The 72,089-nt window shown below is 37.6% G+C and overlaps 1 protein-coding gene across 1 annotated transcript; it reads right to left on the bottom strand.

The window, feature by feature from the left end:
- Positions 1–54,438: 54,438 nt before the first annotated feature.
- LOC112815541 (large ribosomal subunit protein eL32-like) lies at positions 54,439–54,945 on the bottom strand. Its single transcript, XM_073885815.1, has one exon. The coding sequence runs from the start codon at positions 54,898–54,900 to the stop codon at positions 54,493–54,495; it is 408 nt and encodes a 135-aa protein (XP_073741916.1). The 5' UTR covers positions 54,901–54,945; the 3' UTR covers positions 54,439–54,492.
- Between the last annotated feature and the right edge of the window lie 17,144 nt (positions 54,946–72,089).

Raw genomic sequence — 72,089 nt, 5'->3', positions numbered from 1 at the left:
TAAAACTGGAACACTTTCTTATACCATACACAAAAATAAATTCAAAATGGATGAAAGACCTAAATATGAGACATGAAACCATAAAAATCCTAGAGGCTGTAATGTCTTTGACATCAGCTGTAGCAACTTCCTTCTAGATATATCTCCTGAGGCAAGAGAAACAAAAGCAAAAATAAATTATTGGGACTTCATCAAGATAAAAAGCTTCTGCACAGCAAAGGAAACAATCAACAAAACTAAAAGGCATCCTATGCAATGGGAGAAGATATTTGTAGATGACATATCCAATAAAGGGCTAGAATCCAAATATATAAAAAAACTTATAAAACTCAATACTCCCAATATAAATAATCCAATTAAAAAATGGGCAGAAGACATGAGTAGACATTTTTCCAACGAAGACATCCAGATGGCCAACAGACACATGAAAAGATGTTCAACATCACTCATCATCAGGGAAATGCAAATCAAAACTTCAATGAGACATCACCTCACACCTGGCGGAATAGCTAAAATCAACAACACAGGAAACAACAGGTGTTAGTGAGGCAGTGGAGAAAGGGAAATCCTCTTGCACTGTTGGTGGGAATGCAAACTGGTGCAGCCACTCTGGAAAACAGTATGAGGTTCCTCAAAAAGTTAAAAATAGAACTACTCTATGACCCAGCAATTGCACTACTAGGTATTTATCCAAAGGATACAAAAATAGTGATTCAAAGGGACACATGCACCCCAATGTTTATAGCAGCATTATCTACAATAGCTAAATTATGGAAACAGCCTGAGTGACCATTGACTGATGAATGGATAAAGGAGATGTCATAAATATATAGATATAGATGATATAGATAGATATAGATTTATGGAATATATAAATTGAATATTACTCAGCCATAAAAATAATGAAATCTTGTCATTTGCAAGGTCCTGGGTGGAGCTAGAGAGTATTATGCTAAGTGAAATAAGTCAGAGAAAGACAAATACCATATGATTTCACTCATATGTGGAATTTAAGAAACAAAAAAATGAACCAAGGGAAAAAAGAGGGAGAGAGACAAACTAAGAAACAGACTCTTTTTTTAAAAAAGATTTATTTATTTGAGAGAGAGAGGAGGGGGAGGGGCAAAGGGTGAGGGAGAGAGAAACCTGAGCAGACTTCATGCTGAGCATGAAGCCCAATGTGGGGTTTGATCTCCTGACCCTGAGATCAGACCTGAGCCGAAACCAAGAGTCAGATGCTTAACCATCTGCACCCCCCAGGCACCCCCCCAAGAAATAGTCTTTTAACTACAGAGAACAAACTGATGGTTACCAGAGAGGAGGTGGGGGGATGGGCTAAATAGGTGATGGGGATTAAGAAGTGCATTTGTTGTGATGAGCACCAGGTGTTGTATGGAAGTGTTGAATCACTCTATTATATACCAGATACTGCAGGTGTATAATATCAGAATTATTGTACTGTATGTTAACTGGAGTTTAAATTAAAAAAATAAAAATGTAAATAACTGCAGTAAAAAGTTACACTCAAGTGTAAAAATTTGTGATGAACTAAATTTAGACTCTTTGGAAACCAGTTATGCATTAACTTGGACTGCATGGTTAATTTTTTTTTCATGCAGACATTGAAATAAGGTTCCTGCAGGTCTACACTTTAATTTAACCTTCTTCTAGGCCTGTCGTTGTTAATGAAGGTGCTAGTTCTGTCCTAGTCTTGCTTTAAATGCAGGCTGTACATGTCCACTCAAGTGAACAACAAAGGTTCAGGCCCATTGGTTTGGTATATGCACTCCTTTGGGCATGATTGCTGTGCAATATCAAAAGAATATGTAACATGTTAGATTGTGATAATAGTCTATTATGGATAGTTTAAGCACTTGCACTAAAGTTTAGGGATGTGTTTCTAATTTTTATATTTATTACTAGCTGCCTTAACTGGTGCTACCCAGAGACATCAAGAACCTAATTAAATACAGTTTAAAAGAACTAATAAAATATTCTTTGATTTATACTATTAATTATATTAACTGATAATTTTAAACTTTGAAGCGAAGTACTTTATTGACTAACTTTCTTGTTCTGCTGTAAATCCATGAAGCTCCTCACTTTACAGCATGCTATGTAAAGTTGCCTTTGTGAGAAGCAGCTTCATCACAAGTTAATGCCTGCCTTTGGAACATTTGGTTGTGACTTATAACAGTGATTGTGCTATATAGAGCAAAGGTTCTAAGGTATTAAAGATTTTGAAAGCAAATGAAGTCATTCCAGGTTAGCAGGAGGATTTATATTTATGCCCTTTACCACACCATTTTGAAATATGCTATTGTAACCTCTGTTTTCAGCTGTGTTCCAAATGTACTATACAAACTCAGATCCCAGCTGTGAGCTGGGATCTAAGAAGCTGGCTCCAACATGACCTGACCATTAGAACAGAGTGTACTTTCAGGCTCACCTTTCCATTTCAGGAACTGAAGCAATGTTAGATTACTTAGCCTATTTGAGCTTATTTAAAACCTGTTTGTTTTCTCTTTCCAGTGCGTGTCTCTTTCCAAGTGGCTGCCAAATGTCCTCTTTGCTGGACTTTTCAACTGCATGGGAAGGATTCTCTTGCATTGGCAATCAAGTGAGTCCTGGATTATATCTTGCCTTCATCTCTTCTGGAAGCAAATGCTTCTTTTCTGGTACTCAGCTATTTCTCATGTTGGGCCTCAGTCACAGTTGCTGCTGTGTCAATGGAACCTAATGCAGGCTAGGCATTTGGTAGGTGCCCCATAAATCTTTGTTGAAAGAATGAATGAAATGTCACTTTTTGCATTAAGGCATCTCTGGTCCATCCAAAATTTATTGCTTCCTTCTTTTAGGTACAGTGAAATTCTGTCCATATATTTATTAAACCTATTTTTTTAATTAAATTTAATTTTATTGTGTTATGTTAGTCACCATAAAATACATCATTAGTTTTTGATGTAGTGTTCCATGGTTCATTGTTTGCATATAACACCCAGTGCTCCATCCAGTACGTGCCCTCCTTAATACCCACCACCAGACTAACACATCCCCCCACTCCCCTCCCCTCTAAAACCCTGTTTGTTTCTCAGAGTCTGTAGTCTCTCATGGTTCATCTCTCCCTCCGATTCCCCCCTTCATTTTTCCCTTGCTTCTCCAACCTTCTCCATGCTATTCCTTATGTTCCACAAATAAGTGAAACCATATGATAATTGACTTTCTCTGCTTGACTTATTTCACTTAGCATAATCTCATCCAGTCCCATCCATGTTGATATAAAAGTTAGGTATTCATCCTTTCTGATGGCTGAGTAATATTCCATTGTATATATGAACCACATCTTCTTGATCCATTCATCCGTTGAAGGGCATCTCAGCTTTTTCCAGTTTGGCTATGCAGACATTGCTGCTATGAACATTAGGATGCATATGGCCCTTCTTTTCACTACATCTGTGTCTTTGGGGTAAATACCCAGGAGTGTAATTGCTGGATCATAGGGTAACTCTATTTTTAATTTTTTGAGGAACCTCCACATTGTTTTCCAAAGTGGCTGTACCAAATTTGTTCCTACCAACAGTGTAAGAGGGTTCCCCTTTCTCCACAACCTCTCCAACATTTTAACATCATATTACAATAATCTATTTATGCATACATTTTAATTTTTTATTTTTATTCCAGATCAGCTAACATACAGTGTTATGTTTGTTTCAGGTGTACAGTATAATGATTCAACAATTATTTATATTACTCAGTGCTCATCAAAATAAAGGTACACTTAATCCCCTTCACCTATTTCAGCCATCCTCCCACCTACCTCCCTCTGGTAACCATCAATTCTCTATAATTAATAGTCTGTTTCTTGATTTGTCTCTCTCTCTCTCTCTCTCTTTTTTAACTTTGCTCATTTGTTTTGTTTCTTAAATTCAACATATGAGTGAAATCATATGGTATTTGTATTTCTCTGACTGACATATTTCACTTAACATTATACTCTCTAGCTCCATCCATGTTGTTGCAAATGGCAAGATTTCATTCTTTTTTATGGCTGAACAATATTCCATACCATATACATATGGTATATGGAATATTATATATACCATATGTATACCACTTCTTTATCCATCCATTTATCCATGGATCGCTGCTTCCATAATTTGGCTATTTTAAATAATGCTACAATAAATATAGAGATGTACCTATCCATTCAAATTAGTGATGCCATATTATTTGGGTAAATACCCAGTAGAGGAGTTACTGGATCATATGGTAGCTCTATTTTTAATTTTTGAAGAAACTCCATACTGTTTTCCACAGTGGCTGCATCAGTTTACATTCCCACCAACAGTACAAGAGGGTTCCTCTTTTTCTTCACATCCTTACCTACACTTGTTTTTCTTGAGTTTGACAGGTGTAAGATGATTTTTCATTGTAGTTTTGATTTGGATTTCCCTGATAATGAGTTGAACATATGTTGAACGTCTTTTAATGGGTCTGTTGGCCATCTGTATATCTTCTTTAAGAAATGTCTGTTCATGTTTTCTGCCCAATTTTAATTGGATTATTTGTGTGTTTTTTGGGGTGTCGAGTTTTATAAGTCTTTTATATATTTAAGATACTAACCCTTTACCAGATATGTCATTTGCAAATGATCCATTTGCATATGCATATCCCATTCAGTAGATTGTCTTTTAGTTATGTGGCTTGTTTCCCTTGTTGTGCATAAGCTTTTTATCTGGATGTAGCCAATAGTTTATTTTTGCTTTTGTTTCCCTTGCCTCAGGAGACATACCTAGAAAGAAGTTGCTACAACTGATGTCAAAGACGTTACTGCCTGTGTTCTCTTCTAGAATTTGAATGGTTACACATCTCTCATTTAGGTCTTTATTCCATTTTGAATTTATTTTTGTGTATGGTATAAGAAAGTTTTATTCCTTTGCTTGTAGCTATCCAGTTTTCCCAACACTGTTTGTTGAAGATACATTTTTCCCCCATTGAATATTCCTTCCTACATTGTCAAAGGTTAATTGACCATATAATTGTGGGTTTATTTCTGGGCTTTCTATTCTGTTCTATTGATCTATGTGTTTGTTTCTGTTCCAATACCATACTGTTTTCATAACTATAGCTTTGTAATATGACTTTAAGTCTCAAATTGTGATGCCTCCAGCTTTGTTTTTTTTTTTTTTTTGAAGGTTGCTTTGGCCATTCGAGGTCTTCCATACAAATTTTGGGATTGTTGGTTCTAGTTCTGTGAAAAATGCTATTGGTATTTTAATAGGGATTGAATTGAATGTGTAAATTTCTTTGGGTAATATAAACATTTTAATAATTTTTTTTTCTGGGGCGCCTGGGTGGCTCAGTTGGTTAAGCAACTGCCCTCGGCTCGGGTCATGATCCTGGAGTCATGGGATCGAGTCCCACATCAGACTCCCTGCTCAGCGGGGAGTCTGCTTCTCCCTCTGACCCTCCCCCCTCTCATGCTCTCTCTCTCTCTCTCTCATTCTCTCTCTCAAATAAATAAATAAAATCTTTTAAAAAATTAAAAAAATGTTTTTTTTTCTTCCAGTCCATGAGCATGGAGTGTCTTTTGCATCTTCTTCCATTTCTTTTATCAGTGTTTTAGAGCTTTCAGATTACAGGTCTTTGAACTCTTCAGTTAGGTTTATTCCATGTAGTTTATCATTTGGGGTGCCATTGTAAATGGGTTTATTTTCTTAATTTCACTTGCCGCTGCTTCATTGTTGGTGTATAGAAATGCAACAAACTTCTCTACATTAATTTGTATCCTGCAACTTTACTGAATTCATTTATCAGTTCTGGCAGTTTTTTGGTGAAGTCTTTCACGTTTTCTATATAGAGTATCAAGTCATCTGCAAATAGTGAAAGTTTTACTTACCCCTGTCAATTTGGATGCTTTTTATTTCTTTTTTTCTCTGATTGTTGTGTCCAGGACTTCCAGTACAAAGTTGACTAAAAGTGGTAAGAATGGACATCCTTATCTCATGATCTTGGTGGAAATGTTCTCAGTTTTCCCGCATTAAGGATGATGTTAACTGTGGAGTTTCATATATGGTCTTTATTTTGTTGAGGTATATTCCTTCTAAAACTACTTTGCTGAGGGCTTTTATTATGAATAGGTATTTTACTTGGTCAAATGCTTTTTCTGCATCTATTGAAATGATCATTTTGTTCTTTATTTTGTCAATCATATGGTTCTATCCTTTGCTCTTATTAATGTGATGTATCATGTTGATTGATTTGTGAATATTGAACCCATGAATAAATCCCCCTTGTTTGTGGTGAATGATTTTTTTAAACGTATTGTTGAATTTGGTTTGATAGAATTTTCCTGAGAATTTTTGCATCTAAGTTCATCAGGAATATAGATCTTATTGGTTTCTTTATCTGGCTTTGGTATCAGGTGATGAAGGAATGATCTCATGAATTTGGAAGTTTTCCTTCCTTTTCCATTTTTTTTTTTTAAATAGAATGAGAAGAGTAGGTATTAACTCTTCTTTAAATGTTTGGTAGAATTCACCTGTGAAGCCATGTGGTCCTGGACTTTTTTTCAAGTTTTTTGATTCCTGACTCAATTTCTTTGCTGGTTATTGGTGTGCTCAAATTTTCTATTTCTTCCTTATTCTGTTTTGGTAGTTTATATGTTTGTAGAAATTTACCCATTTCTTCTAGCTTGTCCAATTTGTTGGCAAATAGGTTTCTATACTCTCTTTTTTTATTTTTTTATGATTGTTTGTATTTCTGTGATGTTGAGTATTTCTCCTCTCTCATTTGCAATTTTATTTTTTTAATCCTTCCTCCTTTTTTTCTTGGTAAGCCTGGGTATAGGTTTATCAATTTTATTAATTTTTTCAATTGCATTCATTTTCAGTTGCATTTCATTTTCGTTTGGTTCTATGTACTTTTTGATATCTTTGATTTCTTGGTTTATGCATTCATTGTTTAGTAGCATGTTATTTTACCTCCATATATTTTTGGTTTTTCAGATTTTTTCTTGTGGTTGATTTCCAGTTTCATAGCATTGTGTTCAGAAAAGATGCATGGTATGATTTCAATCTTGAATTTGTTGAGTTTTGCTTTTTGTATTAATATATGATCTATTCTGGAAGATGTTCCATGTGCACTGGAAAAGAATGTGTATTCTGGTGTTTTAGGATGCAATATTCTGAATATATCTGTTAAATCCATCTGTTTTAGTGTGTCTTTATTTTCTGTTTAGATCATCTGTCCATTGATGCTGAGTATTTATTTTCTGTTTAGATCATTTGTCCATTGATACAAATAGGTTGTTAAATTCCCCTACTATGATTGTATTATTATTGATTAGTTCTTTTATGTTTGTTATTAACTATTTTATGTATTTGGGTGCTCCTATGTTGTGTGCATAAATATTTACAATTGTTATATTTTCTTGTTTATTGTCCCCTATATTATTATATAGTGTCCTTCTTTGTCTATTGGTACAGTCTTTGTTGTAAAGTCTAGTTTGTCTGATATAATACTAGTTATTCTGGCTTTCTTTTGACATCTATTTGATGACTAATATTCCTCCATCCTCTCATTTTTAATTTGCGGGTGCCTGTAGGTCTAAAATGGGTCTCTTGTAGGCAGCATATAGATGGGTCTTGTTTTTTTTAATCCATCCTGTCATGTCTGGGAAACTCTATCTCTCCTTCTATTCTGAATGATAGCCCTGCTGAAGAGTACTCTCAGCTGCAGAATTTTTTTTATCCTTTCAGCACTTTGAATATATCATGCCACTTTCTTCTGACCTGCTAAGTTTCTGCTCAGAAATCAGCTGGTAGCCTGGTTCAGTTGTCCTTATATGTAACTGCGTTTTTTCCTCTTGCTGCTTTTAAAATTATCTCTCACTACCTTTTCCCATTTTAATTTTTATGTATCTTAATGTGGACTTAATATGGACTTCCTTGGTTTGATTTTGTTGCATCTGTGCCTACACGATCTGGATTTCTATTTTCTTCCCCAGATGACTTAGGTTTTCAGCTATTATTTCTTCAAATAAATTTTCAGCCCCCTTTTCTCTCTCTTATCCTTCTGGGATCCCTATAATGCAAATGTTATTACAATTGATGGTGTTCCTGGGTTCTCTAAGTCTATTCTCATTTTGTAAATATTTTTCACTCATTTGTTTGGCTCGATTACATTCTATCACTCTGTCCTCCAGGTAGCTGATTCATTCTTCTGCTTATTCTAGCATCTATTTATTCCAAATAGTGTACTTTTAATTTCATTTATTATGTTCTTCATCTCTGATTGGTTCTTTTTTATGTCTTGGTTGAAGGTCTCACTGAGGTCCTCCACTCTTTTCTGAAGTCCAGTGGTATTTTTATGGCCATTACTTTAACTTCTCTATCAGGCATATTACTTATCTCCATTTCACTTAGGTCTCTTGCTCTGAGTTTGTCTTGTTCTTTCATTTGGGACATAAGTCCCTGTCTTCTCATTTATTTAACTTTCTGTGTCTGTTTCTATGTGTTAGGAAAGTCTACTATATTTCCTGCTCATGAAGGTAATGGCCCTATGAGAATGAGGTCTTGTAATGCCCTGCAGTACAGTGTCTCCTGTTCACTGGAACCTGGTGCTTTAGGGGTGTCTCCTATGTGCAGTGTGTGAAAACCTTTTCATGTTGTTATGACTGAGCTGCTTTTTCCTTTAATCAGCCATCCACAGTGGTTCTCTTTGCTTGTTGTGTGCAGTGTTTGTTCTTGTGGTGTTAGTGGGCCAGTCCGTGGCCGCCTTGCACCTGAGTTGAGTCAACTCCAATGTCACCAGGCATTTGCCAGAGATGCAGTAGTACCAAACTGCAGTGTGTTTTCCCCCGAAATGCTTTTGTTGGTGGGCATGGCCTGCAGTCAGACCAGATGTCTGTCCCCAGCCCAGTGCTGGTGTCAGAGTCTATCAAGTATGTGTGGTTATCTTTCCCTTTCCCTGAGGCAGGAGTCACTTTGGAATGATGCTGGCCTCTGTCAAGGCTTCTTGCACACTGCCAGGCCTGTGTCATTGCCTTGGATGGGCTCTGGCCAAGAGTGTTTTGGAGGGGGACAATCTGCAACATGCAGGGGAAATGGGGGTGGGGTGGTGGTTTAAACAAGTTAGGTAGCCTGTGTAGCATTGTTCTGGCTTCCACATGTGGCTGTGTGTTTATACTGGGGGTGAAGGAGGGAAATAGCATCTGTCAGCTCCTTCATTCCTCTAGGTGTCCCCCAGGGATCCATGCCCTTCAAGGAGAGGCTCTCTAATTAATAAATAATTCTCCCTCCTCTATGCCCCCGGTGTTTTTCAAACTGCTGCTTCTATCTGTATCTCTGTGGAGTATTTGTTGTGCTGTCACTTTAAAGAATGGGGACTCAGCTTCCTCTCACCTTCCCAGCTCTTTCAGACCTGAGCCCAGGCTTTAATTTTCAATGACATGGATGGAGCTATAGAGTATAATGCTAAGTAAAATAAGTCAGTCAGAAAAAGACCAATACCGTATGATTTCACTCATATGTGGAATTTAAGAAACGAAACAAATGAGAGAGACAAACCAAGTCACAGACTCTTAATTATTGAGAAGGAATTGATGGTTTCCAGAGGGGAGGTCAGTGGCAGGATGGGTTAGATGGGTGATGGGATTCGGGAAGGCACATGTGATGAGCCCTGGGTGATGTAAAGAATTGTTGAATCACTATATTGTATGCCTGAAAATAACAGAACACTGTATACTAACTACACTAGAATTAAAATTAAAAATAATTCCAGGTTTTAAGTTCTGTCGGTTGTAAGAACTCACAATATTTGACCACTTTAGTTTTTGAAGCCAAATGTTATGGGAATTAATCTTCCCCACGTGGGATCCCCAGTGTGAGAAGCTGTTTCTCTCCCCTCTCCATGCCCATGGCATTCTTTCCTACTGCAGACAGTCCTGCTGTTCCCTTTAGCTCCTGACTGCTGAATCAATGCAAAAAGTTTTTGCTACATCCTCACCAACACTTGCTATCTCTAGACAACGCTTGTCTTCTTGATGATACCCATTCTATTAGGTGTGGACTGATATATCATTGTAGTTTTGATTTGAATTTCCCTGTTATTATAGATATTGAATATGTTTTTTATGTACATATTGGGCCATTTGAATGTCTTCTTTGGAAAAAATGTCTACTTAGTTCCCCAGCCCATTTTTAAAATCATGTTGTTTTGAGTTGTATGAGTTCTTTATGTATTTTGGATATTAACCCCTTATTCAGTATATGGTTTGCAGAAATTTTCTCTATTCCACAGATGCCTTTTCATTTTTTATTGTATTTTATGTTGTGCAGAAGATGTTTTTTGATGTTGTTTTACTTGTTGATTTTTTACTTTTGTTGCTTGTGCTTTTGGTGTCATATCCAAAGAAATCATTGCGTAGTCCCATGTCAGAAAGTTTCTTCTTCATGTTTTTTTTTTCCTGGGAGTTTTACAGAATCAGGTCTCATGTTTATGTTTTTAATCCATTTTGAGTTAATTTTTCTGGGTGGTATAAGATAGGAGTTCAATTTCATCTTTCTGCATATGGTTATCCAGTTTTCCCAATGCCATTTGTTGAAAAGACTAACTTTTCTTAAACTTAAAACAGTATGGTACCAGAATAAAAATAGACAAATTTAATAGAATAAACATCCCAGAAATAAACACCCACATATATGGTCAATATTTGAAAAGGAGGCGAGGAAAATTGAAAGAAAAGATATTCTGGTACCATGATGTTTTAATTAATATAGTTCTGTAGCTTGAAACCCGGAAGTGTATTGCTTCTGGCTTTGTTCTTCAGAATTGCTTTGGCTATTCAGCCTTTTGTGGTTCCATACAGATTTTAGGATTTCTTTTATATTTCTGTGAAAAATGCCATTGGAATTTTGATAGGGATTACATTGAATCCATAAGTGGCTTTGGGGGAAAATATATTATTGATGAATAATTAATTTAGCTATTTTGGGACAGGATTAGCCTCAGTTTCTCTTTTCAAAGCTTACCAGTATCTGGAACATAGTATGTGAGTTCTTCTCTTGTGTTGACCTCATTCTTACTGTTGAAAGATAGGTCTCTTTTAGTTTGAGGAAACTTAGATGCACAGAGATTTTTCTTTGTGCCAGACATTGTGCAATTCTGTCTTTACAAAGAACTGTTTGTTTCTCCAGGCTGAGACTGTCTTTCATTTACCTGCTCTAAGCTTTCACGGATTGCCTCACTTTAGCTGATCTGAAGTTTATGAAAAGCTAATAGGTAATGCTCCACCTCTTGCTTGAGCTTAACCTGTGATCACTATTTACTTCAGTTTTGTTAAATGTGTTCAGTACAAACAGTACAAGGGAAATCTACTAGAAGCTTTATGATACACCCTGGGTTGGTATGTATACTTTGGGAAAGAACTAATTATGATTATTTAGTGTTCTCACACCTGTTCAGATTACAAATGGGGAGATAGAGGCCAAGAAAGAAAATGGTACTCATCTGAGGTCACACTGGCAGGCAGTGACAGAACTAAGATTAGGGCCTATATCTCCTGATAATGCTAAGATCCTTCTATCATGCTGTCTTCATTGATAATATAGTTATTTTTTAGGTGCCTAAAAAGGATGTTATAGAACAATATGGTTATAAAGATACAGGAGTATGTTTAACAAATAAAGTTGTTCTCAGTCCTGTCACTTAGTATCAAAGTTTCTTTTCAGATAGCATGGATCGGAGCAGAGTCTGGCTTCCCTAGCAGGCCTATCACCTCAGTTAGCCCTGGACCCCCAGCCCAAACCAGGCCCAACCATCCCACCAAGGTGGCCTCAGCATGGCACACACTGGAACACCCTTGGTTTATGCTCACTACAGCTCCAACCATTGTGCTAAGGTGACATATGTGCAAAGAAAATTAGAACACTCCAGACCCACACAACCTAAGTTCTAGATGGCTTGCTAAGACTTTCCCAAAACAGAGTGCTCTGGGATCACCTGGCTCATGCCTACTTAAGTTCCAGCTGCCCTGCCAGGGCATCCCCTGCAAAGAGCATGCCAGTACACTCTAGTCTGTGCCAGCCTCAGCTCTAGTCACCCTGCCTGGGCACACCCTGCACTGAGCGCACCAAGACACCCCAACCTGGACCTACTCCAATTTCATCTGTCATCCCAGAATATTCTCTAGATGGAGAGCCTCAGGGCACCCTGACTTACACTCTTGTCACCTTTACATATCCTAAAAAGGCACCTTTAGTGCAGAGATCTCTGGGATTGCCCTGGCCCTTTCCCACTTCAGCTCCAGCCATCTTACCAGGGAAGCCTCAGCAAAAAGTGCTTGATCCCAGTTTCTACCAGACACAGATATAGCCAGCCAGCCAAAATCACTAGGCACTCAGTATACACATGGGACCACTGTGCACAAGAACATTTCTTCAAGTGTAGGGGAAGTAGCTGTTCCACCTAACTCAGAAACAAACACAGAAAGTCAAGCAAAATTGGAGACAAAGGAATATGCTCCAAACGAAAGAAACAGACAAAACCTCAGAAAAAGAAGTAAAAGAACAAAGATAAAAACTATGCCTAGGATGAAGTGTTTAAAGTAATGATCATAAAGATGCTCACCAAACTGGAGAAAAGAGTGGAAGAACTTAGAGAGAACTTCAACAAAGAGATGGAAAATATTTAAAAAAGAACAAATCAGAGTTGAAGAATACAATAACTGAAATGAAAAATACACTAGAGTGAATCAATAGCACATTAGAGGATGCAGAAGAACAGATCAGTAATCTGAAAGAGAAGATAATGGAAAACACCCAAGCTTAGATTTAGGCTTAGGTCATGATCTCAGGGTCGTGAGATAGAGCCCTGCATCAGGCTCTGGGCTGGGTGTAGAGCCTGCTTAAGATTCTCTCTCTCCTTCTCCTTCTGCCCCTTCTCTCTCTCTCCCTCTCTGTCTCTTTCTCCAGAAAAAAAAGTTAAAAATAAACAGAAAATTTTTAAAGCATCAAGAGAGAAGCAAAAATGTACACACAAGGGAAATATCATATGGCAGTCAGCTGACTTCTGAGAAGAAACTCTGCAGGCCAGAAAGGAGTGGCATAACATCTTCAAAGAGCTGAAAGGGGGAAAAAAAAGACTACAACAAAGGACACTCTAACCAGAGGCAAAGATATCATTCAGAATTGAAGGAGACATAGAGTCTCCTAGATGAACAAAGCTAAAGGAACTCAATATTAAGCCATCCTTACAAGAAATGTGTAAGAGACATATTTTACTGAAATAGAAAAGGTTATAATTAGAAGGAAGAAAATTATGAACAAAAATATGTAAAATATGACAATATATACATAAAATTAAATAGGTTGCTATTTGCTTAGGATGATATAAATGAACCTCATGGTAACAACAAATTCAAATCTATGACAGATACACAAAAAAAATAAAGAGAAAGAAAGCCAAACATAACACTACAGAAAGTTATCAATCACAAGGAAATAAGAGAGAATAAGAAAATAACAGAACAAACTACAAATACAACTAGAAAACAATTAACAAAATGACAATAAGTCCATACCTATCAGTAATTTTATTGAATGTAATGGTCTAAATGCTCCAATCAAAAACTATAGGCTGGCAGAATGCATTAAAAAAAAAAGACCCATCTATATACTTCCTACAAGAGACTCACTTCAGACCTAAAGACACATACAGTTGAAAGCGAAAGAATGGAGGGGCACCTGGGTGGCTCAGTTGATTAAACGGCTGCCTTCAGCTCAGGTCATGATCCTGGGGTCCTGGGATCGGACCCCGCATCGGACTTCTTGCTCCATGGGGAGCCTGCTTCTCCCTCTCCCTCTGCCTGCCTCCTGCTCCCCGTGCTTGTGCTCTCTCTCTCTCTCTCTCTGTGTCAAATAAATTAAAAATCTTAAAAAAAAGAAAGAAAAGAAAGCGAAAGAATGGAAAAAGATATTCCATGCAAATTAAAGCAGAAAAAAAAAGCCAAGGTAGCAATACTAAGAAAAAATAAACTTAAAACTGTAGCAAGAGACAAAAAAAAAGAGTATTACATAATAATGAGGGGTTCAATTGAAAAAAGGGTAAAACAATTGCAAATATTTATGCACCCAACATATGAAGACCTAAATACATAAAGCAAATATTAACAGATTTAAAGGAAGAAATTGACAGTAACAAAATAATGGTAGGAAAGTTTAACACTCTACTTAGATCAATTGGTAGATTATCCAGGTAGTAAATCAGTAAGAAAACAGTGTCTTTGAATGACACATAAGACTAGATGGACTTAACAGATAAATTCACAATGTTCCACGCAAAAACGACAGAATACACATTCTTTGCAAGGGCACATGGAACATTCTCCAGAATAGATCACATTTTATTTAATTTTTTTGTTTTTGTTTTTGGGTTTTTTTGTGATTTTATTTTATTTTTTAAATTTAATTTAATTTTATTATGTTAGTCACCATACAATACATCATTAGTTTTTGATGTAGTGTTCCATGATTCGTTGCTTTTGTATAACACCCAGTGCTCCATGCAGTACAGGCCCTCCTTAATATCCATCACCAGGCTAACTCATCCCCCCACTCCCCTCCCCTCTAAAGCCCTGTTTGTTTCTCAGAGTCCATAGTCAGAATAGATCACATTTTAGACCACAAAACATTCACAAAAGTCTCAACAAATTTAAGAATATTAAAATAATATCATGTATCGTTTCTGACTGCAATGGTATGAAACCAGAAATTAATCACAAGAAAAAAAGAAACTGGATGAAACAAACACGTGTAAGGTAAACAAATTGCTACTAAACAGCCAATGGGTCAACAAAGAAATCAAACAGGAAATCAAAAAAATACCCTGAGACAAATGAAAATAAAAACACAATCGTCCACAGTCTCTGATGCAGTGAAAGCAGTTCTAAGAGGGAAATTTATAGCAATACAGACCTACTTCAAGAAACAAGAAAAATCTCAAATAAATGATTTAACTTTATACCTAAAGGAACTAGAAGAAGAATTTATGCTCAAGGTTGGTTAAAGGGCATAGGAAAGATCAGAGCATAAATGAATGAAATAGAGACAAAAGAAATAGTAGAAAAGATCAATGAAACCAAAAACTGATTCTTTGAAATTATAAACAAAATTGATAAACCCTGGGGTGCCTGGATGGCTTAGTCAGTGGAACATGCAACTCTTGATCCCAAGGTTGTAAGTCTGAACCACACTTTGGATGTACAGATTACTTAGAAATTAAATCATTAAAAAATTTATAAATCCTTAGGCAGCCTTATCAGAAAAAAAATGAGTAAGAAAATAAATAAAAGTAAAAACAAAATAAGAAAAGTAACAACCAACACCACAAGAATATGAAGGATTATAAGAGAATACTACAAAAAGGTATATGCCAATAAATTGTGCAACATAGAAGAAATGGATAAATTCATAGAAATATAGAATTTTCTGAAACAAAATCAGAAAGAGAAAATCTGAAAAGACCGATTACCAGTAAGAAAATTGAATTGGTAATCAAAAACTCCAACAAACAACAATCCAGAACCAGATGCAGTTGCAAGTGAATTCTACCCAATACTTTAAGAAGAGTTAATACCCATTCTTCTCAAATTATTTCAAAAAGGGAGTGGGGAAATCTTCCAAATTCATTCTACAAGGCCACCATTACCCTGATACGAAAACCAGACAACAACACCGTAAAAAAGAAAACTACAGGGTAATATCATTGATAAAAATAAACGCAAAACTCCTCAACAAAATATTAGCAAATTGCACTCAACAATACATTGAAAGGATCATTCACAGTGTGCCTGGCTGCCTCAGTCGGTAGAACATGTGACTCTTGATCTTGGGGTCATGAGTTCAAGCCCCACCTTGGGCATGGAACATAGTTTAAATAAGTAAGTAAGTAAGTAAGTAAGTAAGTAAGTAAGTAAGTAAATAAATAAATAAATAAATAAATAAAATTTAAAAACAAAACAAAAGAAAGGATGATTTTCACTACAATCAAATGAAATTTATTCCAGGAATGCAAGGATAGTTCAATATCCACAAATCAACATGGTATACCAAATTAAGAAATTGAAGGATAAAAATAATATAATCATCTCAATAGATGCAGAAAAATCATTTGAAAAAATTCAATATCCATTCACAATAAAAAAATCTCAATGAAGTAGGTTTAGAGGGAACTTCAACATAATAAGGACCATACAAGAAAAGTTCACAGCTATCATCATACCCAATGGTGAAAAACAGATTTTTTTTTTCTCTAAGATCAGGAACAAGAAAAGGATATCTACCCTTGCCACTTTTATTCAACATAGTACTGGAAATCTTAACCACAACAATCATATAAGAAAAATAAATAAAAGGTATCTAACTTGTAAGGAAGAAGTAAAACTTTTACTATTTCCAGATGACATAATACTATACAAAGAAATCCCTAAAAAACCCACAGAAATATTTAGAAATAATCAATGAATTCAGTAAATTTGCAAAGTACAAAATTAGTGCACAGAAATTGGGTGCATTTCTATACACTACTAATGAAGTAGTGTAGATAGAAATTAAGAAAACGATTGCATTTACAATCATACAGAAAAAGAATAAAATAGCTAGTAATAAACCTAACCAAGAATGAGAAATAATGCTCTGAAAACTATGAAATAGTGAACAACAACAAAAAAAGATGACAGAAACAAATAAAAAGATATTCCACTTGTGATGAACACTGGGTGCTATACGTAAGTGATGACTCACTAAATTCTACACCTGAAACTAATATTACACTGTATGTTAACCAACTGGAATTTAAGTAAAATTTGAAACTCCAGGGGCACCTGGGTGGCTCAGTCAAATAAATGGCTGACTCGTGATTTTGGCTCAGGTTATGATCTCACAGTCCTGGGATTGAGCCCTGCTTTGGGCTCCAAACTCAGTGGGGAGTCTGCTTGAGGATTTTGTCTCTTCCTCTCCCTTTGCCCCCAGCCCCTGCTCTCTCTCTCTCTCAAATAAATAAATAAAATCTTTTAAAAAATACCTTAAAACTCAAAAAAATAATATTCCATGCTCACAGATTAAAATGACTAATATTGTTAAAATGTCCATACTACCAAAAGCAATCTTCAGATTCAATGCATTCCCTATCAGAATACCAACAGTAATTTTCACAGACTAGAACAAATCAAACTAAAATTTGAATAGAAACACAAAAGACCCCAAATAGTAAAAAAAAAAAAAAAATGAGAAAGAAGAAGAAAGCTGAAAGGATCACAATTCCAGATTTCAGGATAAACCACAAAGCTGGAGTGATCAATACTAGGGAACTGCCACAAAAATAAAAACATAAATTAATGGAATAGAATAAGAACCCCAGAAGTAAACCTACTTATATATGTTCAACTAATCTATGACAAAAGAGGCAAGAATATACAACAGGGAAAGGCAGTCTCTTAAACAAAGACTACTAGGAAATTTAGACAGCAACTGGACCATTTTTTTAACCCATACGCAAACATCAACTCAAAATGGATTAAAGACATAAATGTGAGACTTGAAATCATAAAATTCCTAGAAAAAACACAGGAAGTAATCGTTTGGACATCAGATTTAGCAATATTTTTCCTCGATATGTCTCCTAAGGCAGAGGAAACAAAAGCAAATATAAATTATTGGGACTACACCAAAATGAAAAGCTTCTGCACAGCCAAGAAAAACACTAACAACATGAAAATGCAACCTACTTTTATTAAGTTGGGTCCATTCTCTTTTCTTTTTGATAAGTCTGACCAATGGTTTATTGATCTTATTAATCCTTTCAAAGAACCAGCTTCTAGTTTCATTGATCTGATCTACTGTGTTTCTGGTTTGTAATTCATTGATCTCTGCTCTAATCTTATTTCTCTTCTAATGCATGGCTTAGGCATCATTTGTTGCTTTTTCGCTAGTACTTTAAGGTGTAACGTTAGTTGGTGAATTCGGGATTTTTCTATCTTTTTGAGTGAGGCTTGGATGGCTATGTATTTCCCCCTTAGGACCGTCTTTGTGGTATCCTATAGATTTTGGACCCATGTGTTTTCATTCTCATTGGTTTCCATGAATTGTTTAAGTTCTTCTTTGATTTCGTGGTTGACCCAAATATTCTTGAGCAGAGTGGTCTTTAGCTTCCAAGTGTTTGAAATTGTGCCAAATTTTTTCTTGTGATCGAGTTCCAGTTTGAAAGCATTGTGGTCTGAGAATATGCAGGGAATACTCTCAATCTTTTGGTATCAGTTGAGACCTGATTTGTGACCCAGTATGTGGTCTATTCTGGAGAAAGCTCCATGTGCGCTTGAGAAGAATGAGTATTCTGTGGTTTTAGAGTGGAATGTTCTGTATATATCTATGAGGTCCATCTGGTCTAGTGTGTCATTCAAAGCTCTTGTTTCTTTGTTGACTTTCTGCTTAGATGATTTGTCTATTGCTGAGAGTGGAGTACAGAGGTCTCCTACAATTAACGTATTATTATCAATATGACTCTTTATTTTGGTGAACGGTTGGCTTATGTAGATGGCTGCTCCCATGTTGGGGGTGTAGATACTTACAATTGTTAGATCTTCTTGTTGGATAGACCCTTTAAGAATGATATAGTGTCTTTCTGTGTCTCTAACTACAGTCTTTAGTTTAAAATATAATTTGTCTGATAGTCTCTTCAATAAATGGTGCTTGGAAAATTGGACAGCCACATGCAGAAGAATGAAACTCGACCATTTTCTAACACCACACACAAAGATAAATTCAAAATGGATGAAGGACCTCAATGTGAGACAGGAATCCATCAAAATCCAAGAGGAGAACATAGGCAATAACCTCTTTGACATCGGCCACAGCAACTTCTTTCAAGATACATCTCCAAAGGCTAGTGAAACAAAAGCAAAAATGAACTTTTGGGACTTCATCAAGACAAAAAGCTTCTGCACAGCAAAGGAAACAGTCAACAAAACAAGGAGGCAACCCACAGAATGGGAGAAGATATTTGCAAATGACACTACAGATAAAAGGCCAGTATCCAAGATCTATAAAGAACTTCTCAAACTCAACACCCAAAAAACAAATAAGTCAAAAAATGGACAGAAGACATGAACAGACACTTTGAAGAAGACATAAAAATGGCTAACAGATACATGAAGAAATGTTCATCATCATTAGCCATCAGGAAAATTCCAATTAAAACCACATTGAGATACCACCTTACACCAGTTAGAATGGCAAAAATGGACAAGGCAAGAAACAACAAATGTTGGAGAGGTTGTGGAGAATGGGGAACCCTCTTACACTGTTGGTGGGAATGCAAGTTGGTACAGCCACTTTGGAAAACAATGTGGAGGTTCCTCAAAAAATTAAAAATAGAGCTACCCTATGACCCAGCAATTGCACTCCTGGGTATTTACCCCAAAGACACAGATGTAGTGAAAAGAAGGGCCATATGCACCACAATGTTCATAACAGCAATGTCCAAAATAGCCAAACTGTGGAGAGAGCCGAGATGCCCTTCAACAGATGAATAGATCAAGAAGATGTGATCCATATATACAATGGAATATTACTCAGCCATCAGAAAGGATGAATACCCAACTTTTACATCAACATGGATGGAACTGGAGGAGATTATGCTAAGTGAAATAAGTCAAGCAGAGAAATTCAATTATCATATGGTTTCACTTCTTTGTTGAACATAAAAAATAGCATGGAGAACATTGGGAGAAGGAAGGGAAAAATGAAGAGGGGTAATCGGAGGGAGAGATGAACCATGAGACACTATGGACTCTGAGAAACAAACTGAGGGTTTTAGAGGGGAGGGGGGTGGGGGCATGGGTTAGCCCGGTGATGGGTATTAAGGAGGGCACGTACTGCATGGAGCACTGGGTGTTATACGAAAACAATGAATCATGGATCACTATATCAAAAACTAATGATGTATTGTATGGTGAGTAACATAACACGATAAAATAAAATTTTAAAAAAAGAAAAAAAATACAACCTACTTAATGAAAGTAAATATTTTCAAATGATATATCTTATAAGGGATTGGAATCCAAAATATATAAAAAAAACCTATACAACTCAGCACCAAAAATATAAATAAGTAATTTAATTTAAAAAATAAGCAGAGGACTTGAATAGACCTTTTTCCAGAGACCCATAAAGAATGCTTAAAATTACTAATCATCAAGAAAATGCAATACCCAAACCTCAAAAAGATATTACTTGCACCTGTTAGAATGGCTAGAATCAGAAAGATAAGAAATAACAAGTGTTGACAAGGATGTGTAGAAATAGGAACACACATACATGAAAAACAGTATAGAGGCTCCTCAAAAAGTTAAAAATATAAATACCATATTATTGAGTAATTCCAGTACTAGGTATTTACCCAAAGAAAATGAAAGCACTAATTTGAAAATATATATGCACCCCTATGTTTATTGCAACATTATTAATAATAGCTAAGATATGGAAGCAACCCAAGAGTCTATTGATAGCTGAATGGCTAAAGAAGATGTATTTATAATGGAATATTACTCAGCCATGAAAAAGAATGAGATCTTGCCATTTGTGACAACATGGATAGAACTGGAGGGTATTATACTAAATGAGATAAGTCAGATAGAGAAAGACAATTATGATTTCACTTATATGTGCAACATTAAAAAATTAATAAATAAACAAAAAGGAGAATCAGACCTATAGATACAGAGTAGAAATTACTGGTTATCAGAAGGAAGGGTTTGGTGGGATGAGAAAAGTGAGTGAAAGAAAGTGGGAAAATATTACATTATTTCAGGTATACCACATAATAATTCAACAACTCTATAAATTATGCTATGTTCAACACAAGTGTAACTACCATCTATCACCATGCAACAATACTGCAATACCATTTATCATATTTCTTATGCAGTATCTTTTATTCCTGTGACTTATTCATTCCATAAATGGAAACCTGTATCTCCCACTTTCTTCACATCCTCACCTACATTTGTTGTTTCTTGTGTTGTTAATTTTAGCCATAACAAATACCATATCATTTTACTTACAGAGAAAATATTTGTAATTTTTTTTTATCTGACAAGGGGTTAATTTCCAAAATATAGGGGGACCTGGATGGCTCAGTTCGTTAAGCATCTGCCTTCAGCTCAGGTCATGATCCCGGGATCCTGGGATCGAGTCCCACATCAAGCTCTCTGCTTAGTGGGAAGTCTCCTTCTTCCTCTCCCTCTCTCTCTCACTCTCAAATAAATAAAATATTTTTAAAAATTCCAAAATATATAAGGAAATCCTATAACTCAATAGAAGGAAACAAAATAACCTGATTTAAAAATGGGCAATGGACTTGATCATTTTTTTTTCCAAAGAAGACATACAAATGGTTAAGGTATATGAAAGGAGCACAACATCATGAATTATCAGGAAAATGCAAATCAAAACAACAATGAGAGTATTATGCTAAGCAAAATAAGTCAGTCAGAGAAAGACAAATACCATGATTTCACTTATATACGGAATTTAAGAAACAAAATAAAGGAGGAAAGGGGGGAAAAGAAGAGAAAGAGAGGCATACCAAGAAACAGACTTTGACTATAGAGAACAAATTGATTATCAGAGGGGAGGTGGTTGGGGGGGTGAGTTAAATGGAGATTAAGGAGTGCCTTGTGTGATTATATGGAAGTGTTGAATCACTATATTTTACACGTGAAGCTAATATTACACTGTAAGTTAACTAACATATTTACATAAAAAAAACTTAAAAAAACTACAATGAGAAATCACCTAACACCTGTTAGGATGACAACAAACAAGCAAACAAACAAACAATAAAGAGTTATTTTGATTTCAGCCAAACACCTGACAAAATCTCCTATAAGGTTTTGAATGGGCAAGATGTTGAAATTTGGATGAAATGAGAATAATCACTTGGTAAATTTACAGAATTGAACAGGTTTATCCAAACACTGTAGCAATTATGGGTTCTATGTCAACTCACAAAGATTAACCTAACTCATATACTCCTTAACATTTTTTATCAAAGATGAATGAAGACATAAAATGAATGTATATCAGTTTTGTAGAAGACCCAAAGTTAATGCCATCAAATAAAGGACCTTGGTTTTAAATGATCTTAAGCTTCTGGAATGCTATAACAAATAAACAAGGCTAAATATAAGAGATGTAAATGCCAACTCCTGAATTTAGGTCAATATTCACTTCCCCAAATTTAGGGAAAAGAGAAATTGACAGGATAGAGTAAACATCTTTGAATGGTTCTCAAAAAAGTTAGAGGATGGCTGTATCATGTAGACAAAAATCTCAGAATATCACCATAAATACATTAAATTGTAGTATAGTAGAGTTTAAAAGAACTTTACAGAACATGTTTAACCTCTTCTTCTATAGGTAGTGAAAAAAGACCAGAGAGGAGGCAAAAATTGCATGAAGTCCAATGTGAATCAAAAAAGGATTTGGGAATAAGATTCAGATATTGTAATTCCTAGAGCATTTCTCCACTTCCCAACTCCCATTTCAATTCATTTTTGTACCTTGAGATGAATAGTTTTAAGCCTTTTATGTACTTTTCCAGAGAATTTTATGTATATATTTATATGTACTACTTATATCAAATAGGATCTACAATTAGGGTCACATTTTATGTATTATTCTGTGACATGACTTGTTAACTAAACCATACATCTTAAAGCTGTTTTTATTTTTGTTTTTATACTACATCATTAGTTTTTGATGTAGTGTTCAAAGATACATTAGTTGCATATAACACCCACTGCTCATCACAACACATGCCCTCCTTAATAACCATCACCCTGTTACCCCCTACACCACCCACCTCCCCTCTGAAACCCAAAGTTTATTTCCCAGGGTCCATAGTCTCTCATGGTTCAAACCCCTCTATGATTTCTCTCCCTTCAGATTTCCCTCCCTTCCCCTATGGTCCTCCATGAAACAATATAATTGTCTTTCTCTGCTTGACTTATTTCACTCAGCATTATCCCCTCCAGTTCCATTTATGTCAGTGCAAATGGTGGATATTCATCCTTTCTGACGGCTGAATAATATTCCATTGCATATATGTACCACTTCTTCCTTATCCATTCATCCATTGAAGGGCAACTCAGCTCCTTCCACAGTTTAGCTATTGTGGACATTGCTGCTATGAACATTGGGGTGCATGTGGACATTCTTTTCATTACCTCTATATCTTTGGGGTAAACACCTAGTAGTGCAATTGCTGGGTCATAGGGTAGCTCTATTTTTAACAACCTGAGGAACCTCCATACTGTTTTCCATAGTGGCTTCACCAGCTTGCATTCCTACCAAAGGTGTAGGAGAGTTCCCCTTTCTCCGCATCCCTGCTGACATCTGTCATTTCCTGACTTGTTAATTTTAGCCATTCTGACTGGCGTGAGGTGGTATCTCATTGAAGTTTTGATTTGGATTTCCCTGATGCCCAGTGATGTTGAGCACTTTTTCATGTGTCTGTTGGCCATTTAGATGTCTTCTTTGGAAAAATGTCTGTTCATGTCTTCTTCCCATTTCTTGATTGGATCGTTTGTTCTTTGGGTGTTGATTTGATAAGTTCTTTATAGATTTTGGATACTAGCTCTTTCTCTGATATATCATTTGCAAATATCTTCTCCCATTCGTTGGTTGTCTTTTGGTTTTGTGGACTGTTTCTTTTGCTGTGCAAAAGCTTTTTATCCTGATGAAGTCCCAATAGTTCATTTTTATCCTTGCTTCCCTTGCCTTTGGCGATGTTTCTAGGAAGAAGTTGCTGCAGCTGAGGTCGAAGAGGTTGCTGCCTGTATTCTCCTCTAGGATTTTGATGGACTCCTGTCTCACATTGAGGTCTTTCAACCACTTTGAGTCTATTTTTGTGTGTGGTGTAAGGAAATGGTCCAGTTTCATTCTTCTGCATGTGGCTGTCCAATTTTCCCAACACCATTTGTTGAAGAGACTTTTTTCCATTGGATATTCTTTCCTGCTTTGTTGAAGATTACTTGACCATAGAGTTGAGGGTCCTTTTCTGGGCTCTCGATTCTGTTCCATTGATCTATGTGTCTGTTTTTGTGCCAGTACCATACTGTCTTGATGACGACAGCTTTGTAATAGAGCTTCAAGTCCGGAATTGTGATGCCACCAGGTTTGCTTTTCTTTTTCACCATCTACTCGCTATTCGGTGTCTGTTCTGGTTCCATACAAATTTTAGGATTATTTGTTCCATTTCTTGAAAAACGTGGGTGGTATTTTGATAGGGATTACATTAAATGTGTAGATTGATCTTGGTACCACTGACATCTTCACGATATTTTTTCTTCCAATCCATGAGTATGGAATGTTTTTCCATTTCTTTGTGTCTTCCTCAATTTCTTTCATGAGTATTTCATAGTTTTCTGAGTACAGGTTCTTTGCTTCTTTGGTTAGATTTATTCCTAGCTATTTTATGGTTTTGTGTGCAATTGTCAATGGGATAGACTCCTTAATTTCTCTTTTTTTCTGTCTTGTTGATGGTGTATAGTAATGCCACTGATTTCTGTGCATTGATTTTATATCCCACCACTTTACTGAATTCCTGTATGAGTTCTAGCAGTTTTGGGGTGGAGTCTTTTGGGTTTTCCACATAAAGTATCATATCATCTGCAAAGAGTGAGAGTTTCACTTCTTCTTTGCCAATTTGGATGCCTTTTATTTCTTTTTGTTGTCTGATTGCTGTGGCTAGGACTTGTAGTATTATGCTGAATAGCAGTGATAATTGTTGACATCCCTGCTGTGTGCCTGACCTTAGGGGGAAAGGTCTCGGTTTTTACCCACTGAGAATGATATTTGCTGTGGGTTTTTCATAGATGGCTTTTATGATATTGAGGTATGTACCCTGTATCCCAATACTCTGAAGAGTTTTGATCAAGAAAGGATGCTGAACTTTGTCAAATTCTTATTCTGCATCTATTGAGAGACTCATATGGTTCTTGTTGTTTCTTTTATTAATGTATTGTATCACATTGATTGATTTGCACATGTTGAACCAAACTTGCAGTCCAGGGATAAATCCTGCTTGGTCGTGGTGAATAATCCTTTTAATGTACTGTTGGATCCTATTGGCTAGTATTTTGGTGAGAATTTTTGCATCCATGTTCATCAGGGTTATTGGTCTGTAATTCTCCTTTTTGATGGGGTCTTTGTCTGGTTTTGGGATCAGGTAATGGTGGCCTCATAGAACGAGTTTGGAAGTTTTCCTTCCATTTCTATTTTTTGGAACAGTTTCAGAAGAATAGGTATTAATTCTTCTTTAAATGTTTGGTAGAATTACCCTGGGAAGCCATCTGGCCCTGCGCTTTTGTTTGTTTGGGAGATTTTTGATGACTGCTTCAATTTCCTTAGTGGTTATAGGTCTGTTCAGGTTTTCTATGTCTTCCTGGTTCAGTTTTGGTAGTTGATACATCTCTAGGAATACATCCATTTCTTCCAGATTATCTAATTTGCTGGCATATACTTGCTCACAATATGTTCTTATAATTGTTTGTATTTCTTTGGTGTTGGTTGTGATCTCTCCTCTTTCATTCATGATTTTATTTGTTTGTGTCATTTCCCTTTTCTTTTTGATCAGTCTGGCCAAGGGTTTATCAATCTTTTCTTTCAAAGAACCAGATCCTAGTTTTCTTGATCTGTTCTATTGTTCTTTTGGTTTCTATTTTATTGATTTCTGCTCTGATCTTTATTATTTCTCTTCTCCTGCTGGGTTTAGGCTTTATTTGCTGTTCTTTCTCCAGCTCATTCAGGTGTAGGGTCAGGTTGTGTACTTGAGACTTTTCTTGTTTCTTGAGAAAGGCTTGTATTGCTATGTACTTTCCTCTTATGACTTCCTTTGCTGCATCCCAAAGATTTTGAACAGTTGTGTTTTCATTTTTCAACAAAAAACAGTTTGTTTTCATTTCATTCATGAATTTTTTCATTCTTCTTTAATTTCCTGGTTGACCCATTCATTCTTTAGTAGGATGTTCTTTAGCTTCCATGTATTTGAGTTCTTTCCAACTTCCCTCTTGTGATTGAGTTCTAGTTTCAAAGCATTGTGGTCTGAAAGTATGCAGGGAATGATCCCAATATTTTGTACCGGTTGAGACCTGATTTGTGACCTAGGATGTGATCTATTCTCGAGAATGTTCCATGGGCACTAGAGAAGAATGTGCATTCTGTTGCTTCGGGATGGAATGTTCTGAGTATATCTGTGAAGTCCATTTGGTCCAGTGTTTCACTGAAAGTCTTTATTTCCTTGTTGATCTTTTGCTTAGCTGATCTGTCCATTTCAGTGAGGGAGGTGTTAAAGTCCCCCACTATTATTGTATTGTTGTCAATGTGTTTCTTTGCTTTTGTTATTAATTGGCTTATATAATTGGCTGCTCCCATGTTAGGGGCATAGATATTTACAACTGTTAGATCTTGTTGAATAGACCATTTAAGTAGGATATAGTGTCCTTCCTCATCTCTTATTACAAACTTTGGTTTAAAATCTAATTTGTCTGATATAAGGATTGCCACCCCAGCTTTCTTATGGTGTCCATTAGTATGGTAAAAGGATTTCTACTCCTTCAGTTTCAATCTGGGGGTCTCTTTGGGTCTAAAATGAGTCTCTTGCAGATAGCATATTGATGGGTCTTGTATTCTTTTATCCAATCTGCTACCCTGTGTCTTTTGATTGGGGCATTTAGCCCATTTACATTCAGGGTTACTATTGAAAGATAGGAATTTAGTGCCATTGTATTGCCTGTAAGGTGACTGTTACTTTATATTGTCTGTGTTCCTTTCTGGTCTATGTTGCTTTTAGGCTCTCTCTTTGCTTAAAGGACCCCTTTCAAGATTTCTTGTAGGGCTGGTTTCGTGTTTGCAAATTCCTTTAGTTTTTGTGTTTCCTGGAAGCTTTTTATCTCTCCTTCTATTTTCAATGACAGCCTAGCTGGATATAATATTCTTGGCTGCATATTTTTCTCATTTAGTGTTCTGAAGATATCATGCCAGTCCTTTCTGGCCTGCCAGGTCTCTGTGGATAGGTCTGTTGCCAATCTAATGTTTCTACCATTGTAGGTTACAGATCTCTTCTCCCAAGCTGCTTTCAAGATTTTCTCTTTGTCTCTGAGACTCATAAGTTTTACTATTAGATGTCGGGGTGTTGACCTATTTTTATTGATTTTGAGAGGGGTTCTCTGTGCCTCCTTGATTTTGATGACTGTTTCCTTCCCCTAATTAGGGAAGTTCTCTGTTATAATTTGCTCCATTATACCTTCTTCCCCTCTCTCTCTTTCTTCTTCTGGGATCCCAATTCTTCTAATATTGTTTCGTCTTATGGTATCACTTATCACTCGAATTCTTCCCTCCTGATCCAGTAGTTGTTTATCTCTCTTTGTTCTCAGTTTCTTTATTTTCCATCATTTGGTCTTCTATATCACTAATTCTTTCTTCTGCCTCATTTATCCTAGCAGTTAGAGCCTCCATTTTTTATTGCACCTCATTAATAGTCTTTTTTTATTTCGACTTGTTTAGATTTTAGTTCTTTTATTTCTCCAGAAAGGGTTTCTCTAATATCTTCCATGCTTTTTTCAAACCCAGCTAGTATCTTTATAATTGGCATTCTGAACTCTGGTTCCAATATCTTACTAATGTCCATATTGATTAGGTCCCTGGCAGTTGGTATTGCCTCTTGTTCTTTTTTGTGAGGTGATTCTTTCTGTCTTGTCATTTTGTCCAGAGGAGAATAGATGAATGAGAGAATAAAATGCTAACAAGGTTAAAATGATCCCAGAAAAATATACACTAATCATATCAGAGAAGCCCTGAAACTGGGGGAAAAGAAAGGGAAAGAAGGAAAAAAGGGAAAAAAAAGAATATCATTAAATATGATCAGTCTGGTGAATAAATCAGTGCCACACACTAGATTTTGGGTGTATTTTGGTCTGTTAGAAGAAACTGCCTCCCAAAATTTAATGAAAGAAAAGCTACATATGTACAAAAATAAGGGTAAATATGAGGAAGGGATGGAATATGACTGTAGAGATGAAAATTATAAATGATTTTATAAAAGGAATTAATAAGATAAGAATTTGGTTGAAAAAAGAGGAGAAATTTTAAAAAAGGGGGAGAGAGAATGTGATCAGGCAGGACACTAGAACAAAGTCATACACTAGAGATTTAGGGTATATTTCGGTCTGTTAGAAGAAACTGTATCCCAAAATTTTAAAGAGAGAACAACTTATATGTGTATATACCAGAAACAAGTTTAACTACTATGAAGGACAGAATATGACTCTAAAAATGAAAAATAAAAAAGATTTTAAAAAAAGGGATTGATAAGATGTTGGTTGAAAAGGGGAAAAAGAAAAATTAAAAAAAAGAATATTAAAAAAATTAACTTCAAAAGACTAAAGAGTCAGGGGGAAAAAAGCCATGAATTCTATATGCTGTATTCCCCTAGTGCTGGTGTTCTGCCATTCTCATTGGTTGGTAAACTTGGTCTTGGCTGGCTGTTCTTGCTGATCTTCTGGGGGAGGGACCTGTTTTAGTTCATCTCAAATGTCTTTGCTTGAGGTGGAACTGCCCCATCCTTGAGGGGTCTGGGCTAAGCAATCTGCTCGGGTTTGCTCTTGGGAGCTTTTGTTCCCTGCAAGCTTTCTGTACAGCTTTGAAGGACGAGAGTGAAAATGGTGGCCTCCCAATTTCCAACCCAGAGGAGCTGAGAACTCGGGGCCCCACTCCTCAGTGACCCTCCAGAGAAAAGCAGTCAATCTCTCCTGTCTCCCCAGCCTCTGGTCGCACTCCATGCCCACCCCGCCTGTGACTGAGTGTTTCTAACTCTGGCACATGACCCCGTTGGAGTCTCCAAACCCAGAAGATCCCTCTGTGTGCTCCTGTGCTGCTCCTCCTGGGGGAGGAAGGGGAATCTCCCTGGTCTGCCACTTGTTGGGTCTCTGCTGTAAGGGCAGTGGCCTGACTGTGCCACGGATCATGGCTTATGGCAACCCTGACCCCACTCCTCAGCTCCGTCTTTGCAGCCGGCTTCCTCACTCTGATACCTGGGAGCTCTGCTGCACTCAGGCACCCCCAATCTTTCTGTGACACTGAGGGTCCTGAGACCACACTGTCCCAGTGAGGGTTCCATCCCCCATTTAGCCACTGGAGCGACGTCCCTCAGTGGAGAAGACTTCTACAAGTTCTCATGTTGTGCTCTGCTGCTCTATCACTTGCCAGTAGCCAGCTGACAGAGGATCCCTCCCTCCGCCATCTATCTTGCCAAATATTGCCTCAAATTCACTTCTCTGCACATCCTACCTTGGTCACTTTTCTGTTCAGAGAGTTGCTGCTATTCTTTTCTTTGATCTCTTGTTGAGTTCGAAGGTGTTCAGAATGGTTTGTTCCCTATCTAGCTGAATTCCTGGGACCAGATGAAATTTAGGTCTCCTACTCCTCCGCCATCTTGCTCCTCCCATCGGTTATTTGTTTTTTGATTGTTGAGTTTGAGTTCTTTATAAATCCTGGATACCAGCCCTTTATCTGTAGTGTCAATTGTAAATATCTTCTCCCATTCAGTGGGTTGCCTCTTTGTTTTGTTGACTGTTTCCTTTCCAGTGCAGAAGCTCTTTATCTTCATGAAGTCCCTAAAGTTCATTTTCGCTTTTGTTTCCCTTGCCTTTGGAGACGGTCTTAAAAGAAGTTGCTGTGGACAATGTCAAAGACCTTACTGCCTATGTTATCTTCTAGGATTTTTATGGATTCCTGTCTCACATTGAGATTTTTCATCCATTTTGAGTTTATTTTTGTGTATCGTGTAAGGGAATTGTCCAGTTTCATTCTTCTGCCTGTGGCTGTCCAATTTTCCCAGCACCATTTATTGAAGAGACTGTCTTTTTTCCATTGGATATTTTTTTCTGATATGTTGAAGATTAGTTGACCATAGAGTTGAGGGCCCATTTCTGGAGTATCTGTTTTATTCCGTTGGTCTATGTGCCTGATTTTGTGCCAATATGAAGGTGTCAACATGACCACAGCTTTGTAATATAGTTTGAAGTCAGGCAACGTGATGCCCCTGGGTTTGTTTTTCTTTTTCATCATTCCCTTGGCGATTTGGGGTCTTTTTTGGTCCCATACAAATTTTAGGATATTTGTTCCAGCTCCTTGAAAAATGCAAATGGTATTTTAATAGGGATGGCACTGAAAGGATAGATTGCTCTGGGCAGGATAGACATTTTAACAATATTTATTCTCCTGCTACATCTGCTCCATGAGTATGGAATGCTTTTCTATCTTTTTGTGTCTTCCTCAATTTCTTTTGTAAGCATTCTGTAGTTCCTAGAGTATAGATATTTAACCTCTTTGGTTAGGTTTATTCTTGGGTATGTTATGGTTTTAGGTGCTATTGTAAATGGAATCAATTCTTAATTTCTCTTTCTACAGTTATATTGTTAGTGTATACAAAATCAACTGATTTTTGTGCATTGATTTGTATCCTGCCACATTGCTGAATTGCTGTATGAGTTCTAGTAATTTTGAGGTGGTGTCTTTGGGGTTTTCCACATAAACTGTCATGTCATCTGTGAAGAGAGAATTTGACCTCTTCTTTGCTAATTTGTATGCCTTTTATTTCTTTTTGTTGTCTGATTGCTGAGGCTAGGACTCTAATACTACGTTGAACAATAATGGTGAGAGTGGGCATCCCAGTCGTGTTCCTGACCTTAAGGGAAAAGCTCTCAGCTTTTCCCCATTGATAATGATATTTGCTGTGGGCTTTTCATAGATGGTTTTTATGTTATTGAGGAATCTTCCCTCTATCCACATACTCTGAAGAGTTTTAATCAGGAACGGACATTGTATTTTGTCAAATGCTTTTTCTGCATCAATTGAGATGATCTTATGGTTCTTGTCTTTTCTTTTATTAATGCGTTCTATCACGTTGATTGATTTGCAAATGTTGAACCACACTTGCATCCCAGGAATAAATCCTACCAGGTCATAATGGACAATCCTTTTAATATACTGTTGAAACCTATTGGCTAGGATGTTGTTGAATATTTTAACATCGATGTTCATCAGGGATAGTGGTCTATAATTCTCCTTTTTGATGGGGGCTTTGTTTGGTTTTGGGATCAGGGTAATGCTGGTTTCATAGAATAACTTTGGAAGGTTTCCTTCCATTTCTATTTTTTGGAACAACTTCAGTAAAATACATATAATTTCTTTTTTAAATGTTTGGCAAAATTCCCGTGGGAAGCCATCTGGCCCTGGACTTTTGGGGTTTTTTTGGAAGGTTTTTGATTACTGCTCCAATTTTGGTACCAGTCTATTCAGATTGTCTATTTCTTCCTGTTTCAGTCTTGGTAGTTTATGTTCCCAACGATGCATCCATTTCTTCCAGTTGCTTAATTTGTTGGCATATAGTTGAGGGTAATAATTTCTAAAAATTGTTTCCTTGCTATTAGTCGTGATCTCTCCCCTTTCATTCATGATTTTATTAATTTGGGTCCTTTCTCTTTTCTTTTGGATAAATCTGGCCAGTGGTTTATTGATCTTATTAATTCTTTCAAAGAACCAGCTTCTAGTTTTGTTGATCTGTTCCACTGTGTTTCTGGTTTCTATTTCATTGATTTCTGCTCTAATCTTTAATATTTCTCTTCTGCTGTTGATTTCAGTTTTATTTGACGTTCTTTTTCCAGCTTCTTTAGGTGTAAGGTTAGCTTGTTCATTTGGGATTTTTCTAATTTTTTGAGAGAGGCTTGGATGGCTATGTATTTCCCTCTTAGGACTGCTTTTGCAATATCCCATAGATTTTGGACTGAAGTGTTTTCGTTCTCATCAGTTTCCATGAATTGTTAAGTTTTTCTTTAATTTCCTGGTTGACCAAATCATTCTTTAGCTTCCAAGTGTTTGAATTCCTTCCTAATTTTTTCTTTTGATTGAGTTCCAGTTTCAAGGCATTGTGGTCTGATAACATGCAAGGAATAATCTCAGTCTTTTGTTAATGGCTGAGACCTGATGTGTGACAAAGTATGTGGTCTATTTTGGAGAACGTTCTATGTGCATTCAAAAGGAATAAGCATTCTGTTGTTTTAGGGTGGAGTGTTTTGAATATATCTACGAAGTCCTTCTGGTCCAAAGTGTCATTCAAAGCTCTTGTTTCTTTGTTGATCCTCTGCTTAGACGATTTGTCCAATGCTGAGATTTGAGTGTTAAAATCTCCTACTATTAATGTATTATTGTCAATATGACTCTTTATTTTGGTTAACAGCTGGCTTATGTAGTTGGCTGCTCCCATGCTGGGGGCATAAGTATTTATAATTGTTAGATTTTCTTGTTGGATAGACCCCTTAAGAATGATATAGTGTCCCTCTGGATCTCTTACTACAGTCTTTGGTTTAAATTCTAATTTGTCTGGTATGAGAATTGTTTTTTGGTTTTTTGTTTTTAAGATTTTATTTATTTGACAGAGAGAGACACAGCAAGAGAGAGGGAACACAAGCAGAGGGAGTGGGAGAGGGAGAAGCAGGCTTCCCACTGAGCAAGGAGCCTGATGCGGGCCTTGATCCCAGGACCCTGCAATCATGACCTGAGCCAAGGCAGATGCTTAACGACTGAGCCACCCAGGTGCCCCGATATCAGAATTGTTACCCCACCTTTCTTTTGAGGTCTGTTGGCATGAAAAAATGATTCCCAATCCCCTCACTTTCAGTCTGGAGGTGTCTTTAGGTTCAAAATGAGTCTCTTGTAGACAGCACATGGATGGGTCCTGTCTTTGTATCCAATCTCCAGCCCTGTGCCATTTCATGGGAGCATTTAGGCTGTTCACGTTGAAAGTAACTGCTGAAATATATGTGTTTATTGCCATCCTCTTGTCTACACAGTTCCTGTTTCTATGGATTGTCTCTGTAAATTTCTGGTTTATATTACTCTTGTGGTCTTTCTTCTTTTATAGAATACCCCTTAGTATTTCTTGCAGCACTGGCTTGGTGGTCACATATTCTTTCAGTTTCTGCCAGTCCTGGAAGCTCTTTATCTCTCCATCTGTTCTGAATGACAGCTTTGCTGGATAAAGTATTCTTTGTTCAATGTTCTTCTCATTTAGTACCCTGAATATGTCTTGCCAGGCTTTTCTGGTTTGCTAGGTCTCTGTGGACAGGTCTGACATTATTTTGATGTTCCTCTCTCCATATGCAAGAAATCTCTTCCCCATAACTGCTCTCAGGATGTCTTCTTTGGTTCTAAGATTTGTGAGTTTTACTATTATATGCCAGGGCTTTGGTCTGTTCTCCTTGATCTTGGGAATGGTCTTCTCTGCCTCTTGAACATGAATGCTTGTTTCTTTCCCTAGACTGGTGAAGTTCTCAGCTACAATTTGCTCAAATATACCTTCTACTCCTCTCTCTCCACCCCCTCAGGGATCCCAATAATTCTGACATTGGTCCATTTCAGGGTGTTGTCCATCTCTCTAAGTCTGTTCTCATGGATTTTAAGCTGTTTGTCCTAGGTCTCCTCCTGTTCCTTCCTTTCTATAAGCTTATCTTCTAGATCCCTAATTCATTCTTCTGCTTCATTTACCCTAGCTCTTAGAGTATCTAGTTTAGACTGCATCTCTTTCATAACATTTTTACGTTTGGCCTGATTAGCTCTCATTTCTGCCTTTAGAGATTCTATATTGCTGTTAATGGTTTTCTCAAGCCTAGCTATTGACTTCATAATTGCTACCCTGAAGTCCATGTCCAACATCTTGTTTATATCCATATCCATTAGGTCTGCAGGAGAGGCCATTGTCTCTGATTCTTTTCTTTGTTGGGAGTTCCTCCTCCTATTCATTCTGTTGAGGGGTGGTTGAGGGAATATGCAGAGTCCAAAATATCAACCACAATCCAGGGAAGATGCACCCTGGGAAAATCCGGAGGAGTGGGAAACCACCACCTAAAAAACAAAGCCCAAGTGAAACCCAAGAATAAAATTTATAAAATTAAAAAATTAAAAAAATTAAAAATTAAAAAATAGAAAGAGAGAAGAATATAATGAAAAAAAAGGAAAAAGGAGAGGTGAGAATGGGGGGGGTGCTATAATCTCCCAGTGTGGGCAAGGTAGGGTATTTCAGTTCTTCTTGGGTGTATTTTGTTTTGTTTGTTAGATGATACTACTTCCCAGAGTTACTGGGAAAATAAAACTGGTTATATATATATATATATATTCCATCTAGTTGAAATGAGAGAAAGGTAAAAAGAAAAAAAAACAGAGAAGCAACATGAGAAAGAATAAAAAGAAAAAAATAAGTTTTATCTGAAAAATACACAAGCCGTGAGGCAATGCCTGGAGCTCAATATACTATTTTCCCTTGGTGTTGGGGTTTTACAGTTTTATGGGGACCCTAGGGTTGTCGTCCTCTTGTTCTTCCAGCTTGTCTTCTGGGGGAGGGGCCTGCCTCGCTGTTTCTCAGGCAACCCTGCTTGGGCAGAGTTGTCCTACCCCCTGTCAGGGGGCTGTGCTCTGTGGAAACCAGTTTTTTGAGCTTTTGTTCTCTGGCAGCTTTTTGTGCCTTTTCTGAGGGTCAGAGCAAAGGAAAATGTCCACACCCAGACCTCTGACCCAGAGCAAGGAAATCAGTCTGCTCTTCTCTGAACAGTCCAGAACACAGTCTCCATTTCTGTAAGCACTGCTGAAAATTGCAACCTCCCATTGGTGATGCATGCCCCCAGCGACCCTCTCAGTGGTTGACTGAGGAGCCCCGCTTGTCTCTGTCCTTTGTGCTTCCAAAACCCCAAGCAGCCCCAGTTTCCTGCGAGTGGCCCTGGGTTCATGCACGCTTCCCCACAGCTCCTGGATCCTGTTTGAGCACTGTTATCAAGCCCTTTCTGGCCTGTCACTACCACTCAGCAAGTTATCACGGGTCCCTGGCATTCTGATGTTATATCCCTTTCCAGGGGCCAGCTTATTGTGGCTCCCTCCCCCTTCTGTTTATCTTCCAATATCTGCCTGCAGAATCATGACTCTGCCCTTCATACTCATGACTGCTGGTAATTTTCTGCTTGTAGAGATCCAGATATATATTCTTACATCTCAGGCTGATTTCATAGGTGTTCAGAATGGTTTGGTAGATATCCAGGTAAATTCAGGGGACCAGTTGAAACGGAGTCCCCTACTCCTCTGCCATCTTGCCCCTCTCTTTCTTAAAGCTGTTTTTAAGTCAGTACATACATAAAGCTGCTTTATTCTGCATACTAATCTCAAGAATAGCTGTTTTCTGTTGTTTCATTTAAAAAAAATTCTTCCCTTGTCAATAAACTATCAGAGCTCTTTCTATTGTACTGATCTGCTCTTTTAGCTTTCTTCTTTTTGGACTCCACTTAATCCTTAGCTGCCATGAAATATTTCCTGCATTGCTATGACTTGGAGAGCTAGTAGGCAGCTGTATAGGAGTATATCCCTGAAAAGGTAGTGAGATCCTCCATCACTGGAGATGTTCAAAATTTTGGACAACCCCTGAGCACTTAAGAGTGAATCATGCATAACTCCATATGCTGATCTCAAGCATAGTCTTACCACACTTGTTAACTTTCTGTTTTCTTGTCTATCTATCCAGCTAGATTATGATCTTTTTAAGAATAAGGACCCAGGGGTGCCTGGGTGGCTCAGTTGGTTAAGCGTCTGCCTTCAGCTCAGCTCATGATCCCGGAGTCCTGGGATTGAGCCCTGTGTAGGGCTCCCTGCTCAGTGGAGAGCCTGCTTCTCCTTTGCCCTCTGCCCCCCCTCCCCTGCTTCTGCTCTCTCACTCTATCTCAAACAAATAAATAAATAAATAATAAAAATTAAAAAAAAGTAAAGACCCAGTCGTATTCAACATTGTATCCCCAGCACTCAGCATAGTGTCTGACATAGAGTCAGTGCTCCATACATGTTCATAAGTGAATGTTTCATGTAAGACTAAGATTTTTATTATCTTATCTACTTATATCCTAGAAAGAAAGCCAGTTCTACAGACATTAGAATTCCCTACCGCCTTCAAGTACTATGAATGTATGACTACACGTCTTGAGAATTTTACCAGTCTGCTCATTTGGGGATGGAAAGTAAGGGAATGGCCATGTTGTATATCCTGGAAATAGGGTGCAGCTCTCTAGCCCATGTCTTGAATCTCTGAGCACTTTGCTCTGTATTCCATCTGAACCTACAGCCTCTATAATGACACTAGTCATACTTTCCACTTCTTCCTTCTAAGTCATGGCCCTCAGAGGAGCTCAGTGGCCATCTGAAACCTCACCATTCATGTCTCCCAATATGTCACATTTCAATTTAGTATACTCAGAAGATGAAGGAGGATAACAAGCCAAGGAGTTAAAGGACATGGTTCACAGGATTAATGCTGTCACTGACTCACCATATAACTCTGAACAAACCTTTTCTTTCTCTTCTGTGGCCTCAGTTTCCCATTTTATATGATCAAGTGGTTGTGTTAGATCAGTGTTTTTGGACATTTTTTAAATAATGGATGCTTTTATTCAAAACAAAGTTTGCACTAAAACAACTATATGATTGAAATGAATGAAACTTGATATAATACATATTTTATAAATTAAAATGTGAAGTTCATATATAAATTTAATAATGAAGACAGATTTTTTAGGTGATCACGAACATTTGAAATCAAGATTTATAGATAGCAGTTGTATACGGGCTTACATAACTAATTTATTTCTGCATTCTGTCTCAGTAAAACTAACCAGTAGAGCACAAATTATGTGTCAGGCATTGTACTAGATTATGGGAATATAGTGGAAAGCAAAATATACATGGCCTTTGTGCACACTGAGTTTACTCTCTAGTAGAGAAAGCAATCTTACAATTTTTTTTTTTGCTAAAAGGGTAGATTTTATGCTGTATCCTTATCACAAATAGGAATAATAAATAAAAAGGAAAGGGAAAAACCCTGGGAGGTAATGGATATGTTTGTGGCATTGATTGTGGTGCTGGCTTAACAGATGTATAGCCAAATACACCAAGTTGTATACATTAAATATGAACAGCTTTTTGTATGTTAATCATATCTAAATAAGTGATTCCTTAAAGTACTCAAACGTTGATTAAATGTAAAAAAGATTAGATATAGTAATTTGTATAGATCTGAGCATATTTGATTTTTAATAAAACCTTTTGGTTTCCTGTTAACAATTTTAGGTGCTCCTCTTATGCAATAAGTAAACACTAAGCCTTCACAACAGGAAATCATGCACATTAAATCTCTTTCCAATTGTTTAAAAAACAAAACAAAACAAAAATGAGACTGGGAAATGACATGAGCTAAGATTTAAATAACAAAAGGCAGCCATAGAAGATCCAAAGGAAGAGCATTACAAGAAAGAGAAGAATGTAACTGAAACTCAAAAAGTGAGGCACGAGGGGACTGAAATGAAGCAGGAGAGGAAGACAGGAGCCAGGGCTAGGATCAGAATAAGGATTTTACTATCTGCCTTAGGGCCTTTGCACTTACTGTTCTCTCTGCCAGTAATGCCTTTCCCACAGATACTTGCAGCCTTACTCTTTATCTTAAGATCTACTGAAATGTCACTTTCTTAGTGAGGACTTTCTTGACCATTCTATTTATAATTGAAACAATGTTTTTGCCTAGCAGTTCCAATCCTCCCTTACTTTATTTTTATACTATTTATCACTATCTGGCATACTATATATTTTAACTTACTTATTTTCTTACTGTCTGTCTTCTTATACTACAACATAAAATCCCTAAGGGCCATAATTTTGGGCTGTTTGATTCAATGTTGTAGATCCAGTCTCTAAGTGCCTAAACAGAATGTATATCTGTGGTAAGAAATAATTCTGAAATGGCCTCTTGATATTCCTAGACCTTGGTGTGCAGTTATTCAATAAAACACTAATCTAGGTGCTGCTGTGAAAAGATTTTATAGATATAATTACAGTCCCAAATCAGTTTACATTAAGATAAGGAGATTACCCAGTTAGGCTTGAAATAAGCCTTTAAAAGAAGATTTCTTCAACTGGTAGTAGAAGATAAGGTGAAAGACTCAGAGCACATGAAGTAGTTAATGTGCTGTTGTTGGCATAAAATGCAGAGAGCTAAGAATGGCCCCTGACTGGCATGTAAAAAGAAAACAGTCCTACAATAGACCTATAACTACAAGGAACTGAATTTTTCTAACAATGAGAATGAGCTTAGAGGGAATATTTTCCCCAGAGCTTCCAGATAAGAGCTTATCCCGGCTGTAACTTTGATTTCAGCATTATGATGTTCTGAGAAGAGAACCCAATTTCTTTCATAAGTGCTCAAAATGGATGAAAGACCTAAAGGTGGGATAGGAAACCATTAAAATCCTGGAGGAGAACACAAGCAGCAAATTCTTTGACCTCAGCCACAGCAACTTCTTGCTAGACACATCTCTAAAGGCAGAGGAAACAAAAGCAAAAATGAACTATTGAAACTTCAAGATAAAAAACTTTTGCACAGCAAAGGAAAAAGTCAACAAAACTAAAAGGAAAACTATGGAATGGGAGAAAATATTCACAAATGACAGCAGATAAAGGGCTAGTATCCAAAAATAAAAAAAAAAATTACCAAACTCAACACCCAAAACACAAACAATCCAGTCAAGAAATGGGCAGAAAACATGAACAAACATATCTCCAAAGAAAACATACAAATAGTCAAGAGACATATGAAAAAATACTCAACATCATTTGGCATCAGGGAAATCCAAATCAAAACCACAATGAGATACCACCTCACACCAGTCAGAATGGCTAAAATTAACTCAGGAAACAACAGATGTTGGTGAGGATGTGGAAAAAGGGGAATCCTCTAACACTGTTAGTGGGAATGCAAACTGGTACAGCCACTAAGGAAAACCCTATGACCCAACAATTACACTACTACATATTTATCCAAAGGATACAAACACAGTGATTTGAAGGGGCACATGAACACTAATGATTATAGCAGCAATGTCCACAGCAGCCAAACTATGGAAAGAGCCCAGATGTCTATTGACAAATGAATGAATAAAGAAATGTGGCACATATATACAATGGAATATTACTCAAGCCATCAAAAAGAATAAAATCTTGCTATTTGCATGATGTGAATGGAACTAGTGGGTATTACGCTAAGCAACATAAGTCAGTCAGAGAAAGACAATACCATATGATTTCATTCATATGTGGAATTTAAGAAGCAAAACAGATGAAACACAGGGGAAGGGAAGGAAAAATAAAATAAGTGGAAAACAGAGAAGGAGGCAAGCCACAAGAGACTCTTAACTATAGGAAAGAAACTGAGGGTTGCTGGAGGGGAGGTGGGTTGGGGTATGGGGTAATTGGGTGATGGGTACTAAGGAGGGCAATTGATGTAATGAGCACTGGGTGTTATATGCAACTGATGAATCACTAAATTCTATTCCTAAAACTAATATTACAGTATATGTTAACTAAATTGAATTTAAATTAAAAAAAAAATTGGAAGAGAGGAAAAGATGGTGGAGGAGTAGGGGACCCTATTCCAACTGGTCCCTGGACTTGAGCTGGATATATACCAGACCACTCTGAGCACCCATGAAATCAGCCTGAGATGTAAGAAGATCTAGACGTTTACAAACAGAATATAGCAGGTGGTTGGTTTTGAGGCAAAGTGGGGAGCCATGATTCCAAGGGCAGATATCGGAGGATAAATGGAAGGGAGAGGATTCTACACCGCTGGTGAGTGATAGCCTCCCGCACTTGGGATGGGGCACAGACTCACAGATCGGTAGTGGCGGGGAAAGGAGTTTAGATGAAAATCAGAACGGAGGGGGGTTGTGCGTGCAAACTGGGGGCAGCTGGCAGTTTTAGAGGCACAAAGGGCAGAGACGCGCCCTGACTTGGAGGCAGGACTGGGAGTGCTATGGAGGGGAGCACAACCCAGTACGCTGCAGTTTATAACAGCACAGACAGAAATGGAAAGACTGTGGCCCAGAGAGCTCACTGAAGCACAGACTGCGATCTCTCTGCTCTGGGGCAGAGGGTTGGAAACAGCCTCTTCTGCTCTGAAGAAACATGGAAAGCTGCCAGGGAAACTGCCTGGGAAGGCCGCTAGAGAACAAAAGCCCCCAAAAAACTGGTTCCCACTGTACCCATCCCTCACCACAGGGGGGCAGGGCAACTCTGCCCAAACAGGGTGCCTGAGTAACAGCACAGCAGGCCCCTTCCCCAGAAGACAGCTTGGGAAAACAAGAGGCCAGCAACCCTAAGGTCCCTAGAAAACAGGTGCATCTTGCCTGGGTTGTGGTCAATAATTTAGATTCTGTACATACCCTCAACCATCCATCAACAGAACGACTAGGAGGAGGAACCCCCAGAATAGGAAAGACTCAGAGACTATGACTTATGCTGCAGATCTACAAATGGGTTCAGATATAACCAAGACATAGAGTCTCTAAAGGCAGAAATGAAGTCTGAATTGGCAGAACTTGAAAATGCTATCAATGAGATCCAATCTAATCTAGATAATCTAAGAGCTAGTGTAAGTGAGGCAGAAGAACGAATTACTGACCTGGAAGACAATTTAATAGATAAAAAGGGAAAAGAAGGGGCCAAGGAAAAACAACTCAGAATCCATGAAAATAGAATCAGAGAAATATGTGACACTATGAAATGATCCAATGTCAGAATTATTGGAATCCCAGAGGGGGTGGAGATAGAGAGAGAACTAGAAGATATATTTGAACAAATCATAGCTGAGAACTTCCTTAAACTGGGGAATGAAACAAACATTCGTGTCCAAGAGGCAGAGAGGAATCCCTCTCAAGATCAAGGAAAACAGGCCAACACCCTGGCATATAATAGTAAAACTCACAAATCTTAGAACCAAGGAAACCAAGGAAACCATCTTAAAGGCAGTTAGAGATCACTCACATACAGAGGGAGGGAACATACAGAGGGAGGGAACATCAGAATAATATCAGACCTATCCACAAAGACCTGGCAAGCCAGAAAGGCCTGGCAAGACATATTTAGGATACTAAACGAGAAGAACATGCAGCCAAGAATACTTTATTCGGCAAGGCTGTCATTTAGAATGGATGGAGAGATGCAGAGCTTCCAAGACCAGCAGAAGCTGAAAGAATATGTGACCGCTAAGCCGGCCCTGCAAGAAATATCAAGGGGGATTGTATAAAAGGAGAAAGATTCCAAGAGTGATATACAACAGAAATTTACGGGACAATCTATAAAAACAAGGTCTTCACAGGCAACATGATGACAATTAATTCATATCTTTCAGTAATCACTCTGAATGTGAACAGCCTAAATATTCCCATAAAACAGCAAAAGGTTGCAAATTGGATAAAAAGATAGGACCCATCCATATGCTGTCTACAAGAGACTCATTTTGAACCTAAAGATACATCCAGACTAAAAGTGAAGGGATGGAGATCCATCTTCTATGCCAGTGGACCTCAAAAGAAAGCTGGGGTAGAAATTATTATATCAGACAAATTAGATTTTAAGCTAAAGACTGTAGTGAGAGACACAGAAAGACACAAAATCGTTCTTAAAGGGTCTATCCAACAAGAAGATCTAACAATTGAAAATATCTATGCCCCCCAACATGGGAGCAGCCATCTACATAAGCCAACTGTTAACCAAAATAAAGAGTCATATTGATAACAATACATTAATTGTAGGAGACCTCAATACTCCACTCTCAGAAATGGACAGATCATCTAAGCAGAAAATCTACAAAGAAACAAGAGCTTTTAATGACAGAGTGGACCAGATGGACCTCATAGATATATACTGAACATTCCACCCTAAAACAACAGAATACTTATCCTTCTTGAGCGCACATGGAACTTTCTCCAGAAGAGAACAAATACTGGGTCACAAATCAGGCCTCAACCAATATGAAAAAATCGAGATTATTCCCTGCATATTCTCAGACCACAATGCTTTAAAACTGGAACTCAATTACAAGAAAAAAATTGGCAGAAATTCAAACACTTGGAAACTAAAGACCACTCTGCTCAAGGATGTTTGGTTCAACCAGGAAATCAAAGAAGAACTTAAACATTTCATGGAAACCAATGAGAAAGAAAACACATCAGTCCAAAACCTATGGAATACTGCAAAGGCGGTCCTAAGGGGGAAATACATATCCACCCAAGCCTCATTCAAAAAATAGAAAAATCCCGAATTCATCAACTAACTCTACACATTAAAGAACTAGAGAAAAAGCAACAAACGATGCCTAAGCCACAATTAGAAGAGAAATAATTCAGATTAGAGCAAAGATCAATGAAATAGAAACCAGAAACACAGTAGATCAGATCAATGAAACTAGAAGCTGGTTCTTTGAATGAATTAATAAGATCAATAAATCACTGGCCAGACTTATCCAAAAGAAAAGAGAAAGGACCCAAATTAATAAAAATATGAATGAAAAGGGAGCGATCACGACTAACACTAAGGAAATAGAAACAATTATAAGAAATTATTATCAATAACTATATGCCAACAAACTGAGCAATCTGGATGAAATGGATGCTTTCCTGGAAACCTATAAGCTGCCAAGACTGAAACAGGAAGAAATTGACAACCCGAATAGGCCAATAACCAGGAATGAGATTGAAGCAGTGATCAAAAACCTCCAAAAAAACGAGTCCAGGGCCTGATGGATTCCCTAGGGAATTCTACCAAACATTCAAAGTAGAAATAATACCTATTCTCCTGAAGCTGTTTTGAAAACTAGAAACAGAAGGAAAGCTTCCAGACTCATTCTATGAGGCCAGCATTACCTTAGTCTCCAAACCAGGCAAGGACCCCATCAAAAAGGAGAATTACAGACCGATATCCCTCATGATTATGGATTCCAAAATCCTCAACAAAATCCTAGCTAATAGGATCCAACAATACATTAAAAGGATCATCCAGCACGACGGAGTGGAATTTATCCCCAGGATGCAAGGGTGGTTCAACATTCGCAAACCAATCAATGTGATAGAACACATTGATTATAGGAGAGAGAAGAACGATATGGGCCTCTGGATTGTTGCAGAAAAAGCATTTGACAAAATACAGCATCCTTTCCTGAACAAAACTCTTCAGGGTATAGAGATAGAGGAAACATTTTCAAGTCATAAAATCAATCTATGAAAAACCCACAGCAAATATCATCCTCAATGGGGAAAAGCTGAGAACCTTTCCCTTAAGATCAGGAACACGTCAAGGATGCCCACTCTCACCACTATTGTTGAACATAGTACTAGATGTCCTAGCAACAGCAATCAGGCAACAAAAAGAAATAAAACGTATTCAAATTGGCAAAGAAATCAAACTCTCTCTTTTCACAGATGACATGATACTTTATGTGGAAAACCCAAAAGACTCTACCCCCAAATTACTAGAACTTATACAGCAATTCAGTAATGTGGCAGGATACAAAATCAATGCACAGAAATCAGTTGCTTTCTTATACACTAACAATGCAACTGTAGAAAGAGAAATTAGAGAAACGATTCCATTTACAATAGCACCAAAAACCATCAGATACCTTGGAATAAACCTAACCAAAGAGGTAAAGGATCTATACTCTAGGAAGTACACTCATGAAAGAAATTAAAGAAGAAACAAAAACATGGAAAAATATTCCATGCTCATGGGTCGGAAGAATAAACATTGTTAAAATATTGATGCTACCCAGAGCAATCTTTACCTTCAATGCCATCCTGTTCAAAATTCCAATGACATTTTTCAAAGTGTTGGAGCAAACAATCGTAAAATTTCTATGGAATCAGAAAAGTCCCTGAATTGCCAAGGAAATATTGAAAAAGAAAAAACAAAGCTGGTGGCATCATGTTGCCCGATTTCAAGCTATATTACGAAGCAGTGATCACCAAGACAGCATGTGGACATGCTGTCCACACCAAGACAGTACTGACACAAAATCAGACATATAGACCAATGGAACAGAATAGAGAGCCCAGATATAGACCTTCAACTCTATGGTCAAATGATCTTCAACAAAGAAGGAAAAAATATGCATGGAAAAAGACAGTCTCTTCAATAAATGGTGGTGGGAAAATTGGACAGCCACATGCAGAAGAATGAAACTCGACCATTCTCTAACACCATACACAAAGATAAACTCAAAATGGATGAAAGACCTCAGTGTGAGACAGGATTCCATCAAAATCCTAGAGGAGAACACAGGCAGTGACCTCTTTGACATCAGCCACAGCAACTTCTTTCAAGGTACATCTCCAAAAGCTAGTGAAGCAAAAGCAAAAATGAACTTTTGGGACTTCAGCAAGACAAAAAGCTTCTGCACAGCAAAGGAAACAGTCAACAAAACAAAGAGGCAACCCACAGAATGGGAGAAGATATTTGCAAATGACACTACAGATAAAGGGCCGGTATCCAAGATCTATAAAGAACTTCTCAAACTCAACACCCAAAAAACAAACAATCAAGTCAATAAAATGGGCAGAAGACATGAAAAGACACTTCTCTGAAGAAGATATACAAATGGCTACCAAACACATGAAAAAATGTTCATCATCATTAGCCGTCAGGGAAATTCAAATCAAAACCACATTGAGATGCCACCTTACAGCAGTTAGAATGGCAAAAATTGACAGGGAAAGAAATAACAAATATTGGATGGGTTGTGGAGAATGGGGAACCCTCTTACACTGTTGGTGGGAATGCAAGTTGGTGCAGCCACTTTGGAAAATAGTGTGGAAGTTCCTCAAAAAAATAAAATAGAGTTACCCTATGACCCAGCAATTGCACTCCTGCGTATTTACCCCAAAGACACAGACGTAGTGAAATAAAGGGCCATATGCACCCCAATGCTCATAGCAGCAATGTCCACAATAGCCAAACTGTGGAAAGTGCCAGATGCCCTTCAACAGATGAATGGATCAAGAAGATGTGGTCCATGTATACAATGGAATATTACTCAGCCATCAGAAAGGATGAATACCCAACTTTTACATCAACCTGGATGAGACTGGAGGAGATATGCTAAGTGAAATAAGTCAAGCAGAGAAAGTCAATTATCATATGGTTTCACTTATTTGTGGAACATAAGGAATAGCATGGAGGACATTAGGAGAAGGAAGGGAAAAATGAAGCGGGGGAAATCGGAGGGAGAGATGAACCATGAGAGACTATGGACTCTGAGAAATAAACAGGGTTTTAGAGGGGAGGGAGGTGGGGGGATGGGTTAGCCCGGTGATGGATATTAAGGAGGGAACGTACTGCATGGAGCACATGGTGTTATATGAAAACAATGGATTGTCGATTATCACATCAAAATCTAATGATGTATTGTATGGTGACTAACATAACAATAAAAAATGTTAAATAAAACTTTTTCTTTTTTTCCAATTAAAAAAAATTTAAAAAACAGTAAAAAAAAAAAAGAGAGAGAGAACTGAGCTACACTGTGACCAAACTTCTAATCTAAAGAACTGTGAGCTAAGAAATGAATATGATTTTAGGTCTTTATGTTTGTGGTAATTTATTACATAGATATAGAAAACTATTAGAGCATTAGTAAATTTTTGTATAAGAATGAATGAAGGGCACCTGGATGGCTCAGTCAGTTAAGGATCCCAGGCTTGATCTCAGCTCAGGTCTTGATCTCAGTGTTGTGAGTTTAGGCCCCATGTTGGGCTCCAAGCTGGGCATGTAGCCTATGAAAAAGAAAGAAGAAGAAGAGGAGGAGGAGGAAGAGGAGGAAGAGAAGAGGGAGGAGAAGAGGGAGGAGAAGAGGGAGGAGAAGAGGGAGAAGAAGAGGGAGAAGGAGAAGGAGAAAGAAGGAGAAGGAGGAGGAGGAGGAGGAGGAGAAAAGAAGAAGAAAGAAGAAGAAGAAGAAGAAGAAGAAGAAGAAGAAGAAGAAGAAGAAGAAGAAGAAGAAAAAGAAGAAGAAGAATGAATGAATGAATGAATGAATGAATTTATCCTGAGGGTAATGGAAAAATCACTGAAGAGTTTAAGCAGGGGAATAACATAAAAATAGAAAAAGTTCACTTTGGCTAATGTGTGAAAAAGAGATTAGAACAAAGGCCAGAGGAGGGAAACCTTAATTTCCAACATGGCTCTTGGAATAGAACTGCCTGATGTATATCTCCATCATTGTTTTCTAGAAGTAAAGTCACCTATGATCATAGTATAGCCTCTACACTTTGGCTTTTTCCTTGAAAAATATAGCAACAGTTATGTTCATTCAAAATATATTTATTGAACACTTACTCTGCTCCAATCACTCTACCAGACAACCAAGACAAAAATTTCATCCCTCCTGAAACTTACATTCTAGTGAGTTAGACTGGCAATAACAAATAGATATAAAACTTTAGTAATATGAGAGCAGTCCTAGTAGAGGACCAGCTAGTGGATAAGCCTTAAAGAATGCATGACCTTGACGGGATCAAAAGATGAATAATTGAAAAAAAAATCTACTGCCCTTGGCATATAATGAATGTGAGGGAGAGTGGTATGAGATTAAGTTGGAGATGTGTTCAGGATCCAGGTTATATACAATCTTGTTGGTCATGATAAAAGTTGAGGCAGGAGGTTGTATTCCATGCAAAGATGTAGATATGTGGAAGATCACTGTGTATTTGAGATGTGGAAGAAAAGTCTGTTGTATCTGGAACATAGAGGAGAAAGCCAAAGGTGAAATGCACATACTTCTCTGTTTTTCTTTATTAAGAGCATAAATGTTCTGATCAGAAGATAACTTCCTTGCTTGGCACAGTGGTTCTCCCAGGGAAGGTGCAGTGGCACAGAGTCAACCTGTGTCATAGTTTGGAGGAAGTGTCATGAGAAGGCTGAAAGATAAAGGCCATCTAGGAAAAGAGTTTATTGACTGAGAATGTTGTTCAGGACCTCAGGGGTTCTGGAATTGGAAGATTCATCTCCTTGATAGCCACAACAGCTATCTGGGGGAGAATTGAGGAAAATCTTGGAAAAATGAGAGACGAGGTACCAGAAGATTTCTGCACACCAAGATTCTTAAGAAAGCTGGGATTACACCAGCAGGATTTGCAGTGAAAATTCTAGTCAAGGCTATTTTCCCAGAGGCCAAGCTGGAGAGCTTGAAATTTTTCTCTTCTACAGTGTAACTCAGGCTTCTAGTAAATGTAGTCTCCCAAACATGTCTTCTACTTCCAATTGTGTTTTAATTCCCCACAAGATTGCACGGGGACTATATATTGCAAATCTCTAGGTCTCTTCCTTCACTTCACTCTCTGTCCCCTTCTCTGATTTCCCCTCATGTCAGTGCCGGCCCATAATCCTAGGTCATAAGCTTGAGGAACACTTTCTTCTCATAAAGACTCCTGGGAAAAATAGGGATCCCAGGTTCTCTGGCCTTTATCTCCATCTAAGAAAATGTCTCCAGATCCTTTGAAACCTTGACAAAATTTTCCATAGCTCTCCCCTTTGAGCTGGAGGCTTAAATTAATCCTTGAGAGTGGAGGTGGGAAGTGAGCTGAAAGTAAAGCAGAAGAGACTGGCAGCAGACTAGAGACCACAGTTAAGAGAAATCAAGAAAAGACCAGTCTTTCGTACAGTAATGGTTTGGAATGACATTGCTAGCTGAGGTAAACAGAAGCAAAATGACCAGAACTTACCATTACACCATGTACTCATTCCTAAGCAAATACCACAAATAACCTGGGGAGGAGAATCTGGTAAGAGATGTGACTTCCTGTGGTAATTTACATAAAGGCCATTTGAGCTTTAAAGGAAAGTGAAACTGCTGAAGAAAACCAAAGAAGTTGGGTCCATTGAAATCATGTCTCCATAACCTCTTGACAGGAATTCATGAGGTAGGTAAGGAAATGGGTTCAGGACATTCACTAACTTGCCTAAGAACACAAGCTGTGTGGCACAGAAGATGAGATTGGGATTTGAACCCAGGACCTGCCTGGCTCCAAAGCACAATTTCATTGCTGTATTATATCACACTATAATAGCTACAGATAAATATAAAAGATCTAAGATATGACAGGAGATTATAGGCCAATGTGGGAACTGATTATTGTCTTGGATCCTGAAGGAGCAACAACTTCTTATCTTGCTCTTGCCATCATCTAGAGGGAGTTGGGTTATTTTTCACACTACTTACCATATGATTTCTATCCCCCTGCCATCTAAGTATCATATCCTTGCCCTGAAGTGTTCATATTGAACTTATTCTAGATTAAGTTGTATTGAAAAATAAAATAAAGTAAGGGCACAGTAAAAACAACTAAACTTTTTGAAAGGTAATAGTAAGAAGAGATCCAGTTTTGATTCAGCATAAAACTTCAGATATGGAAACTTTTCCCACTCCATCATACCCAACCCCAATACTGGCCCCAATTGAAGATAATTTCCTATTTATAAGGAAAGGGAAAAGAAATTCAGAAAATTATTTAAGAGTCAAAGGCTGACTGGATCTAACACATTCTAAAAGAACATCTTAAATTATTTAAATGCAGATAAATTGAACAACACGTGGGCTGTGTTTTCTTTAAAATACACATACATACCTCCCCAAATCAACTACAGAGAAAAGGACTCAGGGCAAAATAAAACATGTCTAACATTAAACCCAAAACATTTGGAAAAATAGATCAAGATGTTCCACAAACACCAAAGCTGGCCTGAGGTTTCTGTCCCTTTTTAATTTATTATAATTCTTATTAATGATAGCAATAGTAACATTTTTCTGTGGAGCTTCCACCTTGGAAGACCTAAAGCCTTTTATGAGAAACCTCTATGCTCCTTAAAAAAAAAAAAAAAAAAGGCATGGTTTCCTTCAGCCCCTAGTCTCCAAGAAAGTTTTTCTGATTATTTCAGGATTCTGCCTACCAACCATCCATTTGCAACACAGCTGAAATTCCATAGACTCCTTTGGGGATTAAAGGAAGTCTTGGGTCTCTCAAGCATGGGCAGAACTCTGTTAGGGGTGAGTTCTGAAGCAGGAGTATTACAATTCTCTCTTCAAGACTCTGGACAGCCAAGTATTTTATTCCTTGCCAAAAGGCAAGAAAACATCGTTTTTTGGGGGGGTTGTTTGTTTTAGTATCTGTTTCCTAACAATAGTATATAAGTCCAGCAGAGAAGGAAAGCACTTGTCTTATTTAGGGCTCTATCTCCAGTTCCCAGAGCACTATCTGACACATAGTAATAATATTTATTTTAGACATATTATAATAAGTATTGGCTCCATTTCTGCATGTAAGGAGCTTGAAATTAGCCACTCCATCCTAACAAGAACTGACACACCAATTCAGTAAAGTTGCAGGATTCAAAATCAATGTACCAAATCTATTGCATTTCTATTCCCCAGTAATAAAGCAGCAGAAATAGAAATTAATTAATCACTCCCAGTTACAATTGCAAGAAAAATAATAATATACCTAGGAATAAACCTAACTGAAGAGGTAAAAGACCTGTATTCTGAAACTGTAAAACATTGATGAAAATAATTGAAGATGATATAAATAAATGGGAAGACATTGAATGCTCATAAATTGGAAGAAAACATATTGTTAAAAAGGTCTATACTATCCAAAGCATTCTACAAATTTCATGTGATCCCTATCAAAAAACCAACACCATTTTTCACAGCTAGAAAAAACATCCTAAGATTTGTGTGGAACCAGAAGAGAATCCAAACAGCCAAAAGAACCTTGAAAAAAAAAAACACACAAAGCTGGAGGCATCACAATTCTGGACTTCAAGTAATATTTCAAAGTTGCAGTGATAAAAACAGTATGGTGCTGGCACAAAAATAGAAACACAGATCAATGGATCGTAATAGGAAACCGAGAAATGTACCCACAACTCTACGGTCAATTAATCCTCAACAAAGCATCAAAAGAATATGCAATGGTAAAAAATGTCTTCAACAAATGGTGTTGGGAAAACTGGACAGCAACATGCAAAAGAATTAAACTGAACCACTTTTTTACACCATACACACAAATAAGTTCAAAATGGATTAAAGACTTAAATGTGAGACTTGAAACCATAAAAATCCTAGAGGAAAACATAGGCAGTAATCTCTTTGACATCAACTGTAGCAACTTCTTTCTAGATATGTATCCTGACGCAAGGGAAACAAAAGCAAACATACACTATTGGGACTTCATAAAAATAAAAAGCTCCTGCACAGTGAAGGAAACAATCAACAAATCTAAAAGGCAATGAGAAGATATTTGTAAAATACATAACCAATAAAGTGTTAGTGTGTGTGTATGTATATATATATATATATAGAGAGAGAGAGAGAGAGAGAAAGAGAGAGAGAGAGAGCTTATAAATCTCAACACCCAGCAAATGACTAATCCCGTTAAAAAGTGTGCAGAAGACATGTATAGACATTTTTTTTCCCAAAGAAGACATACAGATGTCCAACAGACATGTGAAAAGATGCTCAACATCACTGGTCATCAGGGAAATGCATATCAACACTGCAATGAAATATCACCTCACACGTGATAGAAAGGCTAAAATCAATAATACAAGAAACATCAGGTATTGGCAAGAATCTGGAGAAAGGGGGACCCTCTTGTACTGTTGGTGGGAATATAAACTGGTGCAGCCACACTGGAAATCAATATGGAAGTGTCTCAAAAAGTTAACAATAGAACTGCCCTATGATCCAGCAATTGCACTACTAGGTATTTATGCAAAGAATACAAAAATACTAATTCAAAGGGATACATGTGCCCCAATGTTTATAGCAGCATTATCTACAATAGCCAAATTATGGAAACAGCCTAAGTATCCATTTATAGATGAATGGATGAAGAAATGTGATATATATGTATACATATATATGTATGTCATAGTCCATTTATGTATTTCATTTATGTAATGATCAATATTCCACTTATGTGTTCCATATGAGTAATATTCCACATATATACATATATATATATTCCATACTCATCCATAAAATGAATGAAATCATAAAAAATGAATTCTTTCTATTTGCAACAGTGTGAATGGAGCTAGACAGTATTATGCTAAGCAAAATAAGTCAGTCAGGGAAAGACAAATGTCATATGATTTCACTCATATGTGGAATTTAAGAAACATAACACATAAACAAAGAGGAAAAAGAGAGGGAGAGGCAAACCAATAAACAGACTCTTTACTATAGAGAACAAACTGATGGTTACCAAAGGGGAAGTGAGTGAGGTGTTGGGTTAAATAAGTGATGAGGATTAAGGAGTGCACTTGTTGTGATGAGCACTGGGTATTGCATGGATGTGTTGAATCACTATATTGTACACCTGAAACTAGTCCCACAATATTTAAAAAGGATTACACAAAGTAGAGTTTATCATGTAAGTAAAAATTTGGTTTAACATTTGATATCAGGGCGCCTGGATGGCTCAGTTGGTTAAGCGACTGCCTTCGGCTCATGTCATGAACCTGGAGTCCCGGGATCGAGTCCCACATCGGGCTCCCTGCTCAGCGGGGGGTCTGCTTCTCCCTCTGACCCTCTTCCCTCTCGTGCTCTCTGTCTCTCATTCTCTCTCAAATAAAATCTTTAAAAAAATTTAAAAAAACATTTGATATCAAACACCAAAATATACCATGTTAATAAAGGACAGAAATCTTGTGATTATCTCAATAGACACAGAAAAAGCATTTGACAAAATCCAATACTTTCATTGTGAACAAGCTAAGTTGTTAGGTATACAAAGTAACTATCTCAACATGGACATTTATAAAAATACATAGCTTAACATCATACTCAGTAGTGAAAGAATAAATACTTTCTCCTTCAAATCAGGAGTAGGACAAGGATATTTGCTCTCACCAATTCTATTTAACATTGTACTGTTGGCTATAGCTAGGATAATTAGACAAGGAGAAAAAAAAAAACATCCAGAGTGAATGAACAAGTAAACTCTCTGTTTGCAGATAGTATGTTCTTCCATATAGAAAATCCTAAAAGCCACTAATATTCTATCAGAACTAATAAATGAATTTAGCTAGGTTACAAGGTATATTATCAATATACAAAAATCAATTGTATTTCTACACTCTAACAGTAAACAACCCAAAAATGAAATTAATGAAATGATTCCATTGAGAATAGCATCAAAATGGCAAATGGGTACATGAAAATTTGCTCAGGATAACTAATTATCAGGGAAATATGAATCAAAACCACAATGAGATATCATGTCACAACTGTTAGAATAGCTATTATCAAAAAGACAAGATACATCAAGCATTGGTGAGGTTGTGGAGAAAAAGAAACTCTTGTGAACTTTTAGTAGGCCTGCAAATTTGGTGCAGCCACCAAAACAATAAGCAGTTTCCTCAAAACATTAAAAAGCAGAACTATTTGTTCCTGTAATCACATTTCTTGGTATATATTCAAAGGAAATGAAAACAAGAATCAAGGAATTATTTGCACACCCATATTCACTGCAGCATTATTCACAATACTCAATATATAGAAATAACCTAAGTGCCCATCAATAAATGAATGGATAAATGAATTGATTTATATATAGCACATGCTAAGTGAAATGGCACTTTCTGGTGGTGGCAGTGGTGAATTCTCCTAGTGTCCCAGCTGTCCAGTGTCTAGTAGAGATATCCTAATCTCTTCCTGTAGCATGTCTTTGCCTGTGGTTTTATCAGCATGAACTGTCTTCATTCTTATTCATTTTATTTTTAATGCAGTTTTCTATTTTTATCAGTTGTACATTGACAGTTAAAAAAGTCAAAAAGTCTACAAAACTGAAGGAATGTAGTGGTGTCTTGCTCTTCCTCTGCTACATTTTCAAATTTTCAGAGATAAGCACTCCAATTCTCCTAGCTTTTCCTTGTGGTATTTGTCTCCACATGTCTCCCACAAATTACTTATTTTGACAGTTCTTCATGTAATTGTTTTAGGCATATTGGCTTCCAACTATCAGTGATAAAGACTTAGCTTTCATTTTCTTGCCCCACACCACAAATGTGTACATTTTCTATTTCCCCATCATCCAAATATAGTTATATCTAAGTTTGCTTTTTTCAATAATTATTACTTACATTTTTATGACTATGTAAGTGTTATTCAGCTGATCTATGTTGTTTGCAATGACTATTTTTTCTTTTTGTCCAACTCTCTCCTCTTTATAGTAATAACTGCCTAGCTTTCTCCTTTTCTTGGTTTTGTAAGTACTTAGTGCTAGACAATCATTTATGTAAAATTCATCTTGATACTTCAGGTATTTTTATAATTTCATTTTCTTAGACTCATCTTTTTCTGGAATATTTTGATCATATCCAACTCAGAATGGTTTCTTTCTGGGCTATTGCACAATATAATTTTCTTAAGTAAATTCAGTGCAGGGTTTGAACTTACAACCCTGAGATTAAGACCTGAGCTGAGATCAAAAGTCAGATGTTTAACCTACTGAGCCACCCAGGTACCCCAGCACATTTTTTTAAAAAAAATTATTATGTTATGTTAATCACCATACTAATGTATGGTGATCATTAGTTTTTGATGTAGTGTTCCATGATTCACTGTTTGTGTATAACACCCAGTGCTCCATTCAATATGTGCCCTCTTTAGTACCCATCACCTGCTAACCCATCCCCCCACACCCCGTCCCTCTAGAACACTCAGTTTGTTTCTCAGAGTCCATAGTCTCTTTTGAGTTCTTCCTTCACCATCCTCCTGGAAATTGTTTTCATTTCTATTTTGTGTTAGAATTCTCTCTTCTAGATATGTCTTTCTCCTTTTCTGTATTATCTTTGCTTTTGCTGGGATACTCCACAGTTATTTCATAAGAAATCACTCATGGGATGGAAATTTCTTGAGAAGTTTTGATTGTATGAAAACATCTTTAACTACACATTTGTTATAATTTGGTTGAATTGGAAATAATTTTCACTGAGAACTTTGAAGTTATTTATCCACTACTTTTTTTAGATTTAATATTGTTGCTGAACCAATTCTGATTCTTGTCTTATGTATGTAACCATTATTTTTCTCTAGAAGTCACTATTGTATTTGTCAATAAATGGACACTTTAAATAAGGAGTCCCATGCCCTTCAAATCATGAATTTTTGAAGTATTCATTTGATGTTTTTTCCCTTATATTTTCTCTCATATCTTTTCCTAGAACTACTATTAATTGAACATTAGACATCCTGGTATATTTCTCTAGTCTTATCTTAATGCTATTATTTTTCATTTCTGACTGTTTTTCTATGTTCTGGAAGATTTCCTCAAATATGTTTTCCAACTTTTCATTTAAATGTTTAATTTTTGCTGAATTTTAAATTTTCAAGATCTCTTATATTTTTCTTTTTTTTAGGTTTTATGGTTTTATTAACACAAATATGATGTGCACAACAAGCTGTCTATTCATTTTCTTCGCTGCGCAGCCTGGCGTTGGGATTGGTGACTCTGATTGCCAGCTGGGCTGCTCTTTCCACAATAGCTTTGTGGTTCTTGGAGGAGACATTGTGAGCAGTCTCTGCACAGTAAGATTTGTTGCACATCAGCAGCACTTCAAGCTCCTTAACATTGTGGACTAGGAACTTCCGGAAGCCACTGGGCAACATGTGCTTTGTTTTCTTGTTGGTCCCGTAACCAATGTTGGGCATCAAGATCTGGCCCTTGAATCTTCTGCGCACCCTATTGTCAATGCCTCTGGGTTTCCACCAGTTGCGCTTAATTTTGACATAGCGGTCTGACTGGTGCCGGATGAATTTCTTGGTCCTCTTTTTAACGATCTTGGGCTTCACCAGAGGTCTGAGGGCAGCCATGATGCCCAGTAACAGATGGCGGCCACCTCCACAGGCAGCGCCGAGAAAAAGCTTATATTTTTCTTTAAAGGCTTTTTTCTCCCTGTAAAATCTTTATTTTACCCAATTTGCTCATTTTTAACTATTTTTGTTTGTTTTGGTGTTTGTTTTTTGTATTAGAGATTTTGTTAAATGTGTAGTTAACTTGCCTGCCTCTTCTTATTTAAGTGTCTAACTGAAACTGGTTAGAAATTCTATGAGTGCATAGAACATATCATCTTCAGGCTTCACAAGCTGGCAGAAGTTTCATTGAGAATTATTTAATGTTAGTATCTTTAGATCTCTTCTTTTAAGCCAGTCACATTCCCCAGGAAAGTATCTTCCAGTTCCCAGCTAAAATTTCTAAGTTTGGCTGCTAGTCTTCTCTGATCCCAGTTGGAGGTCTCAAAATCCAGTTTGTAAATTTTTAATTATTATTTCTATTTTCCACCTTCAACTGCATCTGACACTTCTTAATGCAGAAATATTATATATTGTCCTTGAAGGAAAATAAACCTTTGGGTTTCTGCTGCTATGAGAGAAATTACCTGGCTACCTGAAGTGAGAAGGGATCTTAGGTTCAAACTCTTTCTTAGCTCCATTTTCATCTTTATTCCCATTTCTTGAGGTAAAGGTTTCATCAGTTCCTTAACCATTTGAATGTTCTCTACTGTGAACTGTGTTGCTTCCCATTCTCCTGCTTCTGTTGGCTTAATATTCAGTTTTACCAATCTGATAAGTTTGTTACCAACTTATCCACCCATAATTTTGTTCCTCAAGTGTGGCTTCTATCATTTTTTCTCATTTTCTTTGACTTGTAGGTTTTAACTGCATATGTATGTGTGTGTGTGTTTACTTTCCCACATCTCCTGTTATTTTTAGGTGGGATTGTAGTTGAATCAATGTATGCACCTAAATATGTTCACCCTATGATCTTTGACTAAAGACTTGATGTCTATTTTCTAAATATGACTATAAATTCTTCCCTGATTATTTGAGTTCAACAATTCCCAACTAGTCAAATTCTTTTCTGTTTAAGTAAGCCAAAACTTGTTTTTGTATTTGGCAAATAAGAATCTTGACTGATTCACAAATTCTTGCACTTTTACACCTATCAAAACTCACATCATTTTACAATAAGTATATTTTCAATTACTATCATCAGGATTTAAATTCATAGACTACAATATCTAAAATTTTAGATGGCACTTAGTAAAGTGTGTGTGCATGTGTACATAATTACCTTTCTATTTACTAAGGTTTAACCATAAGAGTTTTCTAAATACAGTTTAAAGGAATATTCTCTTATTTCCTTTTTCTTTTCTTATCATTACACTATGGTTAAACAAATTAACAATAGAAAATCTTTGACATTGGTGATAAAGATTTTAAAAAGCCTTTAAACCAGCAACAATTATTTCCACAAAAACAATAAAATAGGCAACTACTCCATACTACTTACTTAATTTAATAATTAACATAATAAGACAAGAAAAACTACTAAGGACATGTTAAAATTATTTTTATATAATTATGTTAAATTTATAGCAAGGGTGTCTGAATAAATAGCAATTGTAGAACAGCTATCTTACGTGAGCTCAGGAATTATAACAATCAGTGGGTCAAGCTGTGACAGATGATTATTATATAGGAGAATATGAACTTTTAAAATCCACTGCTTTTATCCTCATGTCATTGAAATAATGTTACAAAGTCCCTATCAAACCCATACATATCAAGAGATTTTCTTAATAGTAATGATAGCTCTATCCCAGAAGACAATGAGATGTCTTTTAGTTTATTTTTCTTATTTTGAGAATGAATGATTTCAGCAATTGCAACTTCCTTAAAGAAGAAGAATAAGACATGATTGGGGATAGAAATGGGGAGAATTAATCTCTATAATGTCTATCAGTCCACTTCTCATACAACTACCCACAATAATGCAGACAGAACCTTAAGACAAATCCCCTATGCTGTGCAGAAGATTTTTATTTTGATAGTCCTAATAGTTTATTTTTGCTTTTATTTCCCTTGCATCAGGAGACATCTCTAGAAGAGTACTGCTATGGCTGATGTCAGAGATATTACTGCCTGTGCTTTCTTCTAGGATTTTTATGGTTTCAGGTCTCACGTTTAGGTTCTTAACCCATTTTGAATTTATTTTTGTGTATGTTGTAAAGAAGTGGTCCAGCCTCATTCTTTTGCATGGAGCTGTCCAGTTTTCCCAGCACCAATTGTTGAAGAGACTGTCTTTTTTGACCTGTGGCATATTCTTGCCTCCTTTGCTGAAGATTACATGATGATATATTTATGCACTCATTTCTGTGCTTTCTGTTCTGTTCTATTGATCTACATGTCTATTTTTGTGCCAGTACCATACTGTTCTTTTATTTAAATTCAATTAGCCAAGGTATAGTACATCATTAGTTTTTGATATAATGTTCAGTGATTCATTAGTTGATTATATCACCATACAGTTTTGATTACTACAGCTTTTTAATATAACTTAAAATCTGGAATTATATTATCTCCAGTTTTGCTTTTTCTTTTCAAGAGCGCTTTGGTTATTTAAAGTCTTTTGTGATTCCATACAAATTTTAGAATTGTTTGTTCTGGTTCTGTAAAAAAATGTTGATGGTATTTTGAAAGGGATTGCATTAAATCTGTAGATGACTTTGGGTTGTATGGATACTTTAACAATGTCTGTTCTTCCAATCCGTGAGTAAGGAATATCTTTTCATTTGTCTGTGTCATATTCAATTTCTTTCATCAAAGTTTTCAGGATGCAGGCCTTTCATCTCCTTGTTTGAGTTTATTCCTTGATATTTTATTATCTTTGGTGCAATTATAAGTGGGATTATTTTTTAATAATATTATTTTTGTTGCTTCATTTTTGGTGTGTAGAAATGCAACATTGAAATGGTACATTGATTTTGTATCCTGTGACTTTACTGAATTCATTTATCAGTTCTACTAGGTTTTTGGTGGAATCTTTAGGGTATTATTCAACTATAAAAAAGAATGAAATCTTGCCATTTGCACCAACCTGGACTGAGCTAGTAATTGTAATGCTAAGCAGAGTAAGTCAATCAGAGAGGGAAAAATAGCATATGATTTAACTTTTATGTAGAATTTAAGAAACAATACAAAAGAGCAAAGTGAAGGGGGGAAATCAAGAAACAAACTCTTATTTAAAAGAACAAACTGAGGGCGCCTGGGTGGCTCAGTTGGTTAAGTATCTACCTTCAGCCCAGGTCATGACCCTGGAGTCCCGGGATCGAGTCCCGCATCGGGCTCCCTGCTCAGCAGGGAGTCTTCTTCTCCCTTGGACCCTCCCCCCTCTCAAGCTCTCTCTATCTCATTCTCTCTCTCAAATAAATAAATAAAATCTTAAAAAAAAGAACAAACTGATGGTTACCAAAGGGGAGGTGGTTGGGGGGGATGGCTTAAGTAGGTGATGGGAAATAAGGACTGAACTTGTCATGAGAAGCACTGAGTGATGTATGGAACTGTTGAATCATTATATTGTACACCTGAAACTAATATGACATTGTATGTTAACTGGAATTAAAATAACAACTTAAAAAATAAAAATAACAGAAACAAACACAACTGTGTGGATGTTAATCAAAAAATTAAAAATAAGACTATCATATGATCCAGCAATTGCACTTCTGGACATAGATCCAAAGGAAATGAAATCATTCTTTCAAAGAGATATCTGCATCCCATATTCATTACAGTATCATTTACAATAGTCAAGACATGGAAATAACCTAAGTGTCTGTCATAGATTAATGGATAAAAAATTAAATTGGTGGATAAAGAATATATATATATGGTTGATATCATATAAAATAATAAAATCCTGGTTTTGCAACATGGATGAACCTCGTTGGCAATATGCTACATGAAATAAGTCAGAGAAAGAGAAAAACTATTTGATTTTACTTATATGTGGGATTTAAAAAAGGAATTCAAAGATATAGTAGATTGGTGGTTGCCATGGGAAAGGGACAAAGACCAAAGGGTACAAACTTGCAACTATAAGATGAATAAATTCTGGGGATGTAATGTATGGCATAGTGACTATTGTTACCATCTTATGAAAGTCAACTATAAATATTTTCCCTAAATAGAGAAAACAAATGTTAGATTAGGTTTGTATTAGTCAAGTTGGAAGTTCATATTCTCCCTCTATCCTGGAGAAACTGGAGATAGTCTAGAGAAAGGAAAGATGTATTATAAAAGCATGATGTGGACATAGATGTGACAACCATGTCTCTCTTTCCCCACTATAAACAGCCAAATTAAAGCAGACAAGAGCTGAGGGAAAGGAGAACTTTAATTTTGAATGAAGTCAGAGGTTTTTATTATTATACTTGGAAGGGCATGTTAATTATTAAATGAGACTATTCTTGTGACTGAAAGTGAACAAGGCTTTTTATCTTCTGAGAATGAGCAGATAAGCTGTGGAGTCTGCTCAATATTTCTTCCAATATTGTGGAAAGAACTATCCTGACACAATAGGCTCAAATGGGCAGAGGGACAAAAGATTTGGGTTGTTTGCGGATTGCACTTATGAGGGTCCTACTCGTCCAATATGACAAATTTTGTGAATTGTGGATATCATAAAACACAAAGATAACAGCAAAAATGTAAACTTAACAAATATATACTATATGTTTTTTTAAAGATTTTAGCATAACTTTTAATACTCCTTGTATGAAGAGATTGAGTCTGTATCCTCTCCTTAAATCTAGGAGGAAGATCTGTAACTACTGTGATCAATGGAATATGTTGTAAGTGATGCTGTAAAAGTATCTAGTCCCAGTCCTTAAGAAACTAGCAGATTCCACTTATTGTCTCTTGGATTGCTTGGCTGTGGAACCATCAGCTACCCTGTGTACTAGTTTCTTAGATTTGCCATAACAAAGTACCACAAACTGGGTGGCTTAAAAGAAACATAAATTTATTCTTTCACAGTTGTGGAGGCTACAAGTCCCCAGTTGAGGTGTTGACAGGGCCGTGATCTCTCTGAAGTTTCTAAGGTAGACTAAGTTTCATTACTTTTTCTTAGTTTCTGGTGTTGGAAATCTTTGATATTTCTTGGCTTGTAGATGTCTTATTCTAATCTCTGCCTCCTTCATCACGGAGTTCTCCCTGTATGTCTTTTTCCATCACACTTCTCTTCTTATAAGGGCACCAGTCATATTAGAATAAAGTCTATCCTATTTCAGTATGACCTCAACTAATTAATCTGCAATAAACCTATTTTCAAACAAAGTCACATACTCTGGTCCCTGGGATTAGGACTTCAATATAACTTTTGGGGGACACAATTCAACTCATAACACCACAACCTTTAAGAACTTAATCTATATTAAGAAGATAATGAGAATTCTGGAGAAAATCACAATTAAAATTAAAATTTGTGGAACTCAGGGGAAGATGGTGGAGTGGGAGGTTCCAAACCATGACTGGTCCCATGTATGCAAGTACATAATATTCAATTAGCATAAATAACCCAGAAAACAACCCAAACACTGCAGAACAATCTTCACAACTAAAAGTGGAGAAAAGGCCACATCAAAGAAGGTAGGAAGGGCAGAGATGTGGTTTTGGAGCAAAGCAGACTTTGGCCGTCGGTGGTCAGGTGGAAGCTAGGGGTATGAAGAAGGATGAAAACAGACTATCACACCAGAGGTTGCACAAGGAGACGAATCCCCATAAGGTTTGGGTTTGAAGGTGAGAGGGGCTGAGTTTTGTGCATTCTTAAAACCAGTGGGAATCAAATCAAATCAAATCGAATTAAAGCCTGGAATTTAAAAAAAAAAATCAGTGGGCTTGGCTCTGGGAGAAGGTGGAGCACACTAGGCCACTGAGTCTGAACGCTCAAACAAAAAGTAGGATAAACAGCCCATGGAGATAAAGCATAGAAGCAGCAGTTTGAAAATCGTCTTGGGCTTATTGGAGGGAGAGTTATTTACTTGAGCATGTCCTAGAGATGCAAAAATTGTAGGGAGACCCATCCAGGAACAAAAGAAATGGCAGGTGACATTTTACTCCCTCACATCACAAGGTCAAATATGAAACCAGCTTGGCATTGATACTCACTAACTACCTAACTTGCTCACACCAAGCCCCACCCATCTTGCTACTGTGGAATTTCCCTTCCAGTCATACTTGCCTCAGTCCCAGCACTCCAGGCCTCCATTCACAGAAGAACAGCTCAAACCCTGCCAATGCCATGTCTCCAACCCACACATTTTACAGGACCTCAGTTTGGGCAGGATCAGTGGCAGGTCTCATTTCGCAAACAAAGCAGTGAGCACCTTCTTAAAACACTCTCCAAACAGGGCAAGACTAAACACTGCTCACAACAGGCAGAGAGAGCCTCTGCAGATGACCTGACTAAAGGAAAAAAAAAAAAACCCGCCAGAGAACAAGACATAGGCAAAACACATAGGGGAAATTTCATGAAGCACCAGGCACAGGGGAAGAGGGGACAGCACACTGCAGGGCACTACAGGAACTTTTCTTCATAATGCCATTACCTTCAAAAGCAGGAGATGTAGCTGACTTTCCTAACACATAGAAAAAGACACAGAGACTTAGACAAAATGAGGAAACAGAGCAATAAATCCCCCCCAAAAGAGAGGACAAAACCACTGAAAGAGTACTAAGTCAAACAATTAATATGCCTGGTAGAGAATTAAAAGTAATGATTATAAAGATATTCACTGGACTTGAGAAAAAACTTGAGGACCTTTAACAAAGAGATAAAAAGAACCAATCAGAGATGAAAAACACAATAAATGAAATTAAAAATACTCTTGAAAGAATAAATAGTAGGCTAAAGAAAACAGAGGTAGGAATTAATGATGTGGTATACAGAGTAATGGAAAGCAATCAATCTGAGAAAGTGAGAGAAAAATAATTATGTAAATTGAGAATACACTTAGGGAACTCTAACTCTCTCAAGTGTAATAACATTTCCATTATAGGGATCCCAGAGGAAGAAGAGAGAAAAATGGGGGCATAAAATTTATTTGAGAAAAAATTGAAAATTATTTAAAATACAGTGAAAACTATAATCTGGAGAAGGAAACAGATATCCAGATCCAAGAGGCACAGAATACCCCCCAAAAAATCAACTCAAGGAGGTCTACACTAAGACCCATAGTAATTAAAATGGTAAAAAGGCCCCCATGCAGCCCTGCCACATGTGGACATGCCACAAGGCCACTGCTGGCCCTTCACCTTCTCTTCTGGGCACCACACCTGTCCCCACCCGCCCACCTCTGAGACTCTGTGCCCTGCCACCTCAGGTCCCCCAGAGGAGTGAGGGACCTAGGAGTGGGGTGCTAGGAGGGGTGCTAGGAGGCTGCTAGGAGGGTGCTAGGAGGGTTCTAGGAGGCTGGGGCTCGTGTGTTCCCCCATCCCCTCCCCTGCGCAGTGAAGGCATGCTGCCGTGGGGTCCAGGATGAGCTTCTGCAGAGGAGCAGGATCTGGAAGGCTCGGACCAGCTCTGAAAGCCCCAGGACCTAAAGAAAAGTTAACACTCACCAAAATGACACAGCTACCAGAACCTGTGCATTTGAAAACAAGGAAGAGAAGCAAGATGGCAGAGGAGTAGGAGATGTAAATTTCATCTGGTCCCAGGAATTCAGCTAGATAGGTATCAAACCATTCTGAACACCTACAAACTAAACAGGAGATAAAAGAAAAGAATAACAGCAACTCTCTGAACAGAAAAGCGACCACTTTCTGGAAGGTAGGATGTGCGGAGAAGTGAATCTGAGGTGATATATGGAAAGATAGCCACAGGGGGAGGGAGCCTCCATTAGCCAGCTACTGGCAAGTAACAGAGCAGCAGAGCACAAAATTGGAACTTTCAGAAGTCCGCTCTGCTGAGGGCCATTGCTGCAGTGGCTAAGCAGGGGGTGGAACCCTCACTGGGACAGTGTGGTCTTAGGATCCTGGGGGTCACAGAAAGACGAGGGTTGCCTGAGTGCGGCAGAGCCCCCAGGTATCAGAGCGGGGAAGCCAGCTGCAAAGATGGAGCTGAGAAGTGGACTCTCAGCTCGGGGTTGCCATAAATTATGATCTATGGCACAGTCAGGCCACTACTCTTCCAGCAGGGACCCAACAAGAGGCAGATCCAGGGAGACTCCCCTTCTTCCCCTGGGAGGAACTGCACGGGAGTGCACGACAGGAATCTGCTGGGTTTGGAGACTCCAAATGGGGTCATGTGCCAGAGATAGAAACGCTCAGTCACAGGCCAGGTGAGCACAGAGAGCAGCCATTGACCAGGGAGACAGGAGTGATTGACTGCTTTTCTCTGGGGGCTTACTGAGGAGTGGGGCCTGAGTTCTCGGCTCCTCTGGAGAGGAGATTGGGAGGCCGCCATTTTCATGCTCGTCCTCCAAATCTCTATAGAAAGCTTTCAGGGAACAAAAGTTACAGAGAGCAAACCCGAGCAGATGAACTACTCTGGCCCTTGACAAGGGTGGTGCAATTCGGCCTCAGGCAAAGATATTTGAGAATTAGTGCAACAGGCCCCTCCCCCAGAAGATCAGCAAGAACAGCCAGCCAAGACCAAGTTTACCAGTCAATGAGAACTGCAGAACTCCAGCACTAGGGGAAAACAGCACATAGAATTCATGGCTTTTTCCCTCCATGATTCTTTAGTCTGTCAAAGTTAATTTTTTAAATTTTCTTTATTTTTTTCATTTTCTATTTTTTTGAAATTTTGTTTTTCCATATTTCAACCAACATCTTATCAATTCCTTTTTTAAAAAATCTTTTTTAATTTTCATTTTTAGAGTCATATTCTATATCTTCATTGTACTTAACCTTATTTTTAGTATATATATAAATTTTTATCTCTTTAAAATTTTGGGATACAGTTTCTTCTAACAGAACAAAATATACCCTAAATTTCTAGTGTATGGCTTTGTTCTATTCTTATGCCTGATCACATTCTCTCCCCTAAACTTTTTTTTTTTAATTTCATTTTATTATGCTATGGTAGTCACCATACAATAAAACATTAGTTTTTGAGGTGGTGATCCACGATCCACTGTTTTCATATAACACCCAGTACTCCATGCAGTATGTGCCCACCTTAATACCCATCACCGGGCTAACCCATCCCCCAAACCCTTCCCTTCTAAAACCCTGTTTATTTCTCAGAGTCCATAGTCTCTCATGGTTCATCTCTCCCTCCGATTTCCCTCACTTCATTTTTCCCTTCCTTCTCCTAATATCCTCCATGCTACTCCTTATGTACTACAAATAAGTGAAACCATATGATAATTGACTTTCTCTGCTTGACTTATTTCACTTAGCATAATCTCCTCCAGTCTCATCCATGTTGATGTAAAAGTTGGGTATTCATCCTTTCTGATGGCTGAGTAATATTCCATTGTATATATGGACTACATCTTCTTTATCCATTCATCCGTTGAAGGGCATCTCAGCTCTTTCCATAGTTTGGCTATTGCGGACATTGCTGCTATGAACATTGTGGTGCATATGGTCCTTCTTTTCACCACATCTGTGCCTTTGGGGTAAATACCCAGGAATGCAATTGCTGAGTCATATGGTAGCTCTATTTTTAAATTTTTGAGGAACCACCACACTGTTTTCTAAAGTGGCTGTACCAATTTGCATTCCCAAATTTGTTTCTTGTCTTGTCAATTTTTGCCATTCTAACTGGTATAGGGTGGTATCTCAATGTGGTTTTGATTTGAATTTCCCTGATGGCTAATGATGATGAACATTTTTTCATGTGTCTGTTAGACATTTGTAAGTCTTCTTCAGAGAAGTGTCTTTTCATGTCTTCTGTCCATTTTTTGACTTGATTATTTATTTATTTTTTTGGTTGTTGTGTTTGAGAAATTCTTTACGGATCTCGGATACCAGCCTTTTGTCTGTAGTGTCATTTGCAAATGTCTTCTCCCATTCTGTGGGTTGCCTCTTTATTTTGTTGACTATTTCCTTTGCTGTGCAGAAGTTTATATCTTGATGAAGTCCCAAAAGATCATTTTTGCTTTTGTTTCTCTAGCCTTTGGAGATGTATCTTGAAAGAGGTTGCTGTGGCCTATGTCAAAGAGGTTACTGCCTATGTTCTCCTCTAGGATTTTGATGGATTCCTGTCTCCCATTGAAGTCTGTCATCCATTTTGAGTTTATCTTTGTGTATGGTGTTAGGGAATGGTCGAGTTCATTCTTCTGCATGTGGCTGTACAATTTTCCTAGCACCATTTATTGAAGAGACTGTCTTTTTCCATGCATATTTTTTCCTGCTTTGTCGAAGATAATTTGACCATAGAGTTGACGGTCCATATCTGGGTTCTCTATTCTGTTACATTTGTCTATATGCTGTTTTTGTGCCAGTACCATGCTGTCTTGGTGATCACGGCTTTGTAATATAGCTTGAAATCAGGCAACGTGATGCCCCCAGCTTTGTTTTTCTTTTTCAACATTTCCTTGGTGACTCGGGGTCTTTTCTGATTCCATACAAATTTTAGGATTGTTTGTTCCAGCACTTTGAAAAATGTCATTGGAATTTTGGTCGGTATGGCATTGAAGTTATAGATTGCTCTGGGTAGCATAGACATTTTAATAATGTTTATTCTTCCGATCCATGAGCATGGAATATCTTTCCATCTTTTTGTGTCTTCTTCAATTACTTTCATGAATGTTCTGTAGTTCCTAGAGTATAGATCCCTTAACCCTTTGCTTAGGTTTATTCTGAGGCATCTGATGGTTTTCGGTGCTATTGTAAATGGAATTGTTTCTCTAATTTCTCTTTCTACAGTTGCATTGTTAGTGTATAAGAAAGTAACTGATTTCTGTGCATTGATTTTGTATCCTGCCGCATTACTGAATGGCTGTATGACTTCTATGAATTTGGGGGTGGAGTCTTTTGGGTTTTCCACATAAAGTATCATGTCATCTGTGAAAAGAGAGAGTTTAACTTCTTCTTTGCCAATTTGAATGCTTTTTATTTCTTTTTGTTGTCTGATTGCTGCTGCTAGGACTTCTAGTACTATGTTGAACAATAGTGGCTAGATTGGGCATCCTTGATGTGTTCCTGATCTTAAGGGAAAGGCTCTCAGCTTTTCCCCATTGAGGATGCTATTCACTGTGGGTTTTTCATAGATGGATTTTATGAACTTGAGAAATTTACCTCTATCCCTATCTTCCAAAGAGTTTTAATCAGGAAAGGATCTGCATTTTGTCAAATTCTTTTACTGCATCAATTGAGAAGACCATATCGTTCGTCTCTCTCCTCTTATTAATGTGTTCTATCACATTGATTGATATGCGAATGTTGAAACAACCTTACATCCTGGGGATAAATCCCACTTGGTCGTGTTGGATGCTCCTTTTAATATATAGTTGGATCCTATTAGCTAGGATTTTGTTGAGGATTTTGGAATCCATAATCATCAGGGATATCGGTCTGAAATTCTCCTTTTTGATGGGGTCTTTGCCTGCTTTGGGGATTAAGGTAATGCTGGCCTCATAGAATGAGTTTGGAAGTTTTCCTTCTGTTTCTAGTTTTTTGAAACAGCTTCAGGAGAATAGATATTTCTTCTTTGAATGTTTGGTAGAATTCCTCAGGGAATCCATCAGGCCCTGGACTCTTGTTTTTTGGGAGGTTTTTGATCACTGCTTCAATCTCGTTACTGGTTATTGGCCTATTCAAGTTGTCAATATCTTCCTGTTTCAGTCTTGGGAGTTTATAGGTTTCCAGGGAAGCAACTATTTCATCCAGATTGCTCAGTTTGGTGGCATATAGTTGTTGATAATAATTTCTAATAATTGTTTCTATTTCCTTGGTGTTAGTCCTGATCTCTCCCTTTCATTCATAATTTTATTAATTTGGGTCCTTTCTCTTTTCTTTTGGATATGTCTGACCAGTGGTTTATTTATCTTATTAATTCATTCAAAGAACCAGCTTCTAGTTTTGTTGATCTGATCTACTGTGTTTCTGGTTTCTAATTCAATGATCTCTGCTCTAATCTGAATTATTTCTCTTCTAATGTGTGGCTTAGGCATCGTTTGTTGCTTTCTCTCTAGTTCTTTAAGGTGTAGAGTTAGTTGGTGAATTCGGGATTTTTCTATCTTTTTGAGTGAGGCTTGGATGGCTATGTATTTCCCCATTAGGACTGCCTTTGCAGTATCCCATAGGTTTTGGACCAATATGTTTCTGTGTCATTGGTTTCCATGAATTGTTTAAGTTCTTCTTTGATTTCCTGGTTGACCCAAACATCCTTGAGCAGAGTGGTCTTTAGCTTCCAAGTGTTTGAATTTGTGCCAAATTTTTTCTTGTGATTGAGTTCCAGTTTGAAAGCATTGTGGTCTGAGAAAATGCAGGGAATAATCTCAGTCTTTTGGTATCGGTTGAGACCTGATTTGTGACACAGTATGTGGTCTGTTTTGGTGAAAGTTCTATGTGCGCTCGAGAAGAAAGAGTATTCTGTTGTTTTAGGGTGGAATGTTCTGTATATATCTATGAGGTCCATCTGGTCCAGTGTGTCATTCAAAGCTCTTGTTTCTTTGTTGATTTCCTGCTTAGATGATCTGTCTATTGCTGAGAGTGGAGTATTGAGGTCTCCTACAATTAACGTATTGTTATCAACATGACTATTTTGGTTAACAGTTGGCTTATGTAGAAGGCTGCTCCCATGTTGGGGGTGTAGATATTTACAATTGTTAGATCTTCTTGTTGGATAGACCCTTTAAGAATGATATAGTGTCTTTCTGTGTCTCTAAGTACAGTTTTCATTTTAAAATCTAATTTGTCTGATATAATAATTTCTACCCCAGCTTTCTTGTGAGGTCCATTGGCATGGAAGATGGATCTTCATCCCTTCACTTTCAGTCTGGATGTATCTTTACATTCAAAATGAGTCTCTTGGGAGAAGGAAAGATGGCAGAGGAGTAGGGGACCCTATTTCAACTGGTCCCCAGAATTGAGCTGGATATCTACCAGACCACTCTGAGCACCCACGAATCTAGCCTGAGAGGTAAGATGATCTGGATCTCTACAAACAGAATACCACAGTCGGTTGGTTTTGAGGTATGAAGCGGGGAGCCCTGATTCCACAGGCAGATATCAGAGAATAAAGAGCAACTGGAGGGAGCCTGTCCATGGGGATCCTTCACCGCCGGTGAGCAACAGCCTCATGCACTGGGGACGGGGCATAGACTGGCAGACTGGTAGTGGCAGGGAAAAGACATTAGGGCAGCCCGTGGGTTGGAAATCCAGAGTGGCGGGGTTGCGTGTGTGAGAGGGGAGTGGCTGGCAGTTTTAGAAGCACAAAGGGCAGAGCCCAGCCCTGACCTGGAGGCAGGACTGGGGGCGCTGTCGAGGGGTGCACAACCTAGGCCGCTACAGTTTATAGCAGCACAAACAGAAACGGAGACAGTGCTGCTTGGAGAGCTCACTGAAGAACAGACTGCAATCTCTCTGCTCCAAGGCAGAGGGATGGAAATGGTCTCTTCTGTTCTGACTCACAGAAGAGACGTGGGAAGCCACCAGGGAAAGCCACCAGAGAACAAAAGCCCCCAAAACTGATTCCCGCTGAGCGCATCCCCCACAACAGGGGGGCAAGGCAACTCTGCCCAAACAGGGATGCCTGAGTAACAGCACAGCAGGCCCCTCCCCCAGAAGAGAGGCTGGGAAAACAAGAGGCCGGTAACCCTAAGGTCCCAAGAAAACAGGTGCATCTTGCTTGGGTTCTGGTCAATAATTTGGACTCTATACATTCCCTTAAACACCCATTAACAGAATGACGATGAGGAGGAACACCAAAAATAGGAAAGACTCAGAGATCATGACTTATGCTGCAGATTTACAAATGGATGCAGATATAACCGAGATGTTGGAGATGGAATTCAGGCTAGCAATTGTGAAGACAATGGCTAGAATGGAGAAATCAATTAATGGCAAATAGAGTCTCTAAGAGCAGATTTGAAAGCTGAATGTGCAGAACTTAAAAATGCTATCAGAGAGATCCAATCCAATCAGGAAAATCTAACACCTAGGGTAACTGAGGCAGAAGAACGAATAAGCGATGTGGAAGACAATATAATAGATAAAAAGGGAATAGAGGAGGCCAGGGAAAAACAACTCAGAATTCATGAAAATAGAATCAGAGAAATAAGTGACACCATGAAGCGTTCCAATTTCAGAATTATTGGAATCCTGGAGGGAGTGGAGAGAGAGGACTAGAATATATATTTGAGCAAATCATAGATGAGAACTTCCCTAAACTAGGGAATGAAACAAACATTCACATCCTAGAGGCAGAGAGGACCCCTCCCAAGATCAAGGAAAACAGGCTAACACCCCAGCATGTAATAGTAAAGCTTGCAAAACTTAGAACCAAGGAAACCATCTTAAGGGCAGTTTAGGGGGAAGAGATTCCTTACATACAAAGGGAGGAACATCAGAATAACCTAGTCAGACCTATCCACAGAGATCTGGCAAGCCAGAAAGGCCTGGCAAGACATATTCAGGGTACTAAATGAGATGAACATGCAGCCAAGAATACTTTATCTGACAAGGCTGTCACTGAGAATGGATGGAGAGATGCAGAGCTTCCATGACTGGCAGAAACTGAAAGAATATGTGACCACTAAGCTGGCCCTGCAAGAAATATTAAGGGGGGTTCTATAAAAGGAGAAAGACCCCAAGAGTGATATACAACAGAAATTTACAGGGACAATCTATAAAAACAAGGTCTTCACAAGCAACATGATGACAATTAATTCATATCTTTCAATAATCACTCTCAACGTGAAAGCCCTAAATGCTCCCATAAAATGGCACAGGATTGCAGATTGGATAAAAAGACAGGACCCATCCATATGCTGCCTACAAGAGACTCATGATGAACCTAAAGATACATCCAGACTGAAAGTGAAGGGATGGAGATCCATCTTCCACTCCAGCGGACCTCAAAAGAAAGCTGGCGTAGCAATTACAATATCAGACAAATTAGATTTTAAAATAAAGTCTGTAATTAAAGCACAGAAGGACACTATTATCATTCTTAAAGGGTCTATCCAACAAGAAGATCTAACAATTGTAAATATCTATTCCCCCAACATGGGAGCAGCCATCTACATAAGCCAGCTGTTCACCAAAATAAAGAATCATATTGATAACAATACGTTAATTGTAGGAGACCTCAATACTTCACTCTCAGCAATGGACAGATCATCTAAGCAGAAAATCAACAAGGAAACAAGAGCTTCGAATGATACACTGGACCAGATGAATCCCATAGATATTGACATAACATTCCACCCTAAAACAACAGAATACACATTCTTCGTGAGCGCACATGGAAATTTCTCCAGAATAGACCACATGCTGGGTCATAAATCAGGTCACAACTGATAACAAAAGAATGAGATAATTCCCTGCATATTCTCAGACCACAATGCTTTCAAACTGGAACTCGATCACAAGAAAAAATTTGGCACAATTTCAAACACTTGGAAGCTAAAGACCACTCTGCTCAAGAATGTTTGGGTCAACCAGGAAATCAAAGAAGAATTTAACAATTCATGGAAATCAATGAGAATGAACACACATTGGTCCAAAACCTATGGGATACTGCAAAGGCGATGCTAAGTGGGAAATACATAGCCATCCAAGCCTCACTCAAAAAAATAGAAAAATCCTGAATTCACCAACTAACTCTACACCTTAAGGAACTAGAGAAAAAGCAACAAACAATGCCTAAGCCATACATTAGAATAGAAATAATTAAGATTAGAGCAGAGATCAATGAATTATAAACCAGAAACACAGTAGATTGGATCAACGAAACTAGAAGTTTATTCTTTGAAAGAATTAATAAGCTCGATCAACCACTGGCCAGACTTATCCAAAAGAAAAGAGAAAGGACCCAAATTAATAAAATAATGAACGAAAGGGGAGAGATCATAACTAACACCAAGGAAATAGAAACAATTATTAGAATTTATTATCAAAAACTATATGCCAATAAACTGAGCAATCCGGATGAAATGGAGGCCTTCCTGGAAAACTATAAGCTGCCAAGACTGAAACAGGAAGAAATTGACAACCTGAATAGGCCAAAAACCAGGAACGAGATTGAAGCAGTGATCAAAAACCTCCCAAAAAACAAGAACTCAGGGCCTGATGGATTCCCTGGGGAATTCTACCAAACATTCAAAAAAGAAATAATACTTATTCTACTGAAGCTGTTTCAAAAACCAGAAACAGAAGGAAAACTTCTAAACTCATTCTATGAGGCCAGCATTACCTTAATCCCCAAACCAGGCAAAGACCCCATCAAAAAGGAGAATTTCCGACTGATATCCCTGATGAATATGGATTCCAAAATCCTCAAAATCCTAGCTAATATGATCCAACAATACATTAGATGAATCATCCAGCACGACCAAGTGGGATTTATCCCAGATTCAAGGGTGGTTCAACATTTGCAAATTAATCAATGTGATAGAACACTTTGATTATAGGAGGGAGAAGAACCACATGGTCCTCTCAACTGATGCAGAAAAAGCATTTGACAAAATACAGCATCCTTTCCTAAATAAAACTCTTCAGAATATAGGGATAGAGGGAACATTCCTCAAGTTCATAAAATCTCTCTATGAAAAACCCACAGCAAATATCATCCTCAATGGGGAAAAGCTGAGAGCATTTCCCTTAAGATCAGGAACACATCAAGGATGCCACTCTCACCACTATTGTTTAACATAGTAGTAGAAGTCCTAGCAACAGCAGTCAGACAACGAAAAGAAATAAAAGATATTCAAACTGGCAAATAAGAGGTCAAACTCTCTCTCTTCTCAGACGACATGATACTTTATGTGGAAAACCCAAAAGACTCCACCCCCAAATTACTAGAACTCATATAAGAATTCGGTAATGTGCCAGGATACAAAATCACTGCACAGAAATCAGTTGCTTTCTTTCTTTTTTAAAAAAAATATTTTATTTATTTATTTGAGAGAGAATGAGAGATAGAGAGCATGAGAGGGAAGAGGGTCAGAGGAAGAAGCAGACTCCCTGCTGAGCAGGGAGCCCGATGTGGGACTCGATCCCGGGACTCCAGGATCATGACCTGAGCTGAAGGCAGTCGCTTA

The sequence above is a fragment of the Callorhinus ursinus genome, unplaced genomic scaffold (assembly GCF_003265705.2).
Source record: "Callorhinus ursinus isolate GAN/ISIS: 27379988/994484 unplaced genomic scaffold, GSC_fseal_2.0 scaffold66, whole genome shotgun sequence".
Taxonomy (NCBI): domain Eukaryota; kingdom Metazoa; phylum Chordata; class Mammalia; order Carnivora; family Otariidae; genus Callorhinus; species Callorhinus ursinus.
This window is presented reverse-complemented; position numbering and strand designations above follow the sequence as displayed.

What these genes read in the sequence shown, in the direction of transcription:
- LOC112815541 (XM_073885815.1), bottom strand. Translation starts at nt 54,900, where the DNA reads ATGGCTGCCCTCAGACCTCTGGTGAAGCCCAAGATCGTTAAAAAGAGG.